The sequence below is a fragment of the Eubalaena glacialis genome, chromosome 6 (assembly GCF_028564815.1).
Source record: "Eubalaena glacialis isolate mEubGla1 chromosome 6, mEubGla1.1.hap2.+ XY, whole genome shotgun sequence".
In the NCBI taxonomy this organism is placed as follows: domain Eukaryota; kingdom Metazoa; phylum Chordata; class Mammalia; order Artiodactyla; family Balaenidae; genus Eubalaena; species Eubalaena glacialis.
In genome coordinates, this window is record NC_083721.1 from 47,208,114 (window position 1) to 47,278,358 (window position 70,245).

The 70,245-nt window shown below is 39.0% G+C and overlaps 1 protein-coding gene, 1 non-coding gene and 2 pseudogenes across 2 annotated transcripts; 1 reads left to right on the forward strand and 3 right to left on the reverse strand.

Moving 5' to 3' along the window:
• Nucleotides 1-6,850: 6,850 nt before the first annotated feature.
• On the reverse strand, nt 6,851-21,423 carry CPOX (coproporphyrinogen oxidase). The gene is made up of 7 exons (XM_061193012.1): nt 20,806-21,423; nt 18,218-18,361; nt 17,531-17,641; nt 16,753-16,894; nt 14,484-14,702; nt 10,858-10,962; nt 6,851-9,088 (listed from the first exon to the last, which is right to left on the reverse strand). The coding sequence occupies exons 1-7, from the start codon at nt 21,335-21,337 to the stop codon at nt 9,001-9,003; spliced, it is 1,341 nt and encodes a 446-aa protein (XP_061048995.1). The 5' UTR covers nt 21,338-21,423; the 3' UTR covers nt 6,851-9,000.
• A 12,187-nt stretch (nt 21,424-33,610) lies between these two features.
• LOC133094162 (small nucleolar RNA SNORA68) lies at nt 33,611-33,742 on the reverse strand. Its single transcript, XR_009701380.1, has one exon. It is a non-coding gene; the product is annotated as a small nucleolar RNA SNORA68 (small nucleolar RNA).
• Nucleotides 33,743-44,767: 11,025 nt separating this feature from the next.
• Nucleotides 44,768-45,242, forward strand: LOC133093755 (large ribosomal subunit protein eL19-like; annotated as a pseudogene).
• Nucleotides 45,243-59,323: 14,081 nt separating this feature from the next.
• Nucleotides 59,324-59,890, reverse strand: LOC133093756 (large ribosomal subunit protein uL11-like; annotated as a pseudogene).
• Nucleotides 59,891-70,245: the final 10,355 nt, after the last annotated feature.

The window sequence follows — 70,245 nt, forward strand, 5'->3', positions numbered from 1 at the left end:
TAACCTGAGGTTAAAAACAGGAAGAGGTCTTTAAAACACTGATAGGGTAATGGCAACTCGTGATAAAAAAATAAAAAAAAATCTATGTAAGAGAATGGAAAGTTCTTCTGATAAGAAACATCTATATTATGGAAAAGTATGCATAATGAAAACAATGTTTTGAGATCTTAAAAAAATGCATGGCCTTTACTTTTTAACTCTTTTATTAATCTAATAAATGTCAGCAGTTAAAAAAATCAAATAGTAGTAAAGGCTTATACTGAAAAATAGCAGTTCTCTCTCCCATGGTCATCTGCCCCCAGTCCTGATCTCCAAAAGCAACCAGTTTTAAATCCTTTAGCTTTATCTTCTGTTTACCTCTATATTACTAAATGATGTTTAATCTCTTTTCTGAGAATATTAACTAGAGGTCGGTCTGTCTGTTATCTCTGCTTTCTCTCTCTCTTATATATTTGGAGGTTTTCCCCCAATATCTGATTATCTCTGCCCTTAAAGAGGCACTAAAAATTGGACTGAAAGCTCTAGATATGGGAGGTGGTGGGAGGTGGGTGGAGAGTGCGTAAGGAAAGAGCTGTGTGTGGTGAGAACACCAAAGCTCCCTCCTCGTGGTGGAGTTTGGGGGGCTTTTTGTGTTTTGTTTTGTTTTGTCTAGAACTATTCTACAAAATTGTTTTCTAGAAAAGAGCTCTTGAATTTCCTGCCCAGCTGAAGGCCAAATCCCTTGAGGGAAAAGGGCGGACAATAGTTTAGAGCCCTCAGTCAATAGGTCACTTTTCAAGAAAACCCCTATTTTCACTGCCAGCCTGTCCTCTGTCTTTGAAGATTTTAAATAAAAGAGGGAAGTGTTTAAGACATAAAGATAAGGGGGGGAAATCAGGATACAAAATTGTATACACAATTTAACTAAATTCAAATTTACATGAAGTAGCTAGAAAGAAATACACCAAAATATTGAGTGGTTATGGTAATGGTTATTTCTAAACAGTGGCACAAAATGTGATGATTATTTCCTTTTTGATACTGTTATTTTCCAAAATTTCCACAAAGTACAGGCATTAATTTAAATATTAGGGAAAAATACTTGATTTTTAAAGACACATGGATCAGGATGCCAAAAGGAAAACCCACAGAAGTAGGTACATGTTGGTATCCAAGTAAAAGAGTTTTTCTGCCCTAGCTTAAAGGGTATAATTATTAACTATTAATATTTAGGAAATATGAGGATATTAAGAAATATCTCCTTGATATATTCAAATACTGAAATGGCCTCTTGTGTACCAGAGTCCAGCTCAAGAAATAGGACACTGCTAACTTTGAAGCTCTCTGGAAGCTTTGCCTCAGTCCTTTTCCCCACTCACCAGAATTGTATTTGCCCTTGGTTTTTCATTAGAGTCTTATCACCTAAACACAGTCTATGGGCTAGCTTTGCATCTTTTGAATTTTATACAAATGGAATCAAACTGTATGTATTATTCTACAGGTTGCTTTTTTTCACCCCATATTATGTTTGTGAGTTTTGCGGATAATTCTGGTTTATATTTTTATTCCAATGAACACCTCTATTATTACATCTTTATTTAACATCTTTGTTCTCCATTTCTTTAGACAGTATCCATTAGTTCCCTCTAAAACTGCTAAGAAATTAGCACATTTACATTTCCTCCCTGGTGACTCCAGCAGGGGTAAGAAGACAAACTTTATTGTTATTGTTTTCTTCCTTTGATTTATCAAGATATTCTGCTTTCTGATTTCTCCAACTTCATTTTTAGTCCTTAAAAGTATAAAAATGTACACTATTTTTACAAGCAAATTTTGAAATTTTTTGATATGTCACTAATTTTACACTCCCCCAAATATCTTTTATTTGTGAATTAAATATATGCATTAATGTACGAATATGGACAAATAATTACATTACACACAAAAATAGAACTTCTGAAAGGATAAAAACGTTTTCTTACCTTTCCTCACTGAATTATCACATTGCCTCCCACTGGGGGTCGGGGGGCGGGTATAGACACCCTCTCAATTTAGATGAGTAGTCCTCAATCTTTTCAGGAGCATGTATCCTTTTGAGAGTCAAACTAACATTACGAACTCTAAGAAAAATGCACACATTTTCTCATGATTTCAGGCACCTCACAATTCAGGAATTCCCTAGGAACTCAAGATGAAGACCCTGCTCTACACATTGAAAATTATTGGGATTATAGACATTGCCAATTTCAGAATCTCTTTGTACTAAAGAGAGAAATGAAACATAGTGGAGCCATTTGACAAGATAGAAACATCACAGTCGACTTAACTGTGCTTGGTTAAATATGTGATAACTCCTTTAGATAATCTCTCCAACAATACCATAGTTCAATGAAGGAGAGATCTTCGTCTCTCTCATCTTCTCTCCTTTCCTTCCTCCCTCTCCTCGTTGCTGTCCTGTTCTGTGCCTCTCTCTCATCACCCCTCTCCCCTGCCTCTTCAATTTCTCCTCCCCACCCACCAGCAAAAACAAAACCCAACACTCGGGATTAGATTTTCTTGAGCAAATGGGCTCCACCTACTGGTTCTTTAAGGAATTTCATATTTAAACAGAACTTGAGATGGAGACACTATCTGATATGTCAGTGGAAGTAATTTTAGTACCTGAGAAGACCTTGGTAATTTATAGATTAGGATCATTTCCAAAAATCTGAACTTCATTCCTAATTTATCAAACATGTTACTTGGACCATTTATTATTTTAATATATTCTCTTATATGTAGAAACATGGTAATGTTTTAACCCTTTTAAAATCACACCCAACTTGTCCCTTTTGATTCCCTTCTTCCCTATTCCACTTGCTCAGTGAGCTGCTCTCAGGACCCTTTCTTGACACCTTTTTCCCTGCTCACTTCTCTGCCCCCAGTTCAGTCTTTGACTCTCCTTTCTTATTACACTGCATGTACTTCCTCGGATGGCTCACCTACTTTTTCAATTATCGCCTTCACACAAACAACTGGTAAATATATGTTTCTAGACTACATTTCTTTCTCCTGAGCTTTAGACTCACATCTCCAAATACTGGTAGAGGTACCTTGCAGGCATGCCAGGCTGATCAAATTCACTCTCCTCATTTTTTTGATGGCATCCAACCTGTTCTAGTTATACACTGCTGTTTAACAAGCCACCTCAAATGTAGTGACATAAAACGGCAACTATTCTATTATGCTCACGGGTTCTGAGAGTCAGGAATTGTCTGAGAGAGCACAGCAGGGACAGCTAGGTAGAGCTGAGCAGACCACCTTTTGCTGTTACAAGAGAGATACCATACCTCCCTCACATTACTAAAACAGGGAGGGAGGTAAAGATGAAAAGGAGGTGCTTATTCTTTCTTTCATTGATACGTATACATTATTTTTAAGTACCACTCTCTTGTTGAATAGCACATCATAAGATCAAGTACACATTAAAGAATTAAAAATTACTCTCAGCAGAAGTTAGTAAGTAAATTTGTATTGATATTGTGGACAATGTCACCTGCCTCTTCTGTAAACAAAGGATGTTTTGGCCATAAAGCTATCAGCCACTGCAGCTGCCCCCAACAGTACACCCTGAGGGGAATTCAGGATGGAGAAAAACAGGGTACCGGCCTTAGATAGTTAAGATGCATATCAAAGGAATAATTTCAATGAGCCCAGACTCTTGCATCTTCTCATACATAGAAAGGCAGTAAAATCATTACCTTGAGATGTCTGGGATTTTTTGTGATTAGCAGTAATCTTTTGATGTTCCAACTACAGTTTTGCTTTTCTTTCCAGCAAAAACTCCTCTATATCCTGGCTGCTCCCTTTCCTCTTTGGAACTGTTCCTCAGAGCTATCTGAGAGGCTGCCATCCTGGGCTATAGTGCTCAGTAAGGTCACCGAATAAAACATTATTCTCAACTATTAGGTTGTGCATTTTTTTTCAGTTGACAATATCGATATTATTTTAAATGTCCTTTGAGAATATCTACTGAATTAGTTATTTTTCATAGTTAAACAACTTGAACTACAAGAAATTGATAAATTGGGTTGAAATTTTGCATATTACACTCATGGTTAGAATGATGTCAAGCAGCAGGCATGGAGTATTCTAAAAGCCTCAGGCTGCCTCATCAAATCAGAAACTGGAAGCAAGTTTGACCAGCCCTAAGCATAGATAAATCTCTATGAAGACTTTTACTTAAAAAATGCATTATTCACTTGCTGGTAAATAATAGAGACATTCAACTAGTACAACTTAATTGTGAAACTTTAGTTTTGTACCTTCCTAACCATCTCTTAAGAAAATACATCCATGACAGAGTCAATGTGGCAACTCTAAATGACCACAAAGCCAATTTGCTTTCCTAAGTAATTGAATTTGTGTCAACTCATTGAAACCATGGTGGATTAGATTATGCCCAGTTTTAACATTCAAACATGTTTTGAAATGTGAACAGGAATTAATAGGTGAAGGATACTTTAAAATACTGATGAGTTTAACTTTTGCAATCAAAACCAAGTGCAGAGATTGGAAGATGGGAATGCAATTACCTTGCTCTGCTGGTATATGCTGGTGTGTATCTGGCATAAAACCACCTGTAGAAACAAGTCTGAGAGGTTTTACATTGCATGACCCATGACTCAGTTTCAGGTTACAATGTAATGATACTTAGTCAAGCCATAATGTAGATGTCCAAGCTTCACTAACTTGAATGTGCTAATTTAGGTTTACTATGAAATTGGAATTTACATGTGTGTTTCTTTGGAAAGAAGGACCAACTTTTTTTAAATGTGGGATTTCAAATACATAGTTAATATTTGTGGCAGGGATAATACAAACATCCTTGAAAACAATTTCTAAATGGGCTCTTAAAAGATGTTTACTGGGAACTTCTATCTTCACAGACTAGGAATGAGACGGTTGTAAAGTAAAACAATATTAAGCTTGATACCACAATATACTATTGCAAAACAATGTTGGAAGACAAAGGTTAACAGGTCATTCATAAGGTAGCAGACTTCATAAAGGAAAAGAGGAAAGACCCACCTTAAATATTTTGAAGTATAGTGTACTCTGAGTGACCATATGAATACAGACTGTGATGACAGCAATACTAAAGGTAAAATGTGCTGAAGGGGACAAAGAGATTCCAAGCAGAGATAGCAGCAGCCTGAGCACAGGTCAGATGGAAGAGACTTGGGGGATGTTCAGAAAAATGCGGAGTGGTGATATGCAGTCTGAGGATGAAGCGCAGGGAAGGCATGGCGGAGAAGATAAGGCTGAAAAGAGAGGTCTGCGTCAAATGGTGGATTGCTTTCAATGTCAGATTGAGTTCAGAAACTCTTCTGTAGGAGAAGGGAGGAAGCTTAAAATATTTGAGGAGGGCAGAAGGGAGGAAGCTTAAAATATTTGAGGAGGGCAGTTATTTGGGATTTAGTGAAGTAATTCTTTTTTTTTTTTAACATCTTTATTGGCGTATAATTGCTTTACAATGGTGTGTTAGTTTCTGCTTTATAACAAAGTGAATCAGCTCTACATATACATATATCCCCATATCTCTTTCCTCTTGCGTCTCCCTCCCACTGTCCCTATCGCATCCCTCTAGGTGGTCACAAAGCACCGAGCTGATCTCCCTGTGCTATGCGGCTGCTTCCCACTAGCTATCACCTTTGGTAGTATTTACAAGTCCATGCCACTCTCTCACTTCGTCCCAGCTTACCCTTCCCCCTCCCTGTGTCCTCAAGTCCATTCTCTACATCTGCGTCTTTATTCCTGTCCTGCCCCTAGGTTCATCAGAACCTTCTTTTTTTTTTTTAGATTCCATGTGTATGTGTTCCCATATGGTATTTGTTTTTCTCTTTCTGACTTACTTCACTCTGTATGACAGACTCTAGGTCCATCCACCTCACTACAAATAACTCAATTTCGTTTCTTTTTATGGCTGAGTAATATTCCATTGTATATATGTGCCACATCTTCTTTATCCATTCATCTGTCAACAGACACTTAGGTTGCTTCCTATTCGGTGAAGTAATTCTTTAGGGAGAGAATGGAGGTCAGAGTGACCAGAGGCAGGTAGGGTATGGCAAACATTCAGGTGAGAGGGAATGTGGAACCAAAGTAGAGTCATGGCAGGGGACAGAGGCAGGAAATAAGAAACATTTCAAAGGTGGACTCAACAGGATTTGATTAGGGCAATAAGGGAGGGAATGCTAAATCTATTTTGTGGTTTTGGGTGTGAAAGGCTATGTGGTGGTTTTGAAGATGATCACAAATCCTTGACACTACTCCCATTGAGAGCTGGGGTCTAATTCCCTCCCCGGTGAATCGGGAGCTGTTCTTAGTGACTCACTTGTAACCAATGGAATGTGAAGGACGTGACACTACATAACCTCTGGGGCTAGATCAGAAGGCACTGCCTCTGCTTGTTGGGTAGAATGTGTGTTCTGAGCCACATGTAGGCACCAGGTCCACAGTCCAAGCTGAGCCTAGCTCTCAAGCCATCCTAGCCTACGCACAGACGTGTGAGTAAAACACCTGCAGACAATTCCAGCCTTGATGAACTGTAACAGCAAATGAATCGTGGGAGGATAAATCATAAAGAAACAGATTATCTGCCCTATTAATCTGATGCTCTTTAACACAGAAAAGTTTTTATTTCATGAATTACTCGGTTGAATAGGTGGGTAAGCAAAGTATAGTGATAAAGTCGTGGTTAGAAATTTGCTCCAAAGCATTTATATCTGTCCCCCAAATTTCCACCCCTTATGACCACCAACATACATGTGTAAGCCAGGAGCAGTTAGGTGTCCAAGGCTCAGACATCAGTACAAATTTGAAACAGAAATTCATTTTGAATAACAGCAGAATGACTTTCCAATATTTATGCAATACTGTTACGTTTTTCCCCAGACATAGTCTCATCTGTAAGAAAAATACATGATTACTGAAGAGTACGAAAAACTGATATGCACAGAAAATTTTTGAAATTTCTCTTAGTCCAATGCCCAGACCCCAAGAGCCCTAAACACAACTAAATAGGCTGGCAGATCTAAATGATGGGGACTTATTATTGTAAAAGGCAAAGTGAAGTTTATTGAACATTTGTTCCTATATGCCTAATAATATGTTTTTTCTTTCATTTAATCAACTTTGTTGAAGTATAAATCATATATACAATAAAATTTCATGATTTTAAGTGTCGAGCTCAATGAGCTCTGATAAATGTATACAGTCTGGTAACCACGGCCACAATCAATACACAGAACATTTCCATCACCTCAAAACATTCTTTTGTTCCCTTTCACAATCAATTCCCCAACCCCAGCCCCTAGCAATCACTGATCTTTCTCTTGTTAGAGTTTGACTTTCTTAGGTTTTCATGTAATGTAGTCATACAGTGAGTGCTCTTCTGTGTCTGGCTTCTTTCACTTGGCATAATGACTTTCTGATATTCACCCATGTTCTTGCCTTTATCAATAGATGTTCCTTTTCATTGTTGAGTAGTATTTTAACATATGGATATATTATAACTTGTTTATCCATTCACCTGCTGATGGGCAGTTGTGTTAGTTCTAAATTTTGGCTATTGAGAATAAAGCTGCTATGAAAATTCAACTGCAAAACTTATATTTTACTTGGGTAAAATACGTAGGAATGAGGAACTATGGTTTTAGTACTAAGAAATATTTATCTTCCCTATATCAATTACCCTGGAAAAAATGAAAAATACAAACATTTCTTAGTCATATTTCATAATAAAATTTATCAGCACACCTGTTTTAAGAGTTGAAGAATTCATACATTTTCCAGCTCTACAGAGTCACACATGATCATACATTCAACATATTCCAAGATAATGCTTAATAATATGTAGGAAGATAACATTCCTTACAAACTTCAATATATTATGAATAAAATATTCACATTATTATATGAACAAAGAAGTCTTGAGAACTCTGTTGTGATTTTCTCTTAAGAGCAACGGTAAGAGTTGCAGAATCTCTAATTTAAAAAGAGAATGATTTCAATTAGTCCATATTCAAGGAAATATATTTATAAAATGCCTACATGCTTCTTACACTAGTCATGCCTGCTTTCATTAGAGAAGGAAAATGTTTCTCATTTCCTAAATTCACAACATCCCCAGGATTGTTCTTAGTCTAAACCTCCATACAGAAATGTCTGGAATAGAAATTTTTAAGTATCAGAATCCAAGGGTATAAGCTTTCACATTCAAAAGTGCAAAGAATCTCAGCATCAACAAATTATAGTTCTACAAAAATCAAAATTACAACTTAGATATCCCTTGTTTAAATAACAGTGATGTCACTTTAGAGTTAACTATAGGTAATCACTGAATTGTAACACATGCAGAGATTAAGAAAATTTCAAGTATTCCTAAATATCTATCCTTACAAAAGTGAATATTTTACAATATTATGATCTCTAGAGAAAGATATATAAAGATTATGATCAAAGAAACTTCAGTAATGACAAAGTAAAATTTTTACTTTCATTTCCAGTTGCTTTCTAAAATTACTAGTCTCAATCTCATTGAATTAATGAAGATAAGATTTATCCCACAACAGATTTTTGTGGCTGAAACTAAACCTTTAAAAAATATATGAAACAAAAATAACATGAGAAGTTTCCTGATACAAATTATAATATTTAGATCCCCTAAACCAATTCTTGGAAATTGTCACTGTTTGTAAACTAGTCATATCAAATGATTCTAAAAGTATAAATGAGTTTTACATCAACCAGTTGACTCTGACAAGCTGCCACCTCACCACCCATCACCGACAGCATCCAGCGGAAGCTTGTGGTGCTTAAAACACATTTCAGCAGGAAAGGAGGCAGACTCCAGGGCGGAGAAGACTGGAGCTCTGAGACACAGGTAACTAAGTGCCACACAGTGGCGGTGGTGCCAGCCAGCGGAGCAGGGGGCCCATTGTGTGTCCCCCAGACCCTAGGAAGACTGCTGTGCCTGCATCAATGCACCCAGTCCCTCGGATGGCGCAAAACGTCCAGAATTTCAGCTTCTTTGGAGTTCTCTGAGGGTGAATGCATGTACTCCCATCTATGCAGGTTCAAAACAGAAGCAAAAAACGTAACAACAATAAAAAATAAATAAACAACACACATACCTCTTTATCTAAAATAAATGAAAAGTAAAATTCTAAGAGTAATAAAAAGACTTATACCTCTTTGTCTCCACTAGGCTTTTAAAAAATATTTGCTGCTAAAGAAATAAGTTTCTTAATAACTGCTGAGCATACTCTAGCTAATATTAATATTCCAGAGCCAAAACGTACTTTTACTATAAACCAGGGTTTCATAAAGTATACAACCTCAGGTGATCCATGGGCAAACTTTTTTTAGCTTAGTACTTTGGCATTTATTTTAATGTGTTGCTTTCTATTTATGACAACAATGTTGGTTTGCCTTTAATTTTCTCTCTGAAAAAAATAAGAGTATAGAATTTAAGTAAATAATACCTCAGATTATATATAAATATACAAATAGGGTCAAAATGGTCAAACTGTAGTAAGAAATCTGGCAAACACTGGTTTAGATCAGAGGCTGGCAAACTTTTCCTGTAAAGGGCCACATAATAAATACCTTAGGCTCTTGGGGCCACATACCTTTTGCAGTCTCTTGCCTATTCCTTTTTTGTTTGTTTTTAATAATCCTTTAAAAATGTAAATTCCATTCTTAGCTTAAGGGCTGTACATAAACACAAGTGGACCTAGATTTGTCCTGAAGCCTTAAGTTTGCAGACCCCTGGTGCAGACTTTAAGAAGCTAAAAATAACCTGTTGCATTAATGTTATTCAGCTGAGCGAGGGAATGATTTATAATCCGCCCTTACCTGCAGTTTGGAATGTGCATTATAATTAGAGGCCAGCAGAGATCAGGTAGACTACCCGAGGCCTTAAGATCTCATGTCTACTTTTTAATCACATCTTGCCTCTAGGGTGGCAAGAACACCTAACAGTGATGTGCATGAGAATCCAGCCAGGACATGAGATCCCACGAACAACAGCTAGACAAGGACAGAGCCAATGCCATTCTGAACGTAGTGACAATGGTAGAGGGTACTGATCTCACAAGGCTAGATCTGCACAGCAGAATGACGCAAGGCAGACCTTCAATGCCAGCCAGTTCCTTCTTATTTGGATATTTAAACTCATGGAGAAAAGAAGATTCTAGCTCTTCTAAAACAAGCAATGGTCATATTTTTTCTGATCTTTTCTATTTCAGTCTGGATACACACCATTCTCACTTCCTCAAAGCCAAAAAAGTCAACTGTAGATCTTTATTAACCTAATAGCACCAACATAAATAGATTTTAAAATTCCCCACAGAGATTCAATTAACCTTTATGGAAGCACACCATGGCAGCACATAAAGCATCTGAAATAACCCCGCATACTTTCATACAAGCTTAATACTTCATAGTGGAGAGTAAGACCTTTTCCCACAAGTGCAATCATTTCCAGTAAAATTAAAGTTAAAGAGCTGTTATGTTCATATAAATCTGCTTTGCTCATAGCTCCTCCTAGAAAATCACCAAGTAGGAACAGTCAATCTAGCTCCCTAGACACCATCATCCACCCTATCTTCTCACTCCCTCTATCCTTTCCCTGCTCTCACATATAAAGCTATATCATTTATCCTGCCACCCCTTAAAAAAACCAATTTGATTTTCCTGTGATTTGCCTGTGATTTTCTTATACAGGCAGCAAAGTCAAAACCAATGAAGTCTTTAGGAAAGACATTTGTGGTGTCAATGTTCATGTTTTGTGGAGGGTAGGGAATAACTATTATTCTTATGAGTTATTCTTACCGGGCGGTGAGAGGTAAAGACATCAAGATGCTTTCGATCCTGGATCCTGGAGTGAAGAGGCCAAACTTTGTACCCCGATCATACAGCAGGTTAAATTCTACATACCTGACATAAAGACATCAAATAAGATTAAGGATTGGCTGAGTAATCCCTTTCTTAAGATTAGTCCATAACAAATACTTAAAGGGGGGGCATCTTCCCACCACCTCCCACCCCATCAGCTGGAACTGGCAGAGAAAACACCAGTCTCGTCAGTTGAGTTTTCTCCATCTGGAAAGGCATAAAGAAAAGGCTATTCTATCCAACAAACAATAGGATATAGATTCAGCCCCAACATAGAGCAGTTACAAAACAATAAGGTTATGTTTTCCAATAAATAAACAGAATGAACACAAAGCTTAGAACTTGAAGGCACAAAAACAATTAAGAAAAGCAAATGGCACCCTTTATCAGGATAAAACAGCTCTTTCTGGCCCTCGCCTAGAGTCTGAGATGCTTCACAGTCAAAGACTTCATTTCACTGCTAATAACTCACACGAACTAAGACAGTGTAAAGCTCTTGTAATTGAAAAGCCAAGAACAGATAACAGAAATCTATTAATAATTACTAATATATTATAGATATCTCCTTTTCTTAAACTAGTTAACAGCATTAATAAGCAGTCATATAATTCAGTCTTCCTGCAAATTAATGACAAAGTCATAATAGAAGGTAGTGATTGAGTTGCAGTGCTCAGTCCTTAGCATCAACTAAAACCTGGTTCAGGATATTAGTTTTCCATGAACTGCCATAGAGTCATATCTAAACTCTGTCTAGCTTAAAAATCTGTGATTGCCTTTAACATCATGAGATCCTTTGTAAAAGGGTCTCTTCTCTCCAATTTCAAAAGATAACTTCCACTACCCAAAAGAATTGAGAATGATCCATAAATCTGAAAATTTCAATAGTCCCCCTTCATGTCATTTCTCAACTCACTCAAAAACTACTCTCTTGGTCTAAACTTCCCTCAGATATTACCGTTTATGCATTGGTTACTGTATTTAATCACAACTAGAGAAAATATTCTCTAGATTCCCGCAGTCCTTCAATTTTTAGAAAGCAACCTTCACTGTGGAAACTTGCCAAAGGCTCTGAGAAAATTTAAATAAATTACATTCATGGATCCCTTTCTAGTCCTCACCATTTATTTATCACTGATTGAGTTCCGTGCACTAATAACTATTTAATACCTTCTTATGTCTGTTTCAAAAGATAATTCAAGTGAATCTTCTTAACTTCTTCCTAAGACCATGGAAAAGAACTCCAGTCTCTCAGCTCCCTTTTTCACCCCTGATGTTACCCTCCTGAAACATGATATTTAAGGGATGGCTGTGATTCTCTATTTGTACAGATGTCTTGTTCAAAGACCCCTGTAAGGAGCTCCCAAATGAGCCTCTATAGGATCCCTGTGCTGGTTTTCTGTTTTGAGTGAACAATGCTCCTTTCTGTATATCAGCCTGATATACTCTCACCAGGTTTTGCTTAGATCTGATCTTTCTGATCCTTTCCATTCATTTATCCTCTCCAAGGTTCCTATAAACTAAGAACCTTAACCACTCCCTTCAATTTAACTGATACCTACACTGTATCCTGTTTCCCTTTCCCAAAATACAGCAAAACAAAAAAGAAGACTAAGACTGGAGGTTCAAGGTCTGGGGAGAGAATAGTAGTAACTGAGGACAAGAGACTAAATGAGATAGCCAAGTAAGAGGCTGCAAAGTCAAAAGAGAAGCAGCCTAACCACTGCAGGGGAAAGTCATACAGAAGGGGATGCGAGGAAGTGGGGAAGAGTAATACAGATAATGGGTTATGAATGCCGTGTAAGAAAGTGAAGACAGGGCTCATGACCGCAGCAAAGAGCTGGGGTTATCTTAAGCCCCAGAGATTACTGCCATTTTAAGGCCCAGAGACATGGGTGGTAGAAGGAGCCTCTCTTTGAAAGTACAGTCACCCACCACACCACAGAAAATTAACCTAATACCCCACACTTCTGCCTAATTCAAAAAACAGACATGAAATGATACACACAAATGGAACTTTCAAAATACGTTGTCAATTAATAATAAAAAACAGAACAAACAAAATAAAATCATTCCTATGTCCAAGAAGTTTTAAAGGCTTCACCTCATTAGTATTCACGAAACCTGCCAGCTTTGCTTAAGAAATCTTATGCAAAACTAGAACATTGCACTTTCCACAGAGTTTTTTTTTCTTTTTTTAGTTTCTTGTTTGTTTTTTATTGGAGTTTGTTGTTGCTGTTTCCACAGAGTTTTAAATTATCCTCTTAGGATGGTCTTCCCCACTAAACTGTGAGCTTTTCCCAGCATGGTCCCTAGCCATAGGAGGCACCTAATAAACTCAAGTGAAGGGAAGGAGTAGTAAAGGTGTATCTGGGAAATCATGGGACCAAAAAAAAAAAAAAAATGTCCCAAAACAGATGCATTGTTAAAGAACTGTCTAATAAGAACATTTAATCAATTCTCATTTTCCCAAGTTTATAAACAGGGAGCAAGCAAGCAGAGGTAGTCCTAAGAAAGAATAAACAACAAACATTTATCTTTAGACTTTTAACATTATCTAAGTTGACCTTTTAGCTTTACCTCCTTAAGTACCCAAAGTTTCATATGCCTGAGACAAAATTAACATAAATGAGAAAATCCATTTTTTAGCCATGGACCAGTAGTACACATGCAATTAAGATGGTAACGAGAAACCGCTATGAGAGGGAAGATTGGATAATTTGGAGCTGATTCACAATCACACCCCCACTGAAGATGACCTCACGCTGGTCACCCAACTGAGCTCACCAAGCTGAGTGCACAAAGCAGGGTGGCTAAGGTGAGCATCACAGTCAGAAATAAGACCTACTTAACTTCATTCACATCTAAGAAAGTCTGCAAGTTTTGAAGGCACGATGACCTGATTCCACACCTGGGATCTTTTATTTACTAGCTGTGTAAACTTGGGCAAGGGACTTACTTTGCTGAGACTAAGTTTTGTCATCTGTAAAATGATGATAATTACACCAATCTCACAGGTTTGTGAAGAAAATTAGATGTACACTGCCTAACATATTAGCCAGCACATATTAACATCTCCATAATTAATAAATATTATCACTAAGTGTAAATAATTTCTGAAGTGATTATTTTCATCGTAACAACTTCCATGAAAACCTAAAGATAAATGAAAAAAATGTGTGATTCCAAATTTACAAAGCAGCAAAAACATTAAATGATTCTCCTACCTTGGCGTAAGGCTGGAAGGTATTGCTAGAAGAAACTATAAGAAATCAGCTGAAATAAATTCAACAAGTTCTTACTATAGGCCTAATATGGTTCTCCAATGTATAGACAAATTAAACAAACTTTGCTCTTTTTATAATACTATTTTATACAATGTTTTTTAATTCACTTGATATTTATCTAGTTATGAAAAGAAATTAGGGTGAGTATTAACAAAACTCTGACAAAGTATCTGCCCAAGACAACATAGCATCCACTCTTATTACAGCTGCTCCACTTCCCGACCTCCTAACCCCCAGAGTTATGCAATGAGACGGTTCATTCTCCTGTCACTCACTCACCGTCCTCTCCGGAGCTGCTGCCACAACTTCTCCCGGGGGGTGAAGGAGTCATCACAGTGCTTTTTCACAAGGGGGATATAAGAAGGAATGACAGCCTGGGTACAGCTCTGCACAAAGCGAAAGACCTCCTCCTTGGATGGAGAGTCAAGGTCATCAAAAAAGATACCCCCGATGCCCCTCCGCTCCCCACGATGGGCTATAAAAAAGTAATCGTCACACCTGGAAAATACAGCAAGGCCAAATCAGGGACCAAAGAGGAAAAAACAGACAGACATGAAAATCAGTGTGAGCATTTCAGCTTAGCGCACCATCCCTGACTAATGCCAGCACAGTGCCCTTACTTTTTGTCCATGCCTGAAAATGAAACTAGAGTTTTAGACAGATCTCCTGCAGTTATCAACAACGAAGAAAATGCTTACACTTTTACCTACAAAGCAATAGGCAAGCTAGTACATGTCTATCTGAAGATGTGGCACTCTAAGACCTTTACTGAAAAGAAACAGAATCCACTATTAATACTGTATTTCCTTCTTTTTTTTAAAGCACTGTATTTCTTAAAACAAGTGACGCTGCTGCCCTCAGAAGCACTGCTACTTTTGCAGCAGGCAGGAATCCTCTACCAACAATGACACAAACCAGGTCCTTGATGGAGTGCTAACCCCTAAGCTGTCTGAATCAGTTCTTATTCACCAAAGGAAGGTAGAGTAAATTATCTCTAAGGTCTCTTTTGGCAATAAAATGTGATGACTCTATAACATGCATAACTCAGGGGAGGGTTGGTGGAAGGAAATGTTCAGAGAATAAAAGTCTTCAGAACATTAAAGGTTGCCCTTGTGAACCAGCACATGAAACTATCAATTTGTTCTTGAGTCTTTCCCCACCTGTGCCTACCAGAGCAGATTTCCTAAGTCTTTCCTAATTGCTAAATTTGCAGTACAGTTTACATCCTGGAAATAGTTTTCATTATCTCTGTATAATGAGGGTTCCTAAATAGAAAACCTGTACAAACAGAAAGTAAAAGCTATTGAAAAGGTTATCTTAAAAATAGACTTAATAGCTTAAAGTTAAAAAAAAAAAAAAGGCAGCAGATGCAAATCCCTAGAACTGATGTGCTGGTATAATTCACCTTGACTGTGACTTCTTGGCTTTTCTTCATAGGTACATTTTATTAACAGAGTTAAAGTATATCCTGAGCAAGGCTGTAAAGCCAGCTTTAACTAAATCATGTTATTTCCAAATCTCTTTTCATGATATTATGAAATGAAGAGATTTACTAAATATGTATACTAAAAACTTTTTAGCTAGCCCGCATCCTAGATATTTTATTAATACTACTTGGATAAAGTTCTTCAGTAACAGCGATAAAAGGAAAAAAAAAAAAAAAAAAAGAGAGAGAGAGAATGCTACCCCACCAATCCTCCTCCTGAAAGGAAGCTGATTTGTAAGAGAAAAACAACCCTTCATCCTATATCTGTGTGTCCATAGCTGTCCAGTGTTTAGTGGTAATGTCAAATCAAAGAGAGGTTATTTAAATGTCTGATATTTTCTGAGGATTTTAAAGCTGAACTCCATATTCTTAGATAAATAACATCAAGATTCCACAAATATTACCACTTAAAAGCAAAGCAAAAAATAAAACCCAAAAACCCTTTCTGTTCCTCCTTCTTCTAGAATGGCAATTAGCTCTAAGCAGTGTTGAGTACCTTATTATTCCAAACAACTTATGCACAGGCTCCATTCCACATCTACCAAATATCCTGGGTCTCCTCACAACTTTTTTCTTTACCATCAGAGTTCCTTTCACAAAGTTTCCAATCCCACTTTCTCCTTGTCCAAAATCTCCAGTACATTTGCACCTCTCCTAATAGTTCTCCAACCCTCCCCATGCCCTAACACATTTCCATGGCAACAACGAGATGATAATCCTCGTGTGGGAAGAGAATTTAATATCCCACTTTAGGATTAAAAAGCCTCTGATTCTCAGGCATATATCACCTTCAAGTTTATATCCTAAATCATCTGGTATCAAAAATGATATTGCTACCCAATTTTTATCACAGACATTCAAATATTCCTAAGAAAATAATGTATTAAAACCACTTAATACTTGTATCTCACTTCTGGTGAAAGGAAGGAAGGGAGGGAGGAAGGAAACAGTTCAACCTTCATAAGCTGAAAAAGATACTTAGTGACACAGTAGTGCCTTCAGGATCTACAGAAGGAATGGAAAATACTTAACGATCATAACAAGTTCAATAACTTTACCTACCATTTTTTAAATTTGGGGTAGAGATCTGGACCATGCTGGTCACAAGCCTCCTTTAGAGTCCTGTGAAAATGCACTGCATCCTCTTGGTTCAAGTATGTTGGGGTAAGGTCACATCCACCACCAAACCACCACTGCTTGTTACCTACCAAATCGAGACATGTGATTCTGATGTGGACTTTGAGATGCAGCACACTACTCAAAACGAAAAGTTGAATACATTGCTTTAAATGCCATCACCTGCAGAGACACCAAAAGGAGTGGCTTGCACTGCACAGGTGCTCTGACAGGGTAACAGTTGGCCCAGCTAATGGCAAACAGAGACTGGAACTATATTTACATAATGAAGCATGATCAATTGCATCCCATCTTAAACCCACTGACAACGCACTAGTGACTGGCAAAGCTACATTATGTGGAAAATAATTTCCAAAAGCAAGTTCTCAATGGCAACTTAACATTGCACGTGAGGTTTTCCTTTGGATGTAATAAATTTATATTTGCAAAGAACCCTGTGTGCACTTTAAGTTCGGGTTCATTAAATCATTCCTTGTGTGTTGGAGGGAAATGGGGATGCCAGAGACCAGCCAATACCACTTTCACTTTTCACATCTAATAAATAATCCATTGCACCTGCCAAGGAATAAGCTTTCACATGCTTCCCAAAAAACCTAGTTAAGATGGTATTTATTTTTTCTTGGTTTTAGATGTTATGCCCCCTAACGTGTTTTAAAATACACATTTTGCACAACAGTACTTTCCACACCTCCATAGCCCTTACCGTCGGCTTCTTCTACTTCAAAGTATCTGTAGTTGAAATGGATAGTAGGAGCATGAGGATTCTTGGGGTGGATAACAGAGCTCACGCCCATAGCAGAAAACGGCAATTTACCTGGAAAGTAAAACACGCAGTGAGCTGCACTCGATCACCTGGCTTGATACAAATTAACTCCAACATGGTTTCTCAATCAATTTTCAAAGGGTGCTTTTCAATTTGTCTCCTAAAATATAATTTTTAAAAAGTAACTGTGTCCTCAAGTCCATTCTCTACGTCTGTGTCTTTATTCCTGTCCTGCCCCTAGGTTCTTCAGAACTATGGACATATATACACTACCAAGTGTAAAATCGATAGAAGCAGCCACATAGCACAGGGAGATCAGCTTGGTGCTTTGTGATCACCTGGAGGGGTGGGATAGGGAGGGTGGGAGGGAGGGAGACGCAAGAGGGAAGAGATATGGGGACATATGTATATGTATAACTGATTCACTTTGTTATAAAGCAGAAACTAGCACACCATTGTAAAGCAATTATACTCCAATAAAGATGTTAAAAAAAAAAGTAATTGTGAACATGTTCAGCTGGCATACGCACCCAGATGGAATTTTACAGAAGCAATATGTACTTTATAAATAAAACTTGCGGGGAGAAAAGGTTTACAGGGACTATTAAAGGAGATTGTCTGATTTACCATCTTTCGTCTTCAGCTTTTTTCCTCTGCTTCTCATCTGTTTTGCTGCTTCCTCAGAAAGATTTCCATGAACGACAGAAATGCTCACCCCGGCCTTTTCAAAAACATGCCCATCTTGAAGTACACAGCTGATGCCACCACCTCCTGTTTATGGAAATGTAAAATGAGGAGAGAATGTAAGGGTATATGCGAAGTTAAAAACAACTGCTGCATGAAGGTGGTGGGATTAGGAGTTATTTTCCTCCTCTATTTTCCAAATCTTCCATAATATCAGCATATTTATAATTTTTAAGTACAATTAAATTAGATAACCAGCTTAGCTTTATGACATTTGCTACTGATCATGGGTGGATATTTTATCTCCCCACACCACCCAACTGAATACTCTTCTACATCCTTATGTCATCATCTAAAATGAATCACTGGAATAGTTTCCCTTCAGATAAGACTGTTCAGAATGGCAGCTGTCAGTTGTGATACATGAGAGAAAGCTAAGATTAAAAACAGGAATAAGTATATTCAAAGAGTGTTCCAGTATTGCCAAATTTAAGAGTTCCATATTGTTTCAATTGTTTTTTCTCAGTGTGCTGTTTGCCTTTTAATTTTGTTTACAGGTAATTAAAAAACAGATACTGAAATGCTTAAGGAATTCGGAAGCTTGAACTGAGTGAGACACACATTAACATTTAGGTATATGAGCTTTACTACTAGTAGCTGGTTTGTTTTTTTAAGACACTAGAGGTACCACAAGAGTTAATTGTTTCATGAAGCTTCATGTTTGGCTTGTTTTATTTCTAAAAATTTTTAGAGCTGGATGGGACATAAGATGATCCAGAACGACCCTTGTATATTTCAAATGAGAAAACTGAGGCCCAGAAAGGCAAAATACTTTCTCCAAAAACACGCAACTAGTAAGTGGCCCAAACAATTTGTCTCAGGACTTCCCTGGTGGCGCAGTGGTTGAGAATCTGCCTGCCAATGCAGGAGACACGGGTTCGAGCCCTGGTCTGGGAAGATCCTACGCGCCGCGGAGCAGCTGGGCCCGTGAGCCACAATTACTGAGCCTGCGCGTCTGGAGCCTGTGCTCCGCAACAAGAGAGGCCGTGATGGTGAGAGGCCCGTGCACGGCGATGAAGAGTGGCCCCCGCTTGCCACAACTAGAGAAAGCCCTCGCACAGAAACGAAGACCCAACACAGCCATAAATAAATACTTTAAAAAAAAAAAGTTAACAATGAAAATTAATGTGACATTATCAATAATAAATTGCGAAGCTGAAATAAACTTTAAAAAAAAACAATTTGTCTCAGTGCTTTCTAAGCATCAAACAATATTTGCAGCACTTCATATATATACACCTTATTTTACCCTTATAATACATTCATATGTTATTTAAATTTCATTTCATAGATGAGGAAACAGAGGCACAAAAAGTAACTACTGAAGGTCACACAGCTAGTCCAGGTTGTGTCCTGATTCAACAGTCTTCACTTAAAAAATTAGAAGATGGAGGACTTCCCTGCTGGCGCAGTGGTTAAGAATCTGCCTGCCAATGCAGGGGACATGGGTTCGAGCCCTGGTCCCGGAAGATCCCATATGCCGCGGAGCAACTAAGCCCGTGAGCCACAACTACTGAGCCCACGCGCCTAGAGCCTGTGCTCCGCAACAAGCCACCCCAATGAGAAGCCCACGCGCCGCAACGAAGAGTAGCTCCCGCTCACCACAACTAGAGAAAACCTGCGCGCAGCAACCAAGACCCAACACAGCCAAAAATAAATTAATTTTTAAAAAAATTACAAGATGGAAAACACTATGAAAACCAGATTTAACTTCATTTAAAATAAATGTGGCAGTATCACAGCCCCAAATCAGCTGATGAGAAGTTGCTGCAGTAGTCCCAGGTAAGAAGAATCAGAAATCCTTTAAGTTGATGACCAAGATGTAAGGTTTCACTGTATAGGCAATAACATGGTCATGAATGTAGGACGCTGTAAGAACTAGGTTTTAATACTTAAGTATTTTACCAGTGGAAATAAAGATTTTCCTGGCAGGAAATCTGATGGGTGCATTTGGCAGAACTACTGACAAGCCAGGTCAAATATTTCTTGCACAACCTGGGAAAAAGACACAATGACACAATAACTCCCTCAGCTGGAGGAGACTGGTTGACCCTTAGTAATGAGGAGATGACTTTCTTTTTCCATCTCCAAAGGAAGAGAAAGGGTAAACGCACCCAGAGAAGCAGAGGAAATGTGGAGAAAATCTATGCTCAGTTACAACCTTGGACATCCAAGCCTGTTGGCTAAAACTGACCTTAAGACTTGTATGAAAAATGCCATATAAAATTGCAAAGATTTTTAAAATCTCCAGTACTAGAGTGACAGCAGATCTGGGTCCACACCTGCAAGCTGAGGGCTGATGACCCTGTCAGTATCAATCGTTTTAAAGGTGTCCCTTTTAACCTAGCAGTCGCTGTGTAGGTACCCCTTTCCTTACTCCCATCCCCTATTCTGAGTCATTTTCTGCCTGCAAACTAAAGCCCGACCTCTCTTCCCCATCTCCACCTCCCGCTAGGGGCCGACCTCCTCACCTTCCTTCCTCTCCCACCGGTCCACAGAGAAGCGGGCGCCCCCGTCCACCTGTGCCAGCGCTTGGCACACCTGGGCCTGGGTCTCCAGGATTAGCAGCTCCATCTTGGTCTTCATGTCGCCCGGCCTCCTCCGCAGCTCGTGCAGGTCGGTCACAGGCGAGGCCATGAAGCAGCTGCAGCGGCGGGCCAGCTCGTCGTCCTCCTCCTCCGGCCTCCCCGGCGAGGGGCTCGGCGCCCCCGAGCTCTTGCTCACCATCTCCGCCCGCTCCACGTGCCCGAAGGCGGCGGCGGCCAGCCCGGCCAGCCCCGCCAGCCCCGCCAGCCCCGCGGCCAGCCCGGTCCTCAGCCGGGGGCCGCCTCCCACAGTAGGGCCGTACCCCAGCCCGCGGCTCTGCTCGGGGCAAGCGGTGCCAGGGGGGCGGCAGAAGCGTCCGGCCGCGCAGCGCAGGGACCAAGAGCGCAGCTCCCCGCAGCCGCCCCGCGCCGCGAGCCAGCAGGGGCCCGCGCTCAGCCTGCCCAGGTGCATGGCCATGCTCCCGCACTGTCACCCTGGGCAGTGCCCACCTCCCGCAGACAGGCCCCTGAGCCCCCTGGAGTCCCGAGCGGCGAGCGGCGCTGGGAGAGGGAAACTTCGCCGGAAAAGAGCTACTACCGGGTCGGCTCCCCGGCGTAGAATGCCGGGAGCTGTAGTCCCGGCTCCTATCGCCGCCTGCAGGGGCGCGCCCGGGAGATAAAAGAATCCACCGTCTCCAGAAGGGCGGGTCCCGCGGGTAGAGAACTGGGGTGCTGGGTAGGAGAGGGCAATGGAAGCGAAGGCGGAGATAAAAGAGGCCTTCTTGTCACGTACAACCTCTGGTCTGCGGTTCACCCAATCACAGGGAGAAGACAAAGTAGGGCTGGACGCGCTGAGGGCTAACCGGGGAGAAATGTGGCCGGAAACCCCTGCTCCGACTTATATTTCTAAACAGCGTTGCAAACCCTGACTCCTGTATGTATAGAAGGCCGCTTCGTCCCCGGTTCTAGTCCTCTAGCGCTTCTAGAGCTTGTAGGATTGGTGGGGGCGGGGCCTGGGAAACTCCTTACGGGCTAGTTTGTAAAAGGAGTCGGAAAAGCTAGTTAAAGGACTCCTAAGAAAATCCTAGGAAAAGACTTTCTGGGGTCAACTCCATATCACAGTTCTATCATAAAAATCTTCCCAGGCCTTGCTTCTACAGTGCCCACTTAATTATTTTGGAAATAGGAAAAGCAAAGTGTTTTACTAAACCGGCATAGAACTTAGGAACTGGTGTGTCTGGCTGCTCAAGGAAGAAGAGATTTAAACATACGGATCCTACAGTTGTAGAGTGCTGCCACTTATTTCTCACGTTTAGTACTTGCAGCAACTCCGGTAAGCTAGGCAGGACAGACATTCACACTCCTTCCTCTCCTGACCCCCCCAGCGCGAGCAGGCGCACACACACGTTAAGAGAAATGAGGAAAGAAGCTAACATAGATTTGATAGATTTTTTTTGTTCCTCTAACCATGCCACAGTTCCATGTTGTCTGGACATAAAAGTGTAAGAAGGACTGTCATGGGCTAATTTGTCCCTTAAGTCTCCAGGATGATTTTAATTTCTAGTAGTAGGTAATTACTTAAGCCACTGGTGGTGGTTTCTACGTTTTTTCTTGGTGGCTAGATGCAGTGATGGAAATTCCATGGCTACAGGTCAAACCAGTTTTTCAAGGCAGTATATTTTATCATCCACAACAGCATCCTGCAGCTCTTACACAGAGCATATCGTTAGCTGGGTGGGCATGCTTGACTCTCTAGCAGATTCAATGAGTGTTAAAGGCCTGGATTAAGAAGTGAATAAACTACGTTGGGGGAAGCTTTTAGCTGTAGTGTAACTTGCCGGGAGGCTGAGTTGGCAAAGGAAAGAAAAGATAAGAACTATCACTGTATAATGCAGCCCACTGCAGGGAACATGGGGGTTGAGTGAGCTCCAAGAGGGGACCAAACACAGCCTGGAAGCCTGGCAGGTCTTTTGGCAGGGGAGACACCAGAGCTGAAGAACCTTAAGGAGGTTTAGCCCTCAACAGGGTGAGGGAGGGTCTGGGAGCTCTGTGGGCGAGGGGTTAAGAAACATTAGCTGGGCTGCCCTGGTGGCGCAGTGGTTGAGAATCTGCCTGCCAATGCAGGGGACACGGGTTCGAGCCCTGGTCTGGGGAGATCCCACATGCCACGGAGCAACTAGGCCCGTGAGCCACACTACTTGAGCCTGCGCGTCTGGAGCTTGTGCTCCGCAACAAGAGAGGCCGCGACAGTGAGAGACCCACGCACCGCGATGAAGAGTGGCCCCCGCTCGCCGCAACTAGAGAAAGCCCTCGCACAGAAACGAAGACCAAACACAGCCAAAAATAAATAAATAAATAAATAAATAAATAAATAAAATTAAAAAAAAAAAAACAAAGCTTAAAAATAAAAAAATGAAAGAAACATTAGCTGGGTATTAACCCTCCTTGACTGGTCTAGACCATTGAAAAGAATACCTCAAGGTGTAAGGGAGGAGGTGAAGGACAGATGGTGTCTGGGTTCAGAGAAGAAAGATCCACAGGGCAGTTTGGGGCCTTAGCCTTATCCGGGATATCCTTGCTGCATCCTGGGTCCTGGGCCTATGCACCTGCCCACAATCACTTTGTCACTCCTAGTCCCATTCCTGCCTCACCTCTCTCTACCTGGGCAACTCTTTTGTGCCTTTCAGAACTGGGATCTGGCTTCACCTCCCACTGATGCCATCCCTGACACTCCCAGGCTGACTTGGATAGCATCTTCTCCTCCTCTAGGCTCCTGTGCTCACCCCTACCTAACACTTGTCCTACAGACAACACATCTGTCTACCCCACCAGACTGTGAGCTTCGTGAGAGCAGGGTCTTTGTATGCCCAGCACCTACCACAATGCCTAGCATGTGGTCGGCTCTGAATGTTTATAGAATGAATGAACAGAGGGCAGACTGAGCAGGAGAAACTGCCAGATGCTCCGAAGGAATCAAGAAGAAAGAGTGTTGTGAGACAGTGAGATGTGAGGGGAGGGGGAGAGGGGGCAAAATTGATGAAGGGGGTTAAAAGGTACAAATTTTCAGTTATAAAATAAATAAGTCCTGGGGATGTAAGGTACAGCATGATGACTATAGTTAACAATACTATACTGTATATTTGAATGTTGCTAAAAGAGTAGATCTTAAAAGTTCTTATCACAAGAAAAAAAAATTTGTAACTATGTGTGGTGATGGATGTTAACTAGTTAATTGCAGTGATCATTTTGCAATAGATACATATATAAAATCATTACATTGTACACCTAAAACTAATTTAATATTATGTCAATTATACCTTAATTTTTAAAAAACAGAAAAAGAACTATCAGTCAAGGAAGGCTTTGTTTGCCTTTTCTAGATGCCTGTGATGGGGTTTGACTGAGCCTGGTGGTGATAAGTGAACCTCATTAATGAAAAGGAACCTCTCTGGCCCATTTTCCTTTAAGAACCCCCTTCATTATTGCTCTAATTCTGAGAATACCCATAAAGTTAGTAAAAGATAAGCAGGCACAGGCTGTTTTGAACATTTGCCTGGTCAGATATGCTGGACTTGAGCCCAATTGTGTGCTAGTTTCCAGGTTTCCACCCCTCCCCACCCTTAGCCTTTCTATGTGCAGGGTCTCTCTCATTTCCTCCTCTGGTTTCCAGCGCCTTCCCTACCTTCACCTTGTTATGGTACACTTAAGAAAGACCTTAACAGCCTGATTAGTGTGAGTTTAAACCACACTTCCTAGGGGTTCAAACTGTCTCCAAGGAGGATACTTGTATGTAAGTGTTATTTGTCGGGGTGGAGTAAAAGGCATCCCCTTGTCAAGCAATTTCAAGCATCAGAAAGCTGACAGGGACAGATCATACGTTTAGAATAAGTTGTAAGACATAAGGTGTAAGGTAGATATTCTCATCCTTTTTGAACCCAGTTTCCTGCACTGCTTTGTGTTCTGTGTGACCCTACCAGCCAAAAAGATTCTGACTGGACTTATACAAACTCATGAGGTATAGGTATATTAAGTATCATTTTTCAAACTCCACATGCTTCCCAGAATCCTTATGAGCTTTACCCCTCCTCTCCGCCCCAAAGCCCTGTTGAACATAACTGACTTTAGGCCTGCTGATGGTATATGAGTCTGCCCTTTTCTGGAGAGAATTAGAAAAGACTCTGACATCCCTCTGGCAGATTTTCTGCCTTCTAAGAACACACACACAGTCACAATTCCCAGTACCTTTACTAAATTGTACTGCTTTCACCAATTCCCAAATTTTGAGAGCCAAACTTAAGAAATGTATTGGGTTGGCCGAAAGGTTCGTTCGGGTTTTTCATAAGATGGTACGAAAAACCTGAACGAAACTTTTGGCCAACCCAATATTATTCAAGTGACTCAGCTCTGTTATTTTCTGCTAGATACAGAAACTCAGGATAATTATGAACTGTGTTGCCAAACAGATACGTTTGCCTTGGCAAACTTCTGCCAATTTATCAGAAATTCTAATGGGGGTGGTCATGGGGTGATAGTAGTGAGATTAGCAAAGAAGTGGAATTTTTGAGATTTTTACTCAATTTTTGTCCTAGAATTTGCATTTTAAACTTTTAGGATTTTGGAGGCAAATATTTACACAAATCATTAAAATAATTGTTTTTTAAAGCTAATGTAGGCTAAATATCTAATTCAATTTGGTGTTGCTAATTTGTTTTTTCTTTAACTGAAGTAATTTTTTTTATTGGAGTATAGTTGCTTTACAGTTTTGGGTTAGTTTCTGCTGTACAGCAAAGTGAATCAGTTATACACGTATAAATATCCCCTCCTTTTTGGATTTCCTTCCCATTTAAGTCACCACAGAGCACTGAGTAGAGTTCCCTGTGCTATACAGTAGGTTCTTGTTAGTTATCTATTTTATACATAGTAGTGTATATATGTCAATCCCAATCTCCCAGTTCATCCCACCCCCCGCCCTGTCCCCCCTTGGTGTCCATACATTGGTTATCTATGTCTGTGTCTCTATTTCTGCTTTGCAAGTAGGTTCATCTGTACCATTTTTCTAGATTCTACATATATGTATTAACATATGATATTTATTTTTCTCTTTCTGACTTATTTCACTCTGTATGACAGACTCTAGGTCCATCCACGTCTCTGCAAATGGCACAATTTTGTTCCTTCTTATGGCTGAGTAATATTCCATTGTATATATGTACCACATCTTCTTTAGCCATTCATCTGTCGATGGGCATTTAGGTTGCTTCCACGTCCTGGCTATTGTAAATAGTGCTGCAATGAACATTGGGGTGCATGTGTCTTTTTGAATTATGGTTTTCTCTGGGTATATACCCAGTAGTGGGATTGCTGGATCATATGGTAATTTTATTTTTAGTTTTTAAAGGAACCTCCATACTGTTCTCCCTAGTGGCTGTATCAACTTACATTCCCACCAACACTGCAAGAGGGTTCCCTTTTCTCCACACCCTCTCCAGCATTTATTGTTTGTAGATTTTTTTGATGATGGTCATTCCGACCAGTGTGAAGTGATACCTCATTGTAGTTTTGATTTGCTTTCTGTAATAATTAGTGATGTTGAGCATCTTTTCATGTGTTTGTTGGCCATCTGTACGTCTTCTTTGGAGAAATGTCTATTAGGTGTTCTGCCCATTTTTTGGTTAGGTTGTTTGTTTTTTTTGATGTTGAGCTGCATGAGCTGTTTGTATATTTTGGAGATTAATCTCCTGTCAGTTGCTTCATTTGCAAATATTTTCTCCCATTCTGAGGGTTGTCTTTTCATCCTGTTTATGGTTTCCTTTGCTGTGCAAAAGCTTTTAAGTTTAATTTGGTCCCATTTGTTTATTTTTGTTTTTATTTTCATTACTCTAGGAGTGGGTCAAAAAAAGATCTTGCTGTGATTTATGTAACTAAAGTAATTTTAAAATTAGTTTTTCATAGAGATGTAGATACCACCCAAATATTCCAGAAAAATTTTATTAAATAGAGAAAGCCATGGCGCCTGCCCCTTAAGTCTTTTATGTTCTGCCTTTAGCCCCTCTGTAATTCTTTCCTATAGTAATATGTATGTGATATCTGGAGTTACAGCAACCATTTTGCGACCAAGATTAAGAAAGTCCCATGAAAAAGTTTGCACAGCAGTAAGATTGAAGGAGCCTGGGTCCTGGTTACATCCTTGAGCAGATGCACTAGCCCTGGGCTGCCTACCTTTGGAGTTGTTATTATATGAAAAAAAATAAATTAAGGTACCGGTTGTCAGGTTTTCTCTTACTTGCAGCTTAAGTCTTTCTAATACTCTAATTCTTCCTTGTTCGTTCAGATGCCCACCCTGGAACAAATCCACAATAGCTGGGGTAGGAGATGGTATCATGTTAGAACACAGGGGACCTCCCCCTATAATTAGTGTTGGAGAGAATGAGTGGTGAGTGTGGGATGCCATTTCTAGAAAAAGGGAAATATGGAAAGCAAACAATAGCATAAATGCCCAATTTAGAGAGAAATTTTTGAAGATTATCCCAGGTATTGAGCCTGTGGATCTAAGATTAACAAAACTGTGAAATTCAGAAAGAAGAACTCGCAAGTATAGGGGGGACAGGAGGTAATCACTTTGATCCAGACAGTTGTTAAAAGAGTTGTTTCCACCAGTTTAGCCAAAGCTCTCCAGAAGTCCATTTGCCTGGATACAGCAGTTTCCTGGCCACCCACCCCTTCACTATACAATGCTGTCAACATCCATTCTAGGAGGCTTAAGAATATCATGGGTCAACTGAAAGGTGTGTGGGGGGAATCATTTGGGAAAATGTTAGGGACAAAGTGTTGGGATATATGCAGGTGTCCCTTCTGTTAGGCAATCAAGGAACAATGGGCATTGGGCTGCTGTTGAGTAATCCTCACCAGACAGAAATAAGAATTACATTTAACACTGCTCCTGGGTACCTGCCTCCATGATGATTTCGTGACACTAGCAACCAATGGTATTTGCAGAAGAGATGCAAAGCTGCTCCCATTCATGTCATGGAGAATTCATCTCATTTGGTGGACTAGAATACTCTCCTGGAAAATACACATTTAAAACCTTTTAACGTAAACCCATATCAACATCTTACTAAGCTTAGGAGTCGAGAATTGGTTTCCTTTGTTCTCTGTATCTAACTAGAGTGACATTTTCTCCGATGTCTAACTGTTTAGCTAGGACCAGAACTTGCTTCTAGAAGTGATGGTGTTGAATGAATGCAGAGGGAGGGGAAGCACATTTAAAATATTCTCTCTTATTGCAGACACATTGAATTTAAGATGCTGGTGGGCTGTGTAAATCACAATGTGGGTCCAGACAGGGGTAAGGACTGGAAGGGTAGATTTGTGAGATACCCACAGCTGGAATGATGAAAAGTTCACAGAAGAACTTTTAGAACAAAAGGATAAAGGGTTCGAAGTCCGAAGACAGAGCACAAGACACATTTAATGACAAAAGAAACAAGAAGTCTTGGGACCTTTTGTGCTATGTCCCAGAGGCATGGGGTGGGGGCCATCAAGGAGGAGAGTATGGCCAGTGGACAGAAAGCTGCACTTTCTGATCAGAGAACTCAAGTGCTGAGTACCAGATACTAGAAATTATGAAGTCACTGGATGCCTTTGAGACAAAAGCTTCAGAGAACCAGATGAGGTGGCAGGTAATTTAAAAGAATATATAGAGCAATAGTAGCTCAGGGTGGGCAGTTATAAGGTTGATCTTTTGTCTGAGTTGGAAGACTTGAGTATGTTTTTGTTTTTTGTTTGTTTGTTTGTTTTTTGCTGAGAGGAGTGAGGCAACAGAGAGAACTAAAAATGCAAGAACGTGCACCACTAGGAGACCCCGTGACCAGACCCAAGTTTTAATTCCTTTGCTCTTTTTCCCAAATTGAACCATTCAGCCTCCATTCAGAGAGCACAAAGGTCAAGGGGAATGGGAATGAGGATTGGGGGAAAGGATTAAACACTTTTAGTCCTGGGCTTCCCTGGTGGCGCAGTGGTTAAAATCCGCCTGCCAATGCAGGGGACACGGGTTTGAGCCCTGGTCCGGGAAGATCCCACATGCCGCAGAGCAACTAAGCCCGTGCGCCACAACTACTGAGCCCACACACCACAACTACTGAAGCCTGCGTGCCTAGAGCCCGTGCTCCGCAACAAGAGAAGCCACCGCTATGGGAAGCCCGCACACAAGAGTAGCCCGCGCTCGCCGCAACTAGAGAAAGCCCATGCGCAGCAACGAAGACCCAACGCAGCCAAAAATAAGTAAATAAATAAATTTATTTAAAAAAAAAACACTTTTGGTCCTGATATATGTACCTTCAAGGGACCAGGCTTTCTTGCTCCAAATAGTTGGTCCTACCCTCACCCTCATTCTGACCAGTTCCCAGGCAGCCTTAATGTCCTAGCCTCAGCTGTAACCAAAGGGTTATGAGAACTTTGTGGGGTAACTATTCTTGGTCAAACTGAGTCCTGGTCATTCATTCTTCCTATAGACACTTATTTATCACTTTCTAGGTGCTATGTTCAAAACAACCCCATAAAAGACGTAACCACTCTTATTACCCTCACATGATGAATCAGGAAACCGAAGTTTAGGTTTAGACAGAGACCAAGTGTAGACCTTGTTTCTAATGCTGTCTTCACATTACTCCACTGTTCATCTGACCCAGAGTCGCTATCCACTACAACAATGAAACCAGTATCTTCTAAACACCTGCACCTTATTAGGAACTTCAGAGTACGCAAAGGAGCTAATACCCTTTCCCGCCCTCCTAGAAAGAGATTCCATTTGAGCCACCAGATAACCTCTTTAAATGAAATACCACACAGGCAGTCCCCATTCTGCATGGTACTTTGGGATCATAAAAATGACCATGCACACAGAAGCCAGAAAACTCAATCTTAATAATCAATGTGAAAAAAACTGATTGTTTTGTGATCTTTAAAAATGTTTTGTCAAAACGTTAAAGATTTAGTTACTGTAAGTTATAAATGAAAAAATATCAAAACTAGTAGTTATTTAGTACAATGCAATTTAAAGTATTAGAAACATTCAGAAGTAAAGTGTTTTATTTCTTTGCACTTATCAAGAATAGTTTCAACAGCGCTTGCCTTATTTTGTTGTATATCTTTATGATATGGAACGAGCATTTTTTCTATGCCTTGGTGAATTGTCAGGCTCCTTTCTAAGTTTGGATTAGCTTCCAATATTTTATGCTTTGTGCTTTCAGTGTTGTGAAATATTCCAAGAGTTCCTTTAATGTGAAGGGTTTTTTTGTTTGTTTATTTGTTTACCAGCATGACTTCCTCTGGGACATCTTTAGCTGGCTTGTCATAACCACTTTCTTCATTTATGTCAATAAGTAAACCTCCACTAAGTTCCTGTGATGCTTAATTTTATGTGTCAACTTGGTTGGGCCATCGTGTCCATATATTTGGTCAAATTTTGAACTGCAATATCAGCTTTCACCTCGGTCTCCAGTGTACTGGTTCACTATGCAGATTTTGGACTTGCCAACCTCCATAGTCATGGGAGCCAATTCCTTAAAATAAGTCTCTCACTATGTATATATAAACATATCCTATTGGTTCTGTTTCTCTGGAGAACGCTAACACAGTTCCTCTGGCTAAATATCTGTCTCAAACAGTGGTGGTGATGACATTTCCATGGTCAGCTTTTTCTAATTCTGTTTATATTCAATTAGAATTTCACTTTTTGTCACTTTACTACACTTTCGTCTCTATTGTCCAATCACCTCTTTCAGTTTCATTTTTGTAAAACGTCACATGAGTTTATTACTGTTAGACAAAGAAGCAACATAGCTACACACTTTGCTCTCGGTATGTAGTGTGTATATGTTAATTCCAACCTCCTAATTTATCCTCCCCACTGCCACATTTTTCCCCTTTGGTAACCATAAGTTTGTTTTCAAAGTCTGTGAGTCTGTTTCCATTTTTTAAGTAAGTTCATTTGTATCATTTTTTTAAAATTCCACATATAAGTGATATAATTGGTATTTGTCTTTCTCTGTCTGACTTAATTCACTTAGTATGATAAACTCTAGGTCCATCCATGTTGCTGCAAATGGCATTATTTCATTCTTTTTTATAGCTGAGTAATATTCCATTGTATATATGTACCACATCTTCTTTATCCATTCCTCTGTCAATGGACATTTAGGTTGCTACAAACAGTCTTTCAAAAAATGCAATGTGATTGGTCAGTGAATATCATGTGCACCTGTTATTTATGTAGTGATTTGTGGACTGAAGAGCTAGCACAAAGTTTGTACTTTATTTTTTTTAACATCTTTATTGGAGTATAATTGCTTTACAATGGTGTGTTAGTTTCTGCTTTATAACAAAGTGAATCAGCTATACATATACATATGTCTCCATATCTCCTCCCTCTTGCGTCTCCCTCCCACCCTGCCTATCCCACCCCTCTAGGTGGTCACAATGCACCGAGCTGATCTCCCTGTACTATGCGGCTTGCACTTTATATATCCATCTTTATCTCTATCTACCGTGTGTGTGTGTGTGTGTGTGTGTGTGTGTGTGTGTGTGTGGTAACTGAAATTTGAACTATGTTGTTGGGGAGCTGGTGATATTTAACTAAACCATGGTAACTAACTGAAATTTGTGCATATTGAGGTCATGCAATTCAAGGACTGCCTGTATTTACTTTTGAATTGATTGTCTAGGTCCATAATTAATAAATCTCTACCATGAAGGGCAATAAAGCAAAGAAAACAGGTTCTCAGCTGAATCAGCAGCATCTCTGTAAAAATTCTACCATTTCATTAACTGTCATTCTTGAAATACCTGATACTTGTTTTCTTGCCTATTTTCTGTGAATAACTGGCTGCTTATAGAATCACATAAAAATGTTCAAATATAGAAAGTGGTTTGTGGCAAAGACAACTATTTGTCCACTGAAAATCCATTCTCATCTTCTTCCTTTAATTATGGTACTCCAGGTTTTAGTGGGGCATATAGCTGCCTCACTAAAGACTACATTCCCACCCTCTCTTGAAGCTTATGGCCAGATTCTGGTCTATGGGATGTGAGCAAAACTGTTGTATGCCACTTCTGGGTTTGTCCTTAAAAGGAAGGGCTGTGTTCTTCCCTGGTCTTTTCTTCATTGGCTGGGATACAGACGTAAGAGCAGGAAGTGGAGCAGTTATTTTGAGCCCAAAATGGAATCTGTGTTGAGTGTAGATGTCAGATCTACTACCTCTGGACAGTTATATCAAAGAGAATAAACTTCAATCTTGTTTTAGCCACTACATTTTGGGGTCTTTTTGTTACAGACATTTAACTCTAGTCTAAAAAAATCCATGGATGGTTTCCTGTTTGGGAATAAGCTATAGCCTAACACAGTAATACAGGGGATTTATATATATCACACTAAATAGTTAATTGATTCTCCTCCCTTCCAACCCTAACTGAAAGAGGATAAGAAAAAAACAGAAGGCTCTAAGTATAATCCCCTTCTGAGAGAATAAATTGAGCAAAACCTACTGAAGACAATTAATGATATAATGAAGCCACCACAGATAGGATGAGTAAAATCTGCCACTCCACAACGTGGATTTGATGTTCCACATTTATCAGTCACTGTGCACTAAGGCTATGAGCCTCTATTCCTAGTAACCAGACGTGCTGGTATGGAGGCTTCCAATAATTAAATCGAATTCCCAGGAACTGCTGAGGTCTGATGAGAGACAGTTAGTGGCAATATTTGCATAACTTTTGTGACAAAATAAATTTAATGTAGTGTTAATCAGTTAAGTCATTGACATGGAAATAATTTATCCTGATACAGTTCTTAAAATTTGTACATCATGAAATGTGGCTCTTTTGTAAGGAAATGATAAAAGATCTGATTCATCACCACCAACAAATGTGTAATACTCATGTATATACACTAGAGGGCACTCACCTTCTACTATTTTCTATTTGAGCAACATTTACCATAATGGCTTTCAAACAAGTGTATAGAAAAATCACCTTGGGAATCTTATTTGAAATCTATACCCTTAGGTTGTGAAGGAGCCTGTGAATCTGCATTTTAGTAAGAGGCTATAAGGGAGCATGGTTAAGAGGATGGCTTGTGAAGCCTGACCGCCAGCGTTTGAAACCTGGCTTTGCCACTTATGAACTTGGACAATTATTTAACCTCTCTGTGCCTTGGTTTCCTCATCCATCAGATGAAGTTAGAAATAGCACCTACCTCTTAGGGTTGTTGTAATGATTAAGAGTTAACCTAGAACATACAGCCTAATGTCTGGCAATAAATATTCACTCTATTATTAGAAGATTTTTTTGTTTTGGTTTTGGTTTTGGTTTACCCAAAGAGTTTTATTTGGGCAGACCTGGGGACTGGGAGGGCCTGCACATAAAAGAAGGTGTTGGGCCTCTTGGTGGTGAAGCATGGCTTGTGCTGACAACGCAGGACCTGGTGGGGCAGCCAGAAGTTGATCTTGGAGTCATGGAATTGTTTGACTGATGGTGGGGGACACCTGCTGGCTGCGATCTCCTCCACCTTCATGATCTGGATCGAGTGGGCCCAGGCGCGGGGCCGGGCACCCACGTTGTGGTCTGCAGGGATCAGGAGGGGACAGGGTGAATTGTACATCCCCCCAAACCTCCCATCACGTGTGGGGGAGGTGGGCACTTGGGGACCCGGTGGCCACAGCATCTGGTCCCAGCAGGCACTGGCTACCAGGGGTGTAGACCCTCCAAATTCACTTTGAGAGGCACGACCGCAGCCCCCAAGGGCAACGAGATCCACTTGCTGTTAGCACCTCTGTTTAAACTGCTGCTATATGAAACAGCAGTTCTTGGGGCTAGGGCCTTAGAAGTGTTTAATAAAGATGCTCATTGATTTTGTTTCAAAGAGACTTGAGAACCATGCTTGAGAAACACAGGACCCTTTTTAAAAGAAAAAATATTTTCAACATTCTACCCAGCTGGGCTAAGACTTCAGGCTTTAACCCCTGCTAGAGTGAAAACGGAATGGCAGGAACCAAAGGTACAGGGTGGAGAATGGAGCAGGATGAAGCTGGTCTTCGTATGTTCCTCCAGAGAGTTTGTATTGTATTCAGAAGTCAGTGGAAATTCAACTAAGACATTGAGGCAGAAGATGGCATAATCAGATTTATATTTGAGACAGATCACTCTGCAAGTGGAGTGGGGGATGGAGAGCGAGTGGTGATGCTGAGGCAGGCAGGCAGATAGGGGAGCCCAGGTAGAGGCAGTGCTGCTCCTTTTCCATCCTACGGAATGGTCTCCAGAAAGCATTACAATTATTTACATTAGTAGTGATTCCAGTATTAATAATTTGAAGCTTATAAATCCTTTCTTCTTAAGTCAAAATAGAGTGGAGTTTGTAATGAAGCACTCTGCCCCAACCCTACCCTATGATTTATACACACTATAGAGTATACAGTACCTGGCAGGCATCCTCCCTAGGTTTTGAGGCAGTCACCAACTGCCTCACAACGCCAGAGGCTGTAAAAGGGGCACATTCTGCATCCTGACTCGTGATACTGTAGAGGTTGGGGTAGATTTCCAGTAGCCATGGCAGCTTTGAAGTGTCTGACCTAAAAGGTTTAAAATAAACTTCAGTTCTGCTCTATCACTTCCCCAGCCACAATGCGAGGAGCTGCCAGTGGGGTGGGAGGGAGTGGAGGAGGAGGGGAAGGCTGAAGTCACACTCTCCTTATTGGCTTTACCTAAAATTCACCAACACTGTTCTGCTACCATCAAATTAGCAGAGTCAACAGTGCTAGGGAAAATAGCTACATGAGTCTTTTCTCTAGTTCCTGAGGAGGGGCTATAAACGATTTTATGAGAAAAGAATCCATCCCTGGAGCCCCCTCTAACAGGATCAGTTCCTACTTGTGCACTCAGCCAAGCCTTATATATCACCCATATACCTAGTCACTAAATTCCTTAGAAACATACCTGTTTCTAAGTCTCTGAAAACATGCAAAATGTAAATAGATAAAACAGCTCTTCCCTCTGTTGTTCAGATTGCAGAATCATAGGATATTGTCTTAGACTGCTCAGAACTAGAAAGAACCTAATCCAATGGTTTTCAAATGTGTTTTAGTATCAGATCCCTTCAAATGAAATCCTGTCAAGTTCAATTAATATGTTCAATTAATTGAACATTAATATGTGAACAGAAAGCAGAGCTACTTCTATTTCTATCTGGGAAATGCCTCTCTCTGTGTTTGTCACACCTCCAACACCCTATTGTGTGAATTAATTCTTTGAACACCTGGGACTTAGAGAAGCAAAGTCTGATTTGGAGCCAAGTCATGATTAAACAATTTCTTCCATTTTACAGAGGACAAATATGAGTCCCAGAGAGCTAGTAATTATTTGAGTAGAGTGTAAAATCAACAGGGGGATGCATAGAAATAAAATCAAAGGTTATTGTTCAAATGCATGATAGAGCATAGAGTTTGGAAAGGATTTTCTTAATGGTTTCTTCAGAGTTGGATCAATGAGTCAAGAAAAACAAGATAAATTGCAATGTGTGAGGGGCAAGAAGAAGGTTTAATTTAGATCTAGAGAAGGATTTCAATAGAAAGAGATGCAAACTTTGGAACTTTGAAATCTCTGGCCCAGAATTTGTTCAATGTAGCAAAGCTGCGTATCTGTCTACAGAGAATCAAAGCCAGCTTTTAATTAAAGTCCTGCATTGTGTTGGAGACCTTCAGCCATATCAGCCCTATCAGCCCTTAGTCATCATCATCCTTGGCATTATCAAATATCCATTACAGGTCTTTACAAGTTTAACCCAGAGGTCCTTTTTCCACTGGACATGGTTTGTGCAGATCAATAGTTTAGACAGACAACAACATGGTAATTTCCTGAAGATTCATAGGAGAAAAACTACTCAGTTCCAACCTTTCTTGCTTTTTTTTCTGCATTCAAAATCAAACTCAAAACTTGCCTGGTCCGGGAAATGTCTACCCACCTGACTTGGTTCATTACTGTGCTCAGCAACTTCCGTTTTTAACTTACCTTGCTGAACTTCTGTTCCTCACCTGTAAAGTAGAGATAATAAGAAAGATTCCTTACTGTGCTTATATGAATAAATGGAAATAAAATACATTAGTCATTTAGCACAGTGCCTGGCACATAGTAATTATATTAAAACTGTTAGTTTCAGCGTGAATCTCTGATAAACCAAGGTCAAATTAATAAAAATCAGAAAGAGGTTAAATTTCTCTTTAGGTATCTTCCCATCTTTTCACTTAGAATCCACTCTAATTTCTGGGCTCTGTTATTTTTTATTTTTTCTCTTTTCCCCTTTCTTTCTTTTTATTCTGGAATAACAATGATCAACTTTCATTAGTGTAGAGGTTAACTGATGATAGGAATCAAAGTAGAGAATAAATTAGATACCCTATTCAATACTGTAGTTTGCCTTTAGTTACAAAATTTTTAGAATTGCATTCCCTTAGACAGCAGAGGTGTTTGTTTCCCATGCCTCTTTCATATCTAGATGGTTAGAGAACATCTGTTTTTTAGAATACATTCTATAGTGTTGGACAAGGTAAGTATCTCTGGAAATAAGCATGTGGTCAATCCAGACCAGCTGAAATTAACCCACACTATTCAAGTGGAAATTCTAGAACTGAAAAGTTCAATATCCGAAATGAAAATTCAATGGATAGGCTTAACAACAGATTGAATATTTCAGAAGAAAGGGTTATGGAACTTGAAGACAAATCAATAGAAATTATTCAACCTGAATAACAGAAAAGAGAATAATAAGAAAGAACAGCAAAAGAAGTTCCATGCAGGAAGTTGATAGCAATACAAGCCTACCTAAGAAATAAGAAAAATCTCAAATAAACAACCTAAACATACACCTAAAGGAACTAGAAAAAGAAAGACAAACAAAACTCAGTTGAGAATATGTTTCCTTTAAATCCAAAGATTACCACAGAATTTATCACTGTAACAGAATAAAGGAGAAAAGTCATAAGATCAACTAAACAGGTGATGATAAAGATATTTGACCAACTTCAACATTTATTCATGGTTTAAAAAAAACTCTTTAGCAGAAACTAACACAACATTGTAAAGCAACTGTACTCCAATAAAAATTAATTAAAGAAAAAAAACTCTTTGGTATAGCCACAATGGGAAATAATTCAGCACTTCCTTATAAAACTAAACATGAAAACACCATATGACCCAGCAATTTGCACTCATGGACATTTATCCCAGAGAAGTGAAACTTATGTTCACACAAAAATCTATACATAAATTTTCATGGGAATTTTATTCATAAGAGCCAAAAACTGAAACAACCCAGATGTCCTTCAATAGGTGAATGTTTAAACAAAGTGGGATATATCCTTACTACGGAAAACTATTCAGCAGTAAAAAGGAATGAACTCTTTATATGTGAAAAAACTTGGATGAATCTCCAGGGAATTATGCTGAGTGAAAAAAATCAATTCCTGAAGATTGCATACTACATAATTTATTTGATTTATATAAAATGTTTAAAAAAATATTTTTAGAAATAAGGAACAGATTAGTGCTTACCAGGAGTTAGGAATAGTAGGCAGGGAGAGGAAAGAACTGTGCTTATAAAAGGGCAACATGAGGAATCCTTATGGTGATGGAAACATTCTGTATCTTGACTATGGTCAACTTACACATGAGATAAAATTGTATAGAACTAAATACACATGAGTATAAGTAAAACCAGAGAAGTCTGAATAAGATTGTTGGATTGTAATGTCAAGGTCTTGATTGTAACATTACACTGTATCTCTGCAAGATGGCACCATTGGAAGGACCTGGGTAAATGGTACAGACTCTCTCTGTATTATGTCTTACAACTGCATGTTAATCTACAAATTATCTCAAAATAAAAGGTGTAATTTAAAAAACCACTCCTAACAACATAGTAATAGATGAGAACTTCCAAATCTGATCAAAAGTAGTTCTAAAAAGCATATAACAAACCTTATACTTCTTGGGGAAATATTGAAAGCTTTTCTTTAATATCAAGAACAAGACAAATACCTGCTCTCCACACTTTTATTCAGTACTGTATTAAAGGTTCTAGCATGGAATAATACAAAAAAATGAAATCGAAGTTATAGGACAGGAAAAGAACTAAAATTGTCATTATTCACAGGTCATATGGTTGCATATGTAAAATTCCAAAAGAATCTACAGTTAAATTTTTAGAATTAATAAGTGTACTAGCAAAGATACAGGAAAAGTCCATATACAAAAATTGTATATATAGTATACGAAAATCAATTGTATTCATTATCAAAAAAAAAACCCCAAAATATTTAAAATATGCCATTTAAAATTAAATTAAATTAAACACAAGAATAAATCTAACAAAAGACATGCAAGGCCTCTACACAGAAAATTACAAGTATTATTAAGAAAAATTAAGGAAGATCAGATAAATGAAAGAATATACCATAGATGTTTTAAATACCAGTATTATAAAGAGGTCAGTTTTCTGAATTGATCTATGGAGCAAGTGCAATACTGATCAAAATCCCAATGAGTTTTTGTTATTGTTGTTGTTGAAATTAACAAGTGGTTATGTAATTTATATTGAAATGTAGAGAGGTAAGGAAAGCCAAATTGCTGTTAAAGAACATTATGGGAAAATTTGCTCTACTGAAAATTAGTTAACAGAACTATTAAATTATTTTAAAATATTAAAAAGTTATAGAAGTTAAAGGAGTGCAACACTGGTACAAAAACGGACCAAAAGACCACTGGAACAGAAGAGAAAATGCAGAAACAGACAATGAATAGATGAACACATAATTATGACAAAAGTGGAGCTCTAGAAAACTGGGTAAATGATAGTCTTTTCAATAAATAGTGCTGGGTCAATGTATTAATTTTCTGTAGCTGACATAACAAATAACCACAAACTTAGTGGCTTAGAGCAACACAAATATATTATATTACTGTTTTTTAGGTCAGCAGCCCAACACAGGCTTCACTAGGATAAAATCGAATATTGGCAGGACTGCACATTCTTTTCTGGAGGCTCTAGGAGAGAACTCGTTTCCTTGCCATTTCCAGATTCCTAAAGCCACCCATGTTCCCCACTCTACGTTGGCTTGGGACCCCCTTCCTCCATCTTCAAAGCCAACAGTGTTGCCTCTCTCTGATTATTCTTCCCTAATTAAATCTCCCTTTGACCACAGCCTGGAAAGATTCTATTTTACAGATCCATTTGGTTAGGTTGGGTCCAGTCAGATAATCCAGGATAAACTCCTCATCTCAGAGTCACATCTGCAAAGTCCCTTTTGCCATGGAAGGTAGCATATTATGAGGTTCCAGGGATCAGGAAAAGGGCATCTTTGAGGGGCCATTGTTCTGCTTACCACAGTCAACTAGATACCCTATGTAAAAAATAAGAAACTTTCCTTTACCACTCACCAAACACAAAATCAGTTCCAGATGGGCTATAACTGGCTATAAATGTGACAGTTTGAAAAATTAAATTTTTGGAAGAAAATATAGAAGAACATCTTCATGATATTGGGGTAGTGAAGGATTTCATGACCAGGACACAAAAAACACTTAAGATTGAGAAATTGATCTAAATTAAGATTAAGAACTTCTTTTCATCAAAACATCCTATTAAAGAATGAAATGCGGGCTTCCCTGGTGGCGCAGTGGTTGAGAATCTGCCTGCCAATGCAGGGGACACGGGTTCGAGCCCTGGTCTGGGAAGATCCCACATGCTGCAGAGCAACTAGGCCCGTGAGCCACAATTACTGAGCCTGAGTGTCTGGAGCCTGTGCTGCGCAACAAGAGAGGCCGCGATAGTGAGAGGCCCGCGCACCGCGATGAAGAGTGGCCCCCACTTGCCGCAACTAGAGAAAGCCCTCGCACGGAAACGAAGACCCAACACAGCCATAAATAAATAAAGAAAGAAAGAAAGAAAGAAAGAAAGAAAGAAAGAAATAGGCACATTCTTAAGTGGGAATTTCAACTGCAATTGCCTTGGAAAAAAAAAAAAAAGGAATGAAATGCAAGGCCACAGAGTGGGAGAAGATACGTGGAACACACATCATCAGTGAAGGGCTGTGTCAAAGTCTGGGTTCCCCTGAAAGGAGAACCTGAAAAAAAGACTTGGGTACAGGAGCTTCTGGGGACCCATTGTGTGTGTGTGTTATGCTTCACAATAAAACAAGTTAACACCAATAACAACAAAGGTCTTAAATGTAATAGCTAACACTTATTAAATGCTTTCTATGTGCTAAACTCTGTTCTAAACATTTTATGTAAATCAACTCAATTAATGCTTAAGACATGCCCAGAAGTAGATACCTTTATAATCCCTGTAAAGGAGGAAGCTGAGTCACAGTATAGTTAATGTCCTAAAGCTAGTAGGTATGGTGTGTGACGGCAGGGATTGTTGTCTCTTTTGTTGACCGCTACATTCCCAGTACCTAGAAAAGTGCCTCTTGATTGAGTAAAGAGGCAAAGCAGGATTCAAACCCTGCTGCCTTTGGTAAAGCCTGCATTCTTAACATGGCACAGAGCAGCTCATGTTATTCATTTAAAGTCTCCTATTCATGTCCAGGTTGTAAGAATGAAGATAATAAAAGTATAGGGAAATTAAAATTAATTTTTTAATTTTAAAAATAGGTTTCTATTTTAAAAAATAAATTTTAAAATGTTATCCATTAGTCTAGATTTCTTAGAGGAAAGGGGGATGGGAAAAACTGATCTCGGAGAGTGAGCAGTGAGCGGTGGCTTGAAGCGAGATCTTAGCTCCCTGCCCAGGAATTGAACCTGGGCAGCCTGGGTGAAAACCAGGAATCCTAGCCACTAGTACACCAGGGTCTAGAAGCTAAAAGCAAAATTCCCCTGGCCCTTGCCCCCATTGGAAAATGCATTTCTCAAGGAGGCAAACATTGTAAAAACAGGTACAAGTTTATTATTAGAGACACAGCACAAGTGGGAGAGCACACAGAGAAACTGTTTAGTTAAGACAGAAGCAAGGCAGAGATACACACCCAGAGAGAAAGGGATGTGGGCGTCCTCCCTAATGAAGAGGAGGGCAGTAAAGAGGCGGCTAAATCACTTACATAGGGCAGTCCTTCAGGGTCTTTTTTTTAACTTTGGCCAATTATCTGGTTTCTTTTTCCACACCTGCCCTACCCTAGGTGACTCCCCAACATGCGTGCACAACTTTTTTCCAAGATGGATTCCAGTCCAGAGGCCTATGCGGGGGCTTGGCATCACCTATTATGGGGTGGTGCCCCCTCCTTTTTGACACCCAAGGAGCCTTTCTGCACATGTGCAGTGTCTCCCTTGCCCCAAGGACGGGAAATATGTGACCTCTTGATCTTTATTCAAACAGGATTTAGCCCCTCTCTGTCCCTGCCGTGACTGTTATCTTAAAGTGTCCAAAGTCCGGCTATTTACCCTTTCCCTGTTGTTTTTTTCCTATCTCGAAGTGCAAATGGGAGGCTGGTTGTAAATATCTAGCCTAGAGCCCACCTGCCTCCTTCCTCAGGAAAAGTTAACAGGAGGCTAGTTGTAAATGCCTAGCCTGGAGCCCATCTATCTCCTGCCTCAAAACCAAAGGCCTAAAGAATGTTTTAAAATACTTTTCGTCCCCACAAAATTTGTTTAAGATCATATTCCCATCATTGCCAGCCAGCATTTTAGCCCTTGCCAATGAACTTCACAGATCACAGAAACCCACCCTTCCTAACCCTTCTCCCAACACCTGAGCCTAATCCCTGCACGACCCCTCTCCCAGCTGAAAGACTTGTTCGTGTTGGCTGTTAGTTTAGCAGTCGCGTTTCCAGCCACTGAATCATATTAAGCTGAAATCAAAACCAAACACATATTCCTCTAAGAAACAGCCAAGGCTTTCATGCTAAATACCAAGCATTTCTCCCCAGCAGTCCAGGAGTTCTAGCACTTTAAGATGTTGACCAAGTATTGTCCAGACTACAGGTCACTGCTTAGAAGTTTTTGCTGCTGCTGCTGTTGGTGGTCGTGGTGGTGATGTTGTGTGTGTGTGTTTTCAAAACCAATGTAGAAAAGTTCATGCAATAGTCCGCTTTCATTTTAAGAAAAAATGATTACAATACAATTTGTATAATAAAATCTCTTCTGAGAGATCACAATTTCCCTTCTGTTGGATGATGGCCAGGTTGTTTTGGGTGGGCAAGGGGAATATTCAAAAGTAGTATTCATGCTTTTTCAATGAAACATGCATTTATATGAACCACAAATCAACATTTGTCAATTGAAGCTATGGAAGTGGCTACTACAGTGACTATTTTTTTTTTTTAATTTTTTAAAATTTTACATTGGAGTATAGTTGATTAACAATGTTGTGTTAATTTCAGGTGTACAGCAAAGTGATTCAGTTATACATATACATGTATCTATTCTTTTTTGAATTCGTTTCCCATTTAGGTTATTATAGAATATTGAGCAGAGTTCCCTGTGCTATACAGTAGGTCTTCGTTGGTTATCTGTTTTAAATATAGCAGTGTGTACATGTCAATCCCAAACTCCCAAGGTTTTGGTGCTTGTGATAATGTCTCCAGAGAAATTATGCATTCTAAAATACTAACGTATTCCTACTCCTTGTGTATTTTATTTTCTATGAAATATATTTATGTGCATAGCCATTATCATATCAATCACAATGCCTGCTTGTTGTTATTTCCTTGAGCCTATTAAAGTAAATGATTTATATTTTCCCTAGAAGTTCATATACGCTGTTTTTTTATTCACTCATAAAAACCATATTTATTTTGAAAGCTATAATTTCACATACTCTTACTAGAATTATATATATAATAAAGTTCTAGGCTGTAGGGAACAAGTTAGAAAAAAAGTAGGCATATCTGAAGAAACAAAGAACAAATTTCAAATATCTTATATTGTACACAGGATTATTTGCTATTTATCAAATTTTATATTTTGTTTAGTATATTTTCTTTTTTTTTCCATATAAAAGAGTCCATAAGTATAGTTAAATGTATTTTAAACGTTTGTATCCTTATAGGTCTTTTCATATTCTTACATAAATAAATCACAAAAGGAAAGTATTTATTTGAATACAATGAGATGATTGGCACATTAGAAAAAGCCTGGATTTTCGGAGTCAAACAGAGATGAGTTCAAAATTCAGACTTTGCTACTAATTAGCTGTGTGACTGTAGGTGGGTGACTTGACCTCTCTTAGACCTTGCTTTTCACCTCCCTAAGAAGGAATAACATCTGCTTTGCAGGGTTGTTGTAAAGGATTTTTATCCATCCATTTCATCAACATATAAGCATTTCTAAGCACTACTACTTTATAACACAATTTTTTTTTTTTTTTTTTTTTTAGTTGGGAGGAAACTTTAATGAAGAAAAAATTACGAGCAAAAGCAAGAGGCACGGGGGCTTCCCTGGTGGCGCAGTGGTTGAGAATCTGCCTACCAATGCAGGGCACACGGGTTCGAGCCCTGGTCTGGGAAGATCCCACATGCCGCAGAGCGACTAAGCCCGTGAGCCACAATTGCTGAGCCTGCGCATCTGGAGCCTGTGCCCCGCAACAAGAGAGGCCACGACAGTGAGAGGCCTGCGCACCGCGATGAAGAGTGGCCCCCACTTGCCGCAACTAGAGAAAGCCCTCGCACAGAAACGAAGACCCAACACAGCCAAAAATAAAGAAAGAAAGAAAAAAAAAAATGCCATAAAAGCAAGAGGCACATAAATTTGTTTTTCCTCCAGAGACCATACATACTCAAGCAATGTGGATGAAATGTCCCCATTTTCAACCCTATATATTTATTCAAATCAGATAGATAGATAGATAGATAGATAGATAGATAGATAGATAGATAGATAGATAGACAGATTCAAGGTGCTCTTCTCCTTCCTACAGAGAGCTGTTTATTGAGGCAGCAAATATTTCTTGAGTGTCTAATCCATGCTGGGCACCATGCTTGGTGCTGGAGGCTGTGAACAAGACAACGAGTAGTACTCATTCCACATGCTAATATAGGATATTAGTTAAGAGTTCTGGTTACAAGAAACAGCTACTCTAGCAAATGTAAGCAAAAATGGGAATTTATTGGAAAGCTACTACTGGAAGAGTTAAACATCCAAACCCTGGATAGGGTAGAACCAGGAATTCATGGACCTTCCCCTTTGGGCAATGATGTCATTATGGTGACTCAGCCCCAACAAGTCCCAACTGCTGTGTCTTTCAGGTCAAGTTTCTGAAGAGAGAAACTCATTGGCTCAGCTTGGGTGCAGTGTCTATCCCTGGTCCAATCACCCATGGCCAGAATGGCCAGCTCATGCGGCTTGAACCTGCCCTGACATATTTGAGTCTTCCCAGAAACTGAAAGAGTTTGTGAGCAGAGCAGACACTCATTAGTTTCTATATCTTGCAGCCCTAACATTTCAATAGGTTCAGGGTTATATTCAAAATATTTAACAACTGCTATGACCCAGGCAGTGACTAGTCCAACAGTGCTGGTTGTAGCCTAGAAACGGGGTCCAGGAGGGTCTTTGCTGGGTCAGGCGTTAACCCTGTATAACACAAATATTGAAATAAATAAAACTCCCCTTCATTCAGTTATGTTACAGTTCATCAATATCTCAAAAATGTGGCACCAGAATTAAATATAAATATGATAAAATGTTAAACAAAAAGCTCTTCAAGTCTTTGTTTACCTTTATTACTATGTAGCACTGATCAGCTACTTTGGGAAGTGCTAGGTAAGTGTGTGTTGGATGGACCCTTCAAACAAGAGTCACTGCCAAGTTACAACAGGACTAGTTACCTCCTGTGATCTGGTCACTAAAATGGCTAATTGAAAACTGAATTGCAGCCATGAGGCTTCAAAAGAGGCTCACCTCCACTATCCTTCACTGCAGCAAAAAGAGGTCTGGTCAGACCCAAATGAGACCAACGAAATCACCAATGTCAATTCCCAACAATGGATTGGGAAGCTGATCTAAGATGGGCTGATCATCTGGAAACCTTTAACTGTCCATTCCTGGGCTCAGTGCTGGAGAAACACCTTGGCCTGTCTCAAGGGCAGGGATGGGGACATGGGCATGCAAAATGTACTATCATTGTTCAAATGCCTGAGGAGGTATCCTGGATGAGAATTCTGCATTGGCTGCTCAGAAGATACCATGAATCTAAGAAGACTGACCACCACATGTATCACAGCCAGCACCTGAAGGTGAAGGGGAACGTGTTTAAAAACAAGTGGATTCGCACGGAACACTTCCACAAGCTGAAAACAGACAAGCCCAGCAAGATGCAGCTGGCTGACCAGACTGAGGTCTAAGATCAAGGAAGCACTCTGAGAGCAACTCCAAGCCAAGCAGGAAGAGATCACGAGGAATGAGACCAACAACTAAAGCTCTCCATCTCTTGTCTGTACATAGTGGCCTCTGCAATTGTATAGATCTGTCGTTCAATAAAACAAGCCTTTATCTGCCTGAGGTGGAAAAAATGAATTGCATTTATTTTTCTGTCAGCTCTTTGGATATGTTGAACATTCAACCAATTAAAAATCTGAGTCTTTTTCACATGAACTACTGTTCAATGAGATCTCCCTCTCTCTGTTTATGGGCTATTGATTTACTGAACTGAAATATAGGATTTTACGTTCATCTTTAGTTACATTTCATCCTATTAGCTTCAACCAATTTGATTTAACCTGTTGAGTTCTGTTGGCTCTTAGTATGTCATGATGCATGCTAATTATTCCTTCCAGATTTGTGACGTTTGTGACTTCGATTACGGTATAAAACTCTATTCATCCAAATTGTTGACTTAAGAAAGATAAATAAAAAAGAAGATAATGTGGAGTGTAATGCCTTGTAACACGTCACCCAAGCCTTGTGCTAAGTTGTTCCCAATCCAATAAATGGCCACCCTTGATTTTCAGATGCCAGTTGGTGTAACTATACGTATTTTCATCTAGTGCAAATTTCTGCATTTTTTTCTGCCAAGATATAAAAGTCTTTAGTTGTATTTTGGCATTTCTCTCCAATATTCTTTAAACATCTCCAATAGTACTTCGTAAGTCGCTTACAGAAGTCATTCCAACCAAAGAATAAAGTTCAACTAGATCTGGACACGTTCCCTGATTTAAATTATCTAGGTACCCTTATTCCCTGCTACTCTATTTGGACTTCCCTCAACTTCCTACTCCCCTACGACTCATATTTCTCTATTAATATTTGAGATTTAGTTTGCAGAAACTAACACAACATTGTAAATCAATCGTACTTCAATAAAACAAATTAAATTTTTTAAAAAAATACTATCTAATCACTTAAAAATGACCTCACCAATATACAGAAAAAAAGAGGAAAGAAACACATCATCAACAACAGATGAGTTAGTGTGGTAGCTTTATAGGTAATTTTTTTTCTTTTTTCTATTTTCTAAAAATATGGAAATATTTTTCACTTCTATTTCAGTTCAACCAGACATGGCTTAGGCTCAAACTAAGAATTCACCAGACTATGGGAAATCTTATACCACTGCATGTGTAAAATATATTTTTACTTAACAAATATTCATTCAGCATCTATTACTTACTAATGAAGAAAGAGCCAAAAGGTTCCCAGATGGAACAGTCTTACTGCAGTTTGGAGAAACCCATCATATTTTGTCCCTACAGCCTGTGTGTACCTGTTCTCCAGGTGAAATGCCCTTCTTCCATTTCCACCTCTCTACATTCTTACTCACCTTCCAAGGCCAATTTCAAATGCTAATTTACCAACGAAATCTGCCCTAATCCCCTCATCTAAATATGCCTTTGACAATTCAGAAGTCCCATCATATCCTGCCTTAAGATCAGCTGTGTATGTTGAGGCCTTACGGGATGGGGGATATGTCCCTTATAGGCAAAAAATGTATTTTAGTAGTTTTCTTAGATTCTCCATAGGACCTAGCATGATATGCCACAAGTACTTTTTGAAAAAAGGAAACAATTAAAGGTAATTAATCTACTCTGTTAACACTTCCCTATTCAGGAAGTAAATCAGCCCTCTCAAATCATAGTCAGATAGAACATGAGAGAGAATACTAAACACTGGCTGGGATAGTTAGGAGGATTAACTTTTTTCAACCTTTTTCTCTAGTCAGATTGGTTCTTTTGTGTAGAAACAATGTCCTCATTGGTAGGTTGGTAGCTCTTAATCTCAGCTGGATGGAATTTCATCTTGTTTTCAGCTGGATAGAAGTAGGCTGGTTATATGCTTGTTAGTATTTAAGAAGTCCCTTACCTTGGTGGGTAGCACTTTTTATGCCTGGTTTTTCCTAAAGTTGAGATGGCATCCCAGGCAGAGGGCCTTCTTTCTGAAGAGTGTAGGGTTGCTATTAATCAAATAGCATCTTATGAGCTGCATGTCAGTGATGCTTATTTATCTATGGTTAGTATGGGTCCTTGAGCCACTGTGAGGGAGGTTTCAGCTCTGATCTGGATAATATATCTTATATATCCTTTCTAATTGTGGTTATGGCCATGTTTTTTGTTTGATACTAGATGTAACAACAATTTAGTGGCTGGGATTTTGCTTCTCTGTGGCCCGATGATTTAGAGCTGTGATTGCAAACTGTGGGCTATTATTGGGAGAATCACAGTTCTTTTCCAGAGGATTCCCAAAACTTGTATGGGCATCAGACACTGTTATAAATAATTTTTCACCCGTCTGCTATTTTAGAGCTAATGTAGATGTGGTAGGGTTAATGAAATAGATTGACTTTACAACGTCACTTAATTTATGCTGGACTTCTGCCACTTGTCAACATAATTACTGGTTATAGTGTTAGCATATAGGGTTCATAAATCTGACCCTTAAAGAGGCCTAATGGCAAAATGCTAGGCACCAACATGTTAGAATCTGGGTGGCTTCTCTTTGAAGTAGCCTGGGTTCAGGAAGGCAGCTGGGGCCTTCTGGAAGTCAAAGGACAAACTGAGGACCCTGGACTGAACAAAGAAGGCCTCTTTTGGGTAGCCACAGAGACAACAAAGTGAGTTTGTGTGAGATTACAGTCTTAAACATAGACTTCTCTCACCTCCAGTCTCTTCCTATTCTTATCCCTGTCTCAGGCCTGTTATTACATTGAAGATACAGAAGTGCCTTCTTTTCATACATTCTTCCAAGACCAAGCTGAGGTGAAGAGGGAGCATGCAAAGCAATTCATAAAATATCTAAGAAAATATAAGTGTAAAGTCTGCCTTCCGGTGATTAAGGTGACTATGTAACTTTGTTATGATGATCTCCATGGGGCCTTTGCTGGGTCTAGAGAACTAAATTATTAGTTGCTACCTGACTTGTTAGCTTACTCATGTTCCTACATGGGATTTGAGGGCAAGCATGTGTCTTCTTTGTAGCCTCTTCATATCATTTTGAGTGAACTTTAGCCGCTAAATGTATGTTTGGCTTTTCTCAAGGAGCCATACAAAGTGTCATCTCTGGGCCAGCAGCACCAGCATCACCTGGGAGCTCACTGGAAATGCAGATTCATTGACCTCACTCTGATAAACTGAATCAGACTCTCTAAGGATGGGGCCCAAGGAGCTGTGTCTTACCAAGCTCTCCAGATGATTCTAATCCTCTGTATAGTTTGAGAAGAACTACTGGTCTCTTCCTAGAGCTGTTAGTATCCTATATTAGATCTTTAATTCAGATGTACACTCAGGTATTTAATACAGCTGTCTCTTCAATGTAGTAAAACAAACTCTTTTTCACTGGAACAGACACTAAAGAAACAATCTGAGCCTTAGTCGAAGGTATTACATTTAGAAATATTCCTACTTATCTGAGGGGGTGTCTTTTAACTCCAGGTCTATAAAGAAAACTAAATGTCTGGTGACTGAACTGAACCACCATCCAAAGCTAATGAAATCCCAAAGCTAATGGAATAGTGCATATAACTGTGCTAGTGGTACCCATGCTTTGTAGAACATTAAAGTCACCTGGAGAGCTTTTAAAAACACTGCTCCTCTGTACCAATTAAGTCAGAATGTCTGCAGTTGAAAGCCAGACATCAGTATTTAAGGTGCTCCACTGATTCCATTGTGCCAGGAAGTGTGGAAATCATTGACCTCTGAGAACCTAGTCATAAATCTACCCAGGAAGTAGGATGTAACCAAGCTGTGCCTCAGGTAGGATAGTGACTCCCCTGTTTCTCTCCAACAGAGGCCCGATATAGATAACTGGGGAACTGGCAAACAAGCTGTAGAGTCTGCTCTGCAGTTGGAGAAAGCGTTAAACACGTTGCTGCAAGAACTGAAGACCTTGGCTTCTAAGAATAAAGAAACCAATGTAAGTAGTAAACTGGTTCTGAAAGCAGTGTCATCTTTCACTTCTGGATTATGGCTTGCTTTTGGGAAAGAGCCCAAGGCAATGGATTATCTAATGTGTCTATTTCCCCCGAAGGAAATATATGAACTTATTTCTTGGAGTAGTTGGGAAGTGGGAGGAGTAGGTGTCCTGGTAAGGAGAAATGCAACTCAATACAAGATGGGAAGAAGACTTCTCAGGAATAATGTACTCTGGATATAAATAAACACATCTTGAGAACCACTGTCCTAGACTGCCCCTACAAAAGTGAATGTCAGGGGTGACCTATTCTATAGACTTCTCTGAAGTATTCTGGGTTAATAGTGAGCACTCTAGCTCGCAGTGGTAACTTATTTCTCACCAACCCTTTAACTTCTCTGGAAGTCGAAGTGAAGAAAATGACCTAGTAGAAAAGTTATCAACCTAGATGCATATTGGACTCGCTGAGGAGCCCTGAAAATGATCAAATGCCTGAGCCTTATGCCAGAACACTAAAATTTAAATCCTTGAATGGGGTCTGGGAGCCTACTCGAAACTTACATGTCATTGAGATAGGGTGGAAAAACATTGCAGTAGTAGCTTATTACTTAAATTAATCTGTACTTTTGATGAGATGCCTTAACACTCATACTCATTGAAAGTGGATGTTTGTATTCATCTAGAGGTCTTGAAGGTCATAGATCAGTGCTCTTTGAACTTCAATATGCATATGAATTGCCTAGTCGCTTCTTAAAATATAGATTCTGATCTAGTAGGCCTGGAAGGGATTCAGGATTCTGCATTTCTGACAAGCTCCTAGGACTGCTGGACTAGGACTGAGCTATAATTTGGGTAGCAAGATCTTAGATTGCCTCCCATTGCAGACAAGGGCCTTGATGAGTTCTTCCTTGTTTTATTTCTGTAGCTCTCACGCTTCATGAAAAAGTTCCTGGATGAACAGACCAGGAACATAAGCTATCTGGAATACCAGCTTAACTATCAGAAGGACTTAGAAAAGGCGGCCCAGAGTGAAGGACAGCCTGAAAAAGCTGCTGAAGCATCTGAAACATCAGGTAAAGAGACAACATCTGAAGGCAACACAGCAAATCTTCCCACCCAGCAGGTCCCAAAGTCAGCTACTTAAGAATCTTGATCTTCTCCATTTGACAGAAGTGTGCTTTCCTTTTCACCTCACAAATAAATCTGTTTTGCATTATAATTATGTGTAAAGAGATTGATATTGGAGCACAAGAAGGGTTAGGTTCATTAATGTGAGTTTGGTGAAAGCTTCCTGAGGTACAGTGGGTGCATTTAAAAAAAAAAAAAAAGGCTTTCCTCAACACCCGGATACAGAGTCAGGATTTGGTGAATTCAGCTAGTCCAAGTGGATATAGCAGAAATTAAGTAGTGAAACCTTAGATCTCCCTAATGTTCTCCTCCCCCAGCTTGTATACACATCTTAAGTTTACAAAATAGTAGGGTTTTCTAAGTAAATGCAAAGCTAAAACTTAAACAAGAACTCTTGGTCTAGAAAAGGTGACTCTCACTTGAAAGATATACAGTGAATAGGCAGTTGCAACCCAGGTGCATTTCCACAGCTGGAGGTAGGCATAGGGAACAGGAGGGTACCTAGGCAATTAAGACACTACAGACAAGTGTTGGGATGGCCCTACCCCCTCCACTGTGGGCTACCTAGCAAGCTACTGGGGTAATTGCTTTCAGGAGCAAACAATGAGCATGCAAGCTTGAGTCAGACCCAAGGACCTCAGGTGGCTAGTACCACCTGGGAAGAAAGGGGGCGCTATAGGATTGTGTCCTGGCTTTAAAACTGACCAGCTCCATGGCCTTGAATAAGTTTTTATTTACCACACTCATTGATACAGTTTAGTCACCTGTAAAGTAGGATTAATATTACTTAGTTCATAAAGTTAATAAGAGGATTAAGTATGTAAAGTATCTAAAAACAGCACCTGCTCAGATTATGTATTCTGTTATTTGTATAATAAACAGTGCCATTTCTTAAACTTGGAAAGCCAGTACATAATGGAAGCACTTAGAATAAGAAAACATGTCACTGAAATTGAGACAGAATCTTAAAACATTTAATATTAGAAGTATCTTGTTCTACATATTTAATCATCACCACAAACCTATGAGATAGGTTCTTTTTTATCTCCATTTTACAGATGACACTGAGACAAAGCAGTAACTTGCCCAAAGTCATACTGCTACTTAGTGGTGGAGCTGAGGAAGGATTAATTAACTGTCTGATAAATATTCTCTATTATGGTGTTCATGAAAAGTGATGTTGAATTGCTTAAAAAGCTTGATTTCCACTTTATGTTTATGTTTTGCTGAAACTACTTATTTTTGAACCACGCTTCTTTTATTTTATTTTTTTAAATTGTGGTAAGAATACTTAACTTGAAATCTACCCACTTAAATTTTTAAGTGCACAATACAGTATTGTTGGGACTTCCCTGGTGGTCCAGTGATAAAGAATCCGCCTTCCAATGCAGGGGACACGGGTTCCATCCCTGGTCATGGAACGAAGACCCCACAGGCCACGGGGCAACTAAGCCCGCGCACCACAACTACTGAGTTCACGCGCCTCAACTAGAGAGAGAGGGGAAAAAAAAAGAAACCCACGTGCCACAACAAAGAGCCCCCGCGCCGCAAGGAAATATCCCACATGCCTCAACGAAGATCCCACCTGATGCAACTAAGACCCAACGCTGCCATAAATAAATAAATAAATATTTTAAAAATACAGTCTTGTTAACTATAGGTACTATGTTGTACAACAGATCTTTAGAACTTATTCATCTTGCGTAACTGAAAATTTATATGAATTGAACAGCCCCCCACATCCCCTTTCTTTTGAATGTATGTCCATGTTTACTCTGTTCTTCTATTCATTCCTATGTTGCATGAATGTTTTTAGCTTGTCATTACTACTGCAATCACTGTGCAAAAATCCATATGCCATGTATGCTTTAAAATGTTCAATGCCCACTCGTTATGTTACATTTGTATTAATAAAGATTGCACATTAAAAAAAAAAGTATCTTGTTCTAAACAAGAACAAGTGATCATAAGAAAGAACCAACTAGATATCTTGGAAAAATTCAAGTTAACAAATGGGCTGAATATTCAAATACACACAGTTAATCAAATGAGTGGTCTAGAAGTAAGCTAAGATTCTCTGACAAAGGAGTAAAGAAATGGTCTTTAAAATGTTAAAACATGGAGTTCCAACAAAAGATCTAATTAGAGTTCCAAGAGGAAAGAAACTGAGAAAGATCCATTATAGTGAAATTTTAGAGCATCAAGGATGAAAAAGTTTGCCTAAGTCATCATTTAAGAAAACCTGATGTATCTCAATATTAGAAGCAAAGAAATGAAAAAACATCTTCAAAATGCTGAGAGGGAAAATTAGTAGAGTTAGGGTAGAATAGACCTATTCAGACATACAAACATTAAGCTCACAGATGCTTTTAACCCAAAGAGCTTCACTGTGAACAATATCATTGTTTACAAGCAAAATATAAGGGCATGGGCTTCTACAGGCAGGTCCAAAGTAGTCTGGCTGATATTAACATTCTATAGTGCTTTATGCTTTAGCAATTCTAGTGGGAAATGGTATGCCCCCAGGGAATAGTCAACCACATAGTGGACTTCTTGTCCTACCTCTTCACACCTTTTCTACAAGTCACACATCTTGAAAATCACTGCCACGGCGAGCTTGTCACCACTGGAGAAATACTAGTTTACAAAGCATTCTTGAATAAATTCTCACTTTTATAATTACTAATTTATATCCAATTTTATACTTGTTAATGAATGATAGAAATTCACATTAAATTGGGAATAAGACAAGACTGCATTATGCTCAGCACTACTTATTGTTTTTTCTGAATGTTCTCAAGCAGCGTTTCTCAACCTCAGTACTACCAACATTTTGAGGCAAATGACCCTTGTTATGTGGAGTAATCCTTTGCATTGTAAGGTGTCTAGCAGCATCCCTGGCCTCTACCTACTAGATGGAACCTTCTCCAGTTGTGGGAAAACTGTTTCCAGACATTGCCAAATATCTCTTGAGAGGCAAAAATCACCCTGTTTGAGCACCACTATTATAGGCAATGCAATAGAAAAGCTAAAGGAAAAGATCTGTTTGAAAAAAACTTATTTAATGTGATATGATTATAACTAGAACTGAAAAACTATTATAACTTACAAGAAAGTTATAAACTTTCTTGTAAGTTATAAGTTATCCTGCATCCTGGCTGGATGCAGGATGAATATCTACAAATCAACTTTTCATATACAGTATCAACAAATAGAGAAAATATTTTTTAAAAGATATCTTGTTTAGCCACAAATATCAATACATAAAATATCTAGGAATAATTTTAACAGAAGTAGCTTGGAACCTTTATAAAATAAAACTAAAATGTTTCCTGAAAGAAAGAAGCTTTGAATAATGAAAAGAGAAGAGGAAGATTAAATTTGAAAATTGTGACACCTTCCAAATCAAAGGTCTAAAGCAATTTTGTTCATGATCCTAACAGGATTTTGAGGGTTTAGACAGTTTAGTACCAAAGAGGAAGCTCCGGTCATGGGGAAAAACAAGGAAACACACATAAAACTTCCTTAACATCATTAGTCACTGGGAAATACAAACCCCAAAATTACAATGAGTCACTATATAATCATCAGAATGGCTAAAATTAAAATGACTGTCAACACCATATGCTGGCAAGGTGGTGAAATAACTGAATCTCTCACACATTGTTGGTGAAAATGTAAAGTGGTACAATCACTTTGGAAAAAGACATGTCATTTTATCTTATAAAATAAGCATATACATACCTCATGCCTTTTGGGAGGACACAATTCAGCCCATAATAAATAATAACATTGTTAACTAAAATTGAGTAGAGAAAGCTACAAAGAAAAGAAAGGAAGGAGTTACAAGCTAATTCACTTGATATTCATAGTAGGAGTCAATAGATACTGCCTGAAGAAAGAGGGTTCTAAGAGTTTTATGTAAAAGTCTAACTATAAAGACAGTCACTAGAATAAAAATATCATAAGGACTATAATTTTTAATATAACAGCCTCCATAGTGAAAGCTTATATAAATACAATCATCATATTACATTTTATTTTGTAACCCTTATGTTAGTCCTTGTTTTAGCCATAGTTTCATTGTTAAATACATTCAGTGTTCACTCTCAGGACTTTTGCTGATGTTTCCCTGATCATTTTTCTGCTTGGGTCAATTTTGTTCTTTGGGAGGTACTTCAGCAAGGCCTAATGCAGATAGTATTCCCTCAGTCTATGAATTTGCAGAAATTTTTGCCTGTACATTTGACACTTGAAGAATATCTTGGATGGATTTAAAATCCTTGGCTCAAACTTTCCTCAAGTATCTGATAAATATTGTTCTGTTTCTGTTAGCATTGACTCTAGCTATGCCAACTTGTCTCTTTCCCTTATAAAGGACACAATGTTTTTGCCCAGATTCTCAAAGTGCGCTACTAGTGTTAGTAGGCTACATCTTGTGTTGGCAGGGTACGTGTTAGTAGGATATGTCTTGGTATTGATCATTCTGAGATAGTTTTTTTCCATATCTTGGATATGCTTTTTAATATACAAATTCAAGTCCTATTTCACAGCATTTTCTAGTGTTTGCTTTACTCCATTCTTTTGTATTTCCTCCAACTGGAAGAACTCCAATTATTCATATTTTGAATCATTTTTGCCTACCATTTATAACATTTACTTTAAAAAAATCTTTTCTTTTTTTTTTTTTTAATTAATTAATTTATTTTTTATTTTTGGCTGTGTTAGGTCTTCGTTTCTGTGCGAGGGCTTTCTCTAGTTGTGGTGAGCAGGGGCCACTCTTCATCGCGGTGCGCAGGCCTCTCACTGTCGTGGCCTCTCTTGTTGCACAGCACAAGCTCCAGACGTGCAGGCTCAGTAGTTGTGGCTCACGGGCCTAGTTGCTCCACGGCATGTGGGATCCTCCCAGACCAGGGCTCGAACCCGTGTCCCCTGCATCGGCAGGCAGATTCTCAACCACTGCGCCACCAGGGAAGCCCCACATTTACTTTAAAAAAATCTTTTTGCTTATTTCCCTTATACTTCATTTTTTCCATATGTATACTCTGTGTCCTGCTGTGCTTTCTATAGGGTCTATTTCTTCTTATGCTATTTGTAATTTAGTCTTTATTTATGAAATGATTCTGTTTATTCCATTTCTTTCCTAAATTTTACTAGGTACCATTTCAAATCTTCCTATTGACTGACCATCAGCTTCCTTTGGTGGCCAAGTCTTCCCTGTGTTAATGTATCTATTTATTTTTTAAAGGTTACACTCCATTTACAATTATTACAAGATATTGGCTATATTCCCCAAGTTGTACAATACATCTCTGTAGCTTATCTTACACCCAATAGTTTGTACCTCCCACTCCCTCACCCCTTCACCCTTCCCCACACTGGTAACCACTAGTTTGTTCTCTGTATCTCTGAGTCTGCTTCTTTTTGTTATGTTCACTAGTTTATTGTATTTTTTTAGATTTCATGTATAAGTGATATCTTGTAGTATTTGTTTTTCTCTGTCTGATGTATTTCACCTAGCATTATGCCCTCCAAGTCCATACACGTTGCTGCAAATGGCAAAATTTCATTTTTTTTTATGGCCAAGTAGTGTCCCATTGTGTCTATGTGTGTGTGTATATATATATATATATATATATATATATATATATATATATATATATATATATATATATATATATATCACATTTTCTTTATCCAGTCATCTGTTGATGGATACTTAGGTTGCTTCCATACCTTGGCAATTGTAACTAATGCTGCTATGAACGTTGGGGTCCATGTATCAATACCTTTTCGAATTAGTGTTTTTGGTTTTTTTCAATATTTACCCAGGAGTGGAATTGCTGGATCATACTGTCGTTCTATTTTTAGTTTTTTTGAGAAACCTCCGTACTGTTTTCCACAGTGGCTGCACCAATTTACATTCCTACCAACACTGTAGGAGGGTTCCCTTTTCTCCACATCCTCGCCAACATTTGTTATTTGTGTTCTTTTTGATGATAGCCATTCTGACCAGTATGAGGTGATATCTCATTGTGGTTTTGATTTGCATTTCCCTGATTATTAGTGATGTAGAGCATCTTTTCATGTGCCTGTTGGCCATCTGCATTTCTTCTTTGGAAAAATATATATTCAGTCCTTCTGCCCATTTTTTAATTTTTATTTTTTTGATGTTGAATTGTATGAGCTGTTTATATATGTTGAATATTAACCCCTTATAGGTCATATCATTTGCAAATATTTTCTCCCATTAAGTAGGTTGTCTTTTTGTTTTGTTGATGGTTTCCTTTGCTGTGAAAAACTTTGTTTTATTTAGGTCCCATTTGTTTATTTTTGCTTTTGTTTCCTTTGCTTTAGGAGAGGGATCCAAAATAAATATTGCTGCAATTTATGTCAAAGAGTGTTCTGCCTATGTTTTCCTCAAGGAGTTTCATAGTATCTGGTCTTACATTTAGGTCTTTAATCCATTTTGATTTTATTTTGTATATAGTGTTAGAGAGTGTTCTAATTTCATTCTTTTACATGTAGCTGTCCAGTTTTCCCAGCACCACTTATCGAAGAGACTGTCTTTTCTCCATTGTATATTCTTGCCTCCTTTGTCATAGATTAATTGACCATAGTGCATGGGTTTATTTCTGGGCTGTCTTTCCTGTTCCATTCTATGTGTCTGTTTTTGTGCCAGTACCATACTGTTTTGATTACTGTAGCTTTGTAGTATAGTCTGAAGTCAGGGATTGTGATTCTTCCAGCTCTGTTCTTTCTCTAGATTGTTTTCACTATTTGGGGTCTTTCATGTTTCCATACAAATTTTAAAATTATTTGTTCTAGTTCTGTGAAAAATGCCATTGGTACTTTTATATGGATTGCATTGAATCTGTAGATTGCCTTGGGTAGTATGGTCATTTTAACAATATTGATGCTTCCAATCCAAGAACACAGTATATCTTTCCATCTGTTAGTGTCATCTTCAATTACTTTCATCAGTGTCTTATAGTTTTCCAAGTACAGATGTTTTGCCTCCTGAGGTATTTTATTTTATTTTATACCTAGGTTTATTCCTAGGTATTTTATTCTTTTTGATGTGATGGTAAATGGGATGTTTCCTTAATTCCTCTTTCTGATAGTTCGTTGTTAGTGTATAGAAATGCAACAGATTTCTGTATATTAATTTTGCATCCTGCAACTTTACCAAATTCACTGATGAGCTCTAGTAGTTTTCTGGTGGCATTTTTCAGATTTTCTGTGTATAGTATCATGTCATCGGCAAACAGTGACAGTTTTACTTCTTCCTTTCCAATCTGGATTCCTTTCATGTATTTTTCTCCTCTGATTGCTATGGCTAGGACTTCCAAAACTATGTTGAATAAAATTGGTGAGAGTGGGCATCCTTGTCATGTTCCTGATCTTAGAGGAAATGCTCTCAACTTTTCACCATTGACTATGATTTCCATTTGCATGGAATACCTTTTTCCATCCCCTCACTTTCAGTCTGTATGTGTCCCTAGGTCTGAAGTGAGTCTCTTGTAGGCAGCATATGTACAAGTCTTGTTTTTGTATCCATTCAACCACTCTGTGGCTTTTGGTTGAAGCATTTAGTCTGTTTATATTTAAGGTAATTATCACTGTGTATGTTCTTATTGCCATTTTGTTAACTGTTTGAGATTTGTTTTTGTATGTCTTTTTTTGCCATTCTTCTTCTTTTGTTCTCTTCTCCTGTGATTTGATGACTACCTTTAGTGTTATGTTTGGATTCCTTTTTCTTTTTTAATTGTGTATCTATTATAGGTTTTTGGTTTACAGTTACCATGAGGTTTTTTTTTTTATAGCTGTCTGTATACATAATTGTTTTAATTGCTGATCTCTTCATTTCAACTGCACTTTTAAAACCCTGCATTTGTATTCTCCTCCCCTCATGATTACTGTTTTTGATATAATATTTAATAGCTAATTGTTTCATGTATCCCTTAACTGCTTATTGTAAATATAGATGATTTTACTTCTCTTGTCTTTTATCCTCCCTACGAGTTTTGTTTGTGGATGATTTCCTACCTTTACTGTGTGTTTGCCTTTACTGCTGAGTTTTTCACTTCACAATTTTCTTGTTTCTAGTTGTGGCCTTTTCTTTTTTGCCTAGAGAAGATTCTTTAACATTTGTTGTAAAGCTGGTTTGGTGGTGCTGAACTCTTTTAATTTTTGCTTGTCTGTAAAGCTTTTGATTTCTCCATCAAATCTGAACAAAAGCCTTGCTGGGTAAAGTATTCTTGGTTGTAGGTTTTTCCCTTTCATCACTTTAAATATATTGTGCCATTCCCTTCTGGTCTGCAGAGTTTCTGCTGAAAAATTAGCTGATAGCCTTATGGGAGTTCCCTTGTATGTTGTCATGTATTTATTTTTTATTGTTTTCTTTCCTGTCTGCAATTGCATCAAGATTTTATCCCTCTTTATTCATGTTGGAATGTTATATTGCACTTTTCTTCTGCTTTGGGCTGATGTTTTTGTAGGGAGTGTTGTTAATCTGTAGGGAAGTTTTGTATCTATTTTCAGGTCTTTTTTTTGCCCTTTTGTTTCCCTAGAGCAGCTTCCTTTGGATGTTTTAGTTGCACAATACTTTGTCAACTGTATTTAAATAAGTCAGATTTTTCTCAGTTAGAAGGAGGATCTTTTGAAGTGAGGGAAGGGGTAGCTTTCCCAGTTTCTCAGTTGAAGAGCTCCCTCTTCTATTGCTATTATAAATTGCACTTCTGGTACTAAGTCTTACCTAAATTTCAGATCTTAACTTGGTTCACAAAGGCTCCCACCACCAGTTCCAAACTTCTATAGTATCTTCACCACCTCTGGTGAAGAAGCACTTTCACCAAGGAATCTTGTCCTAATTTCCACTTTCTGACTCCCCTCTTATTTATTTATTTATTATTCATCAAATAACCCTTTATTTAATTATTTTCCTTTGTAGTTCTTAACTAGCTAGGCATTCCACTGCACCACTGTTGATGTCATCTCTGATGTCGTGAGGGTGGCAGCCATCAACACTGCAACCCACGGGCTGGAAAATCCCCAGGATCTCTTTAATGGTTCCAGAGAGCTCTCTAGCTAAAGATCAGTGCCTCATCTGTTGGGCAACGTTGACAATCTCATCAAAAGTGATGTTTCCACCGTGCTTAATGTTTTTCTGCTTCTTTCTTTCTCTTGGCAGTTCTTTGACAGCTTTGATGATCAGGACGGAGGCAGAAGGTACCATCTCAATCTGGGCCTGTGTGTTCTGAATGGTCAGTTTCACTGTAATCCTCAGACTCTTCCAATCACTAGTTGCCTTGGTGATGTCATCACCAACCTCTTTTGGAGACAGACCTAGGGAACCGATATTGCTGGCCAGGGCAAATGTGGCACCGACTTCCCCATCAGTGCACCTCAGATATACAGCTTTTATCTCCTTGGGGTTGAACTTAGGCGGCAAGTTGGAGGTGGCTGGTGTCATATGAACCCATATTTGGGATGACCCAAGAAAGTTGCACCTTGGCCGCATCAAGCTGAAAGCTGACAGCTCCCTTCTGTTTTAAAAGTGCTATTTTCTCAAATCTGCCACCTCTGTGTGACTCCTCGCCCAAACATATTCTAAGCCTTCTATCGCCAACCCTCTCATTGCACCTGCCCTCTTTGATCACAGATGTTCTCACTGGTGATCTGACCTCATCCTTTTGGGAGTGAATATTTACTGTTGATTTCTCACATCTGCCACTTCTAGGACCCTTCTGCACATCCTGTTCTCAGAAACACCTGCAGCACTGTTGTGGCTTCCTGAACTAAAACTTATGACTTCAGATGCCCAAAACCTTTATCATCCGGGATACTTAAAGGAAGAGTAGAGGAGAAAAAATCCAGTAATAATAGATGTCATAAAGAACACACTAAAATGTTTACTTCCTAAATGTGAGGAATACCCCTTGAGTGCAAAAATCATATCATTTGTCTGCTAAAGAGGGTTCAGGAATAGGGCTATGCTGACAGAAGGTCCTTCGGGAAACATTAGGTACATAAATGCAAAAAGGCAAGCCTTCATAAAGAATCATGAAGATAACCTGGAGTGGAGGAAGGCAGTTGATTTTGTGACTACAGAAAAGAGAGATACTGGGCTTCCCTGGTGGCGCAGTGGTAAAGAATCCGTCTGCCAATTCAGGGGACACGGGTTCGAGTCCTGGTCTGGGAAGATCCCACATGCTGCGGAGCAACTAAGCCCGTGTGCCACAACTACTGAGCCCGCGTGTGACACCTACTGAAGCCCACGCGCCTAGAGCCCATGCTCCACAATAAGAGAAGCCACTGCAATGAGAAGCCCGCGCACCACAACAAAGAGTAGCCCCTGCTCGCCACAACTAGAGAAAGCCCGTGGGCAGCAACGAAGACCCAACGCAGCCAAAAAAATAAATAAATAAAAATAAATAAATTTATAAAAAAAAAAAGAAAAGAGAGATATTGCTTTAGAAAAAAATATCAAAATCACTTAGCCTAGATTGCTATCCTGGTCCTTTCTCACCTACAGGAAATTCTTACAAATGGATGATCCAGAAATCTCCAACTCAAACAACAATGATAAATACAAAAGAAGAAGGAGTTGAGGGGGAGAACTGGCATGACATATAGATGCTATTAGAGAAAAAGGAGGGGAAATAAACCACAGTTTATTAACATATGAGGACTACTTTGACATGGACTAGTTGAAAACTGTGAACAAATATTTTAATTTTAGCCATTCTAGTGGGTGTACAGTGCATCCTATTGCAGTTTTCGTTTGCATTTCCCCGATGACTGTGAAAAACAAATGTTTAAAACAGTTAGAAAATAATACTGGAGAATAACTTTACCTTCTGCCTTGGTCCTCTGTGGGAGCAGAACTGAGCCTGATTAAGAGGAATATTACAAATGCAATTTATTAGAAGGGGAACATACAGACACTGAAGACTCTCCAGGATCCTGCCTGTTAACATTAGAGGTATGACTACTGGGTCACTGCATGGGGGTTTGCTGATGCTCACAGATATTATTACCAGTATTGTTATGTTTACTTTAATCCTGGGAGACACAAGAGCAATTACACTTTTGCAAATAATTTATCTGTGCCTCCTTAATTCTTGGCAATATGATGTTACCAGTAGAAAAAAATTTTTCTTAGAAACACTGCAGAGAAACCTTAAACATTAGAAAACAAAATTGCTAGATTTTGTACCTCTTCAGTCATACTAAATCAGCTTAATTAAACAAGTACTTACTGAGCACCTTCTAATTATCATGGACTTAACTTGGATGCTGGGAATACAAAATTGAATGAGCTTTGCCATCAAGATATGCACTATCTAGTAAAGATGTGCACATATATGTAAATAATTAGAATTCAGTGTGGTAAATGCAGCAATAAAAGCCTGTGTGAGGCAGAGAAGAACACAGAGAAAGAGTGACCATTTGTGCCAGGTGGGGGAATGCAGCATTAAAAAAAAGCATCTGATCTGTTCCTGGATGGATGACTCAAAGTTCAATAGGATGGGGAAGAGGAATAGAGAACTTCAGGCTTAGCCAGTGGTATAGGGTCAGATAATGAAGTGCTTTGTAGTATGTTAACATCCCTGGGTTTTGTTCTTCAGAGGATGGCAAAGAAACAAGGAGTTTAGACATAGCTATGACTTGATCAGATTTGCAGTTTAGAACAATGACCATAGTAGCACAGTAGCTGATGGTGATGTTTTTATTCTGACATTGCTGTCTGTGTGTATCAATGTGATAAAACGAATAACTAATTATGTTGGTGTTTTTGAGAACTGAGATTTCCTGTGTGAGATAAAAATGTAGGGTCAATAAGTTAAGTAAAAATCCTATAGATATTTAATTGTGAATATCAAAATGAGCTCATGATATATTTATCTTTTCTAAAAAAATCTTAGCTGTCCATTGAAAAGTCTTAGAAACAAGTGCAATGGGCACACCTACACCCTCATTTTTTGTCACTAAAAGGAACAAGGGCTCCTTTGAGAAATGTAGTTTCTGAGTCAGGAAATACATTAAATAATCCTGAAACATGTTATCATATTAGAAAGCAAAGCTATCAAAAAGAATTCAGAACAGAACTAGTGGTCACCAGTGAGGAGGTGGGGAGAAGCAATATAGGGGCGGGGGAGCAGGAGGTACAAACTGTTGGGTATAAGATAGGCTACAAGGGTTATCATACAACATAGGGAATAGAGCCAATATTTGTAATAACTGTAAATGAGTGTAACCTTTAAAAATTGTATTAAAATTTTAATTAAAAAAAATTTTAATTAAAAAAAAAAAAAAGAGGGACTTCCCTGGCGGTCCAGTGGTTAAGAATCCGCACTTCCACTGCGGGGGTACATGGGTTCGATCCCTGGTCAGGGAACTAAGATCCCGCGTGCCGGCGCAGTGTGGTCAAAGATAAATAAATAAATAAATAAAAGTTTTTAAAGAAAAGAACTCAGAACAAACTTGAAGAGGCTTCCTTCGGGTAAGCTTAGCCACTTTGAGAAAAATAATTGCAGTGGACTGAAACATACCATATACTTGAATTTATTAGTAAAATATTAAATAATAATAAATTATTAATAATACTTATTATTTAAGAATTATAATAAATAATACTAAAAAACAGTGGTCACCTTTGGAGGATAGTAGAGCGCTAACTCATAACTCTGAAGACTGGTAAAGGAAAGAATCAAGGATTTATTTTAACATGTCTTTCCTACATGAACTACCTTGGAATAACCAAATAGTTATAAGGGAAAGCTTTTCCTTCTGGAAAATAATACAGTGTGAAATTTACCATTTTGCCAGTCCTTAAAAATAATTAGGCAATGATCATCAATGGCTATTAACAGAAAGAAAACCAATCAGGCATTTTGTGCCTTCTAATGAAATTATACACTACTACTTATGAAGTCACTTTGAAAAGAAAAGGTAAAACTACATCATATCAAGTCTCAGGATTTCACTGCCCCCTACAGGATATGGGAGAGAAGAATCTATTGAAGAACATAACAGGAACGCAATCAACAAAATCCAGAATGTGGGAAACTATAGAACAAATATCTCAGGTTCTCCAACAAGTAAATTACACGTGGAAAAAAAAAGAAGAGAAGAGGAGTGTGGCCTTTGTTTGATCCTGATTAAAACAAATTTTTAAAATTTTTAAATAAACATTATGAGACAACCAGTGAAATTTGAACACCGATAGAATATTTGATGATATTAAGGAATTATTATCAATTATTTTTAGGTATGATCATTATATTATGGTTATGTATAAAATAAGCATCTTTATCTTTTAGAGATACAGATTAAAATATTTATGAATGGAATGATAAAATTTAAAAAGGGGGTGAAGAGAATGAGCTAAAGATGATACAAGATTGGTTATTGTTGAAACCGAGTAATAGGATCCTTCGGGGGTTATTACACTATTCTGTATACTTTTCAATAATAACTTTTTAAAATTGCTTTTGAAGGGCAATTTTATTTCCCTAATATCTGATTCAGAACATGGGGAGGCCAATTTACCATAATCTCCAGGTGCTGATATTGGCACCCTGCAATTCTTGCCCAGGTGTCCATCTTTCCCTCACAGAGCTCTCTAGTCATCACATTAATGTTCACCTTTTTGTGCTTTACAGAGAGGTCAGAGTTTGGAGAACCAGTCATTAGTCCTCTTCGAGTTGCTACAGTTATCACTGGGCTCAAGGATGTCTGGTTTCTTGTTCCCTTGAGTAAAGCACAGTGCAGATTGCCACCAGTAAATTACTGGACTATTTAAGAGTGTTCTTTTCTGCCTAGTTTTTCTTTAGGACAGAAGGGTTTCCAAAAATGGCCTAGAAACCAGCCAAAACACAGATAACCTTGATGTCTCTGACTTTCACATCAAATTGAAAAGCTCTCTACATAAAATCTGTCTCAGCTTGGCTCCCTGTGTAGCCCATGCATCTGCCACAATTACTGGGTTCTCACTAGCTTCATCTTATGCCTGCATATGAGTGCATTACAGATTTTACTGAAGATTTGGGAGTAATAAATGGGAATTACACAAAGCACAAAAAAGACAACAAGTTTAAATAGGGTAATAGCTCTTTCACTGCCCCAAAGCCTCTCAGCCATCCTGCCATCTCTAGCAGCTTCTCTTCAGGGCCAACCAGGGTATTGTGGGTCCATGCCTCTCTGTTCTAGGGTTTTTCCAACATCTCAATATTTGGATCTCCATCATTGACCTGTGAAGAAACTAAAAATTATTGTTTCTTTAATACGAAAGCACTAAACTCTTCTTAGTCTGAACCTGACCCAGAGGGCCAAAGTCTGTTCACCCATTTTCCTGAACAAATGTGCAACTGTCTATCTAACAGGAATTCTGCCTTCCTCCTAAGCTAACAAGGTCAAACTGTTGCTTACCTTCCACAATAGCAAACTTTGAAAATAAACAGTTTTTCTCTTTTCCTTATACAATTTTTCTCTTTAAACTACAGTAGGCACTATGACTTGCCTTAAACACTGATAGAACAAATATAAGACGGCTGACTGTGCACATAGAAAAAGAACAGCTAGGTAGAAGCAAACATACCCACGATAAATATACCCAGAAACTATGTAGCTTTTTACTATTTACTTTATGTTTTAGGATGCTTGTTGACTTAAAATATTGTCTGGAATGGGTAAAATGACCTTCCTGTACTATGACCGAATTTTGCTTTTTGTTGTGGTAAGCTGACCTACTGTGAAGCTGAAATTATAAACATATATGCAAAAGCAACTTAAACTTGCTACTTACTCATAAGCATAAAATGATGGTAGAAGCATGACACATTTTAAAAGCCACTTTCTGGAGATGGTATGATGACAATAACAGCCAACACTTCCTGAGGACCTGTGATGTATACTTCTATGTGCTTAACAACAATGCTCTTGATTTACCTTAATCATCCTAAATGTTCTCTAGAGTTAGTCCAAGGAACGACTCTTTGATGGAAGTACTGTTGTCAGTCTCAACTACAGTGAGGAAACTGAGAGGCTAAGTAACTCACCAAGGCAGTCTGGTGAGTTACTCTTAATGCCCGACCCCCACTCCATGATAATAAATCTATTAAGGATCCTCAGAGATTTGAATTAGAAACGAAGGCAGGTAATCTCTTGGTTCCTTGTTCTCTAGGGCTATATCATCTTTCATCCTGCGTCTATCTGTGTATCTGCTTCTTTCTTTCTCTTTTTGCAGTTTCCCTACACAGTATATCTCTCTATCTGTTTTTATCATCTTTTTTTTAAATTAATTAATTTAATTTTATTATTTATTTTTGGCCACATTGGGTCTTCATTGCTGTGCACAGGCTTTCTCTAGTTGTGGTGAGCGGGGGCCACTCTTCATGCGGTGCATAGGCTTCTCATTGCTGTGGTATCTCTTGTTGTAGAGCACGGGCTGTTTCCTGAATCTCTTACTTAGCTCTCTCCAGGAGGTGCCATTTTACTCTTAAGTGAGAGGCCACATGGACTGTCAGTGTCAGGCAGCTGCAGCTGGGTCAGATCAGTCAGATCAGTCTCTATGAAAGTCACCATGCACAGAGCACATAGCACTGGACCAGCTGCAGAGGGAAGGGCTTGTCAGTCTTTCACACCTGGGAGCGATAACCCAGAAGAAAAACAACACCAATTCATAACAACCATTAAATGAGTTATTATTAACGTACAAAAGTCTTTTGCATTCCTATACACTAATGATGAAAAATCTGAAAGAGAAATTGAGGAAACACTCCCATTTACCATTGCAACAAAAAGAATAAAATACCTAGGAATAAACCTACCTAAGGAGACAAAAGACCTGTATGCAGAAAACTATAAGACACTGATGAAAGAAATTAAAGATGATACAAATAGGGCTTCCCTGGTGGAGCAGTGGTTGAGAATCCACCTGCCAATGCAGGGGACACGGGTTCGAGCCCTGGTCCGGGAAGATTCCACATGCCGTGGAGCAACTAGGCCCATGTGCCACAACTACCAAGCCTGCGCTCTAGAGCCCATGAGCCACAACTGCTTAGCCTGTGTGCCACAACTGCTGAAGCCTGCACGCCTAGAGCCCGTGCTCTACAACAAGAGATACCACAGCAATGAGAAGCCTACGCACCACATGAAGAGTGGCCCCCGCTCACTACAACTAGAGAAAGCCCGTGCGCAGCAATGAAGACCCAATGCGGCCAAAAATAAATAATAAAATTAAATTAATTAATTTTAAAAAAAGATGATAAAAACAGATAGAGAGATATACTGTGTTCTTGGATTGGAAGAATCAACATTGTGAAAATGACTATACTACCCAAAGCAATCTACAGATTCAATGCAATCCCTATCAAACTACCACTGGCATTTTTCACAGAACTAGAACAAAAAAATTGCACAATTTTTATGAACACACAAAAGACCCCGAATAGCCAAAACAATCTTGGGAAAGAAAAATGGAGCTGGAGGAATCAGGCTCCCAGACTTCAGATTACACTACAAAGCTACAGTCATCAAGACAGTATGGTACTGGCACAAATCAGAAATATAGATCAATGGAACAGGATAGAAAGCCCAGAGATAAACCCACGCACATATGGTCACCTTATCTTTGATAAAGGAGCCAAGAGTATACAATGGAGAAAAGACAGCCTCTCAATAAGTGGTGCTGGGAAAACTGGACAGCTACATGTAAAAGAATGAAATTAGAACAATCCCTAATACCATACACAAAAATAAACTCAAAATGGATTAAAGACCTAAATATAAGGCCAGACACTATAAAACTCTTAGAAGAAAATGTAGGCAGAACACTCTATGACATAAATCACAGGAAGATCCTTTTTGACCCACCTCCTAGAGAAATGGAAATAAAAACAAAAATGGGACCTAATGAAACTTAAAAGCTTTTGCACAGCAAAGGAAACCATAAACAAGACCAAAAGACAACCCTCAGAATGGGAGAAAATATTTGCAAACGAAGCAACTGACAAAGGATTAATCTCCAAAATTCACAAGCAGCTCATGCAGATCAATATCAAAAACACAAACAACCCAATCCAAAAATGGGCAGAAGACCTAAATAGACATTTCTCCAAAGAAGATATACAGATTGCCAACAAACACATGAAAAGATGCTCAACATCACTAATCATTAGAGAAATGCCAATCAAAACTACAATGAGGTATCACCTCACACCAGTCAGAATGGCCATCATCAAAAAATCTACAAACAATAAATGCTGGAGAGGGTGTGGAGAAAAGGGAACCCTCCTACATTGTTGCTAGGAATGTAAATTGATACAGCCACTATGGAGAACAGTATGGAGGTTCCTTAAAAAACTAAAAATAGAACTACCATATGACCCAGAAATCCCACTACTGGGCATATAACCTGAGAAAACCATAATTCAAAAAGAGTCATGTACCAAAATGTTCATTGCAGCTCTATTTACAATAGCCAGGACATGGAAGCAACCTAAGTGTCCATCAACAGATGAATGGATAAAGAAGATGTGGCACATATATACCATGGAATATTACTCAGCCATAAAAATAAACGAAATTGAGTTATTTGTAATGAGGTGGATGGACGTAGAGTCTGTCATACAGAATGAAGTAAGTCAGAAAGAGAAAAACAAATACCGTATGCTAACACATATATATGGAATCTAAGAAAAAAAAAAAGGTCATGAAGAACCTAGGGGTAAGACGGGAATAAAGACACAGACCTACTAGAGAATGGACTTGAGGATATGGGGAGGGGGAAGGGTAAGCTGTGACAAAGTGAGAGAGTGGACATGGACATATATACACTACCAAACGTAAAATAGATAGCTAGTGGGAAGCAGCCGCATAGCACAGGGAGATCAGCTCAGTGCTTTGTGACCACCTAGAGGGGTGGGATGGGGAGGGTGGGAGGGAGGGAGACGCAAGAGGGAAGAGATATGGGAACATATGTGTATGTATAACTGATTCACTTTGTTGTAAAGCAGAAACTAACACACCATTGTAAAGCAATTATACTCCAATAAAGATGTTAAAAAAAAAAAAAAAGGTCAGGGTTCCAAAGTGGAAAGAGAGAGGAGTGGCCTAGACTTGAGGGACAGAGTGGTGGAAAAGAGTCTGACAGTGATGGGGCTGCCCACTTCTCACACGGGGGATGCCTGCATGGCTGCATGGCAGTGAGGTTCCTGACAGTGAAGTTTGGTGTGGAATACGCTATTTAGCTTGGACAATAAACAGTTTTGACAGTGACAATGAGAGTCAAGGTCAGGGTTCCATCTCAAATTTCCAATAAGCCCCAGGATTCCTTACAGAATTCTAAGATAAGAAAGGGGTTCCACCCACCCACTCCATGAATAAAATTAGATTTTCCGCCAGATAAAAACTGGATTGTCTCCTAAGCTTGATGGAAGTGTGTGGGGAGAACAGATTGATATGATTTAGAAAACAAAGTTACATCTCTTTCATTTTGAATGACTGGAGTAAATAATGTTGGTTACTCTCGCATTTCAGCTACATTTAACTGGAAGGGCTCCAGCAAGTATTCCCAGGGTCATAGTTGAGAGTTCTATTAACTTCTCTGTTACATTGAGAAGTTGCATTCTCAAGAGATTATCTGCAAAGCAAAAACAGATTTATATATTTATATATGATAGAGTATTATTCTTTGGAATTTAATTTACATGATTCGATTCAACCATCTAGATTATTGAAATGAGATATTGTCTGACAAGGCAATTTGTGAATTCTGAAGGAAACTACAAGAGACAAGATAAATACGGTACAACAAACAAAAGCTCTGGAGACAGAAAAACACGCTGTGAGAACCTGGACAAGTTGCATACTTCCTCTCAGGCTTGGTATTTTCATCTGTAAAATAAAGATATTAAGTATATTTTCCAGCAGGTTATGGTGAAGAAGAAAATGAATACATACTTAACAGCACAAATCCTTCAGTAAATGCTCATTTTTATCTTCCATCATAAATATACTTGGCTTCTTTTGATCTCCTTTATTTTTAAGTAAACTTTATTAATATATAACATACAGGAAAGTACATCATAAGCATATAGCTTGATGAATTATCACAGCAGGAACACACCCTTATAGTTACCATGAGATCAAGAAGTAGAACATAACCAATGTCAAGGAAGCTCCTCCTTCTTTCCCTCCCAATTGTTACCCACTTTATCTCCTCCCCTAATGTAACCACTATCCTGACTTCTAATACCATCATTTAGTTTGGGGGGGGGTTGTTTTAGATTTTTTATTGTGATAAGGACACAACATGAGATATATCCTCTTAATTTTAAGTGTACATTGTTGTTGACTACAGGTACAAAGTTGTATAGCAGATCTCTAGAGCTTATTCATCTTACTTAATGGATACTTTATGCCTGTTGATTAATACCATCCTTTAGCTTGGCCTGATTTTTATTATTATTATTATTATTTATTTATTTATTTTAATTTCTGGCTGCGTTGGGTCTTTGTTGCTGTGCGTGGGCTTTCTCTAGTTGGGGCGAGCAGGGATTACTCTTCATTGCTCTGTGTGGGCTTCTCATTGCAGTGGCTTCTCTTGTTGTGGAGCACGGGCTCTAGGCACTCAGGTTTCAGTAGCTGCAGCATGCAGGTTCAGTAGTTGCGACTCGCGGGCTTAGTTGCTCTGCAGCATGTGGGATCTTCCCGGACCAGGGCTCCAACCCATGTCCCCTGCATTGGCAGGCAGATTCTTAACCACTGCACCACCAGGGACGTTCTTGGCCTGATTTTTAAACTTAACACATATTGAATCATACAGTATGGATCAGTTGTATCTGGTTACTTTCACTTACTGTGTTGATG

Excerpts from the sequence above, each read along its gene's own strand:
- CPOX (XM_061193012.1), bottom strand. The coding sequence starts at position 21,337 with ATGGCCATGCACCTGGGCAGGCTGAGCGCGGGCCCCTGCTGGCTCGCG. Across the intron at positions 18,362-20,805 it reads CCGGTGGGAGAGGAAGGAAG|GAGGTGGTGGCATCAGCTGT; the intron begins GTGAGGAGGTCG and ends TTCCATAAACAG. Across the intron at positions 17,642-18,217 it reads AAAGCTGAAGACGAAAGATG|GTAAATTGCCGTTTTCTGCT; the intron begins GTAAATCAGACA and ends TTTACTTTCCAG.